Below are 72,089 nucleotides of genomic sequence, written 5' to 3'. Positions count from 1 at the left end.
GAAGGATCCGAACGATACCGACGTAACATAGATACGTGGAACACATCATGCATCTTTTTCAATTCAGGTGGTAATGCTAACCGATAAGCTACTGGTCCAACTTTTTCAATTATTTCATATGGTCCAATAAAACGCGGACTTAACTTGCCTTTCCGTCCAAATCTAAGAACTTTCTTCCATGGAGACACTTTCAAAAATACCTTATCACCAACTTGAAACTTGATTTCCCTTTGTTTCAAATCCGCATAAGATTTCATCTATCTCAAGCGACTTTCAAACAATCTCGAATCACTTTCACCTTTTCTTGGTTTCTTTTATTAGATCAACTCCATAAATCTGATTTTCCCGAGTTCACCCAATACAATGGCGCCGACATTTACGACCATACAATGCTTCATAAGGTGCCATCTTCAAACTCGTCGATAACTATTATTATAAGCAAATTCTACCAACGGTAAGTACCTTTCCCAACTACCTTGAAATTCCAATGCGCAACATCCGAGCATGTCTTCAAGAATCAATTACTCTCTCGATTGTCCATCGGTTTGTGGATGAAAGGCAAGTCTGAAATTTAACTTTGTACCTAATGCCTCTTGCAACCTTTGCCAAAACCGTAAAGTAAATCTCAGATCTCTATCCGAAATGATTGACAAAGGTATTCCATAAAGTCTAACAATCTCACTGATATACAATTCAGCCAACTTATTAAGAGAATAATCTGTACGTACCGGAATAAAATGAGCCGATTTAGTCCATCTGTCAACTATTACCCAGATGGCATTTTTCTTCCCCGGAGTTAACGGCAACCTTGATAGAAAATCCATAGTAATCCGATCCCATTTCCATTCAGGAACCATGATAGGCTGGAGTAATCCCGAAGGTACTTGGTGTTCAGCTTTCACTTGTTGACAAATTAAGCATTTTGATACAAACTCGAAAATATCTATTTTCATTCCACTCCACCAGTACATTTTCTTCAAGTCATTATACATTTTCGTACTGCCCGGGTGAACTACCAAACAACTATTATGTGCTTCATGCAAAATCTTTTGAATCAACTCATCATTTTTCGGTACACAAATCCGATTTTTAAACATCAAACAACCATCAGAACCGATTCTGAAATCTGATCCCGTATCAGCTTCACATTGTTTTCTCTTGGCTAGCAAATCTTTATCATTTTTCTGAGCTTCAGAAATCTATTGTAAAAACATCGGTCTTGATCTTATCTCTGTTAGAATCGAACCATCACCGATATCTTTAATCGAGTATTCATAGCTCTCAAAACAAATAACAACTTTCTCGCTTAAAGCATCAGAACCACATTCGCTTTTCCGGATGGTAGTCAATAATAAGCTCGTAATCTTTCAACAACTCCAACCATCTTCGTTGTCTCAAATTCAAGTCTTTTGTGACATCAAGTACTTAAGACTTTGTGGTCAGATATACCCAGCACTTTTCACCATACAAATAATGTCGCCAAATCTTCAAAGCAAACACCACCGCAACCAATTCCAAATCGTGAGTAGGATAATTCCTATCATGAGGTTTTAACGCCTCAAGCATAAGCCACCACTTTTCCTTCTTGCATGAGTACACACCCTAACCATTTAGAGAAGCATCACTATACACCACAAATTCTTTACCCGATTCGGGTTGTACTAACACCGGTGCCTCGATTAATAACTTTTCAATTCTTCAAAACTCTGTTGACATTCTTTCGTCCATTCAAATTTAACATTCTTTTGGAGTAGTCTAGTCATAGGAGCAGCAATTATAGAAAATCCATTTACAAACCGCCGATAATACCCAGCTAACCCCAAGAAACTTCTAACTTTGTTACATTTTTCGGTGGTTTCCAATCAACAATGGCTGAAATTTTACTAGGATCAACCCGTATACCATCACCTGAAACAATGTGACCCAAAAATCCAACTTCTCGAAGCCAAAATTCACTTTTACTGAACTTAGCATACAACCGCTTATCTCTCAAAGTTTGCAAAACTATCTTCAAGTGCTCAAAGATGCTCGTCTCATCTTTTGAATAAATTAAAATATCATCAATAAACACCACAACAAATTTGTCCAAGTATGGCGAAATATGCGATTCATCAAATCCATAAACACAAGCAGAGCGTTTGTCAACCCGAATGGCATAACTAAAAATTCATAATGACCGTACCTTGTTCTAAAAGCAGTTTTAGGCACATCCGACTCTTTTACTCGCAGCTGATAGTATCCAGATCTCAAGTCAACCTTTGAAAACCATGTCGCTCCTTTTAGCTGATCAAATAAATCATCAATTCTTGGCAACGGATACTTGTTCTTGATTGTCACCCTATTTAATTGCCGATAGTCAACACACAATCTCATAGAACCATCCTTCTTTTTCACAAATAACACGGGAGCACCCCAAGCTGAAAAACTTGGTCTCACAAAATCTTTATCAGTCAACTCTTGCAACTGCGACTTTAATTCTTTCAACTCTGCTGGTGCCATTCTATATGGAGCAATCGAGATCGGAGCTATTCCCGGTATCAAATCAATACCAAATTCTACTTCCCTAACTGGAGGCAAACCAGGCAATACTTCTGGAACTACATCCACAAATTCACACACAACCGGCACTGATTCAACTTTCTTTTCAACTTCTTTTGTATTAATTACATACGCCAAATAAGCTTCATAACTCTTCCTCAAATATCTCTGAGCCGACATCGAAGAAATTACACTAGATAATGCCTCTGACTTTTCTGATTCAACCCGCAGAATTTTACCACTTTCACACTTTAATTCTATAACCTTTTCTTTGCAATTTACAATAGCATCATGCAACGTCAACCAATCCATACCCAAAATAATATCAAATTCATCAAACAGCAACAACATCAAATCAGCCAGAAAGTAATGACCCCGAATCATTAAAGGGCATTTCTTGCATACTTTATCAACTATCACACATTTGCCTAGTGGATTCGACACTTTAATCATAAATTCTGTGTCCTCAACAGTTATATTCATACTAGACACCAGTTTCATGCATACATATGAATGAGTAGAACTGGGATCAATCAAAGCATTAACATTAACATCATAAAGAGAAAATATACTAGTAATCAAATCGGGTGATGAAGCATCTTCACGTGCCTTTATGGCATAAGTTCTAGCTGGAGCCCTTACTTCAGATTTAGCTGCTGAATCTCTGGCTACATTCTTGCTGCTTGCTTCATTTCCAGCTTTTCTCGAATATCTTCCTCTCGAGTCTGCACCACTAGCTTTTACACTTAGAAATTTTTCTTTCTCAACACTCTCTGGGCAGTCTCTAATAAAATGATCCGGAGAACCACACCGAAAACATTCATTTGCTCTACATGGGCCAAAATGATTTCTACCACATCACGGCACTCGTGCTTAACAAATCTCAATTCCTTACACTAGTCAGTAAGTAGTCTGAGATTTAAGACCCACATTTTGCTTCTTAAAATTTCCATATGATTGCCCGGCCCAAATCTGAGGACGAGAATACATATTTCTAGATTTCCTAGTTTGCTGTGAGAATGAACTACTCGTCGGTCTTTTCTTCCAATTTCTAGTCTCAAATTTCTATTTTTCTTCTCTTTAAGTAGTTCTTCAGCCTTGCAAGCTCGATCAACAAGTACAGCCTTGCTGTGAGAATACATACTTTGATGTCTTCATTGAGTCCGTCTTCAAATCGCCTACACATTTTAGCCTCAGAGGAATGTATTCTCTAGCATACTTACTCAACCGACGAACTCCTTTTCAGATTCAATAACCGTCATGTTCCCCGCTTTAATTCAAGAAACTCTTTACGCTTCGATCAACAAATCTTTCATCGATGTATTTCTTCCAAATTCTTCTTGAAAGAACTCCAAGTTACTTTCTCTTTCGGTACTCATCAAGTCAATGTCTTCCACCAATGATAAGTCAATTCCTCAACAATGATATAGCACATTTCAAGCATTCCTCGTGTACAAGACAATTCATCAAATACTCGAATAGAATTCTCGAGCCAAAACTCGCTTTCAAGATCATCATCAATATTTGCCTCAATTCTTCCCCTTGTTTATGGATTCTATCAACTGGAGTTCTATGAAATTTCATCGATCTACACCCCGAGGCATCGGGGTGCAAGTTGAGGAATCGGGGAGGTGGGGAGGTTGTGCATTCGGGTTCGCATTTAACGAACTCAAGATACCAAGCATTCATCATTTGGAGAAAGGCTTCCCGAGCCCATTCTCCTCCTCCTTGACCAATAGTAGGAGGTGGATTTTCAGTTGGCACTGCCCCTTCAGTCGGAGCTGGTGCATTACTCTCTACATGATCAGCCGCAGTTGGATCGGGACCATTTACTAAAAAAAAAAACATTTAAAAGGTCAGAAGTCGTCACACTATCCCAATATATATATATGGCATGTATAGCAAAACCCGTACATACAACACATTAGTCTGAGAACCGACTAAACCTACTCTGATACCACCAAATGTAACACCCCCACGCCCGAGACCGTCGCCGGAGTCGAGCACGAGGCATTACTAAACTTATTTGAGCACTTAAACAAATTCGGACAAGCTATCCAACTGCATCACAGTTACTTAAAAATTCATATCTCGAGTTCCGAAACTCGAAATCCAATTCTGTAAATTTTTACTTAAACTAGACTCATATATCTATCTACTAATTTTTTGCTAGAATTTTTGGTCAGGCCAATTAGTACAGTTTATTAGTTAACGTCTCCCCTGTTTCAGGGTTCGACTGCTCTGACCTTTGTGTATTACAGTTCATATATCTCCCTGTACAGAGTTTCAATAACTATGCCGTTTGTTTCTCCTGAAACTAGACTCAATAAGGATTCTAATAATATAAAATACACCACTTAATTATTTTGTTACAATTTATGGTGAATTTATAAAGTTAGAACAGGGGATCCAGAAATCACACTGGTCCTGTTTCACAAAAATTCAAATATCTCATAAAATATAATTCATATACCTGTTTTGTTCAATCCATATGAAAATAGACTCATTAAGATTAAATTTCATAACTTACTCATCATTTAATTCCATTTATACCATTTTAGTGATTTTTCAAATTTACATCATCGTCTTTGTCGATTCTGCTTTTATGGCGATTTCACTTTACTAAGTATTTTCATGGACTAAATAGCATTTTAAACATACATAACATCAAATATGACTTAGATTGGCCATTCCAATGGCTAATCATTTACAAACCCTTTTCTTTCCAAACCATAGCCATATCATAAGATCATTTACACAAAGTGAGTATTTTGCCATACATGCCACATTCAAAACACACAAGCCATTTTACCAATTTAGACCTTCGGATAGTGTGAACGAGTCTTCGACCTATCCCAATTCTCAAGCCGGCTTGTTAAAACTACAATGAACGAAAAGGAGGTAGTAAGCATAAATGCTTAGTAAGTTCATATGCAAATAACAAGTAACATAACCATACAATTATACCAAACAACCTTAGCATGGTATCACCAAAACATATATCACATTTTTAAACATCATTCATCATCTTACCACCTTATCATTGTTGTATCTATTTTCAACCCGAGGGTTAAGTACATACCTGTCCAAAGTGTCCATTTCACAACACTTACCAAAACGTCACTTGCATCTTAAGTATTCTTCCATTTCACTAGAAATTTTTACCCGTTGAACACATCGGAATATAATTCGGATACATGGATAATTTGCACATAAGTGCCACATTTGTAGCCAAGCTACCCTGTAACCCGCCCATAAGTGAACTCGGACTCAACTCAATGAGCTCGGGCGTTCGCATTCATAAGTGAACTCAGACTCAACTCAACGAGTTCAGATGCCTAGTTACATCTCACGCACTCGGACTCAACTCAACGAGTTCGGACATTCCACATCCATAAGTGAACTCGGACTCAACTCAACGAGTTCGGATGCTCAACCATTCTAGTAACATGTCACTTGTATCCTAATCTATTCCTAAGGTTCAAACGGGATTTTCCTCGAACACATCTCCTTGCTATCTTCCGTAATATACCGAAACCAATACTCGGTAGCACTTTATATTTAACAAATAATACACTTAATTTGCATTTTATTTGAAAATAACCACAAAGCATATATTTCATAATAAAAATCAGCATATCATATATTTAACATCAATAACTTAAAAATAACAATTATGCTACCTTATTTACACATGAACTTACCCCGGTACAAAATTTTTAACAATCGAGCCTATTCCTCGTAAACTTTGTTTTTCCCTCGATCACGACTTGAATCTCGTTTCTCTTGATCTATAATACCAAATTAATCTTATTTAATACATACATTCATTAAAACAGTCCTTATATGAACTTTGGCAAAATTACCATTTTGCCCCTAAACTTTTGCATAATTACACTTTTGCCCCTAGGCTCGTGAATTAAACTTCATCCTTTATTATTATGTTTTATGACATGCTGATCATTTTTCCCTTCTATGGCAACATCAAATTCTCACTCTAACATGTATTTATGACTACTAAATATTTTTTTACCGATTAAGCCTTTTTACTCGTTTTCACTCAAAACCGAGTAGCACAAGTTGTCTAACAAAATTTAAAACCTCATATTCTGTCATAAAACACCAAAATACACAAATTTCATCTATGGGTATTTTTCCAAATATGAACCATAGGTTGAATTATTGTTAACATAAGCTAAATCGAGCTACCGGGATTTCAAAAACATAAAAATTATTAAAAACAGGGCTTGAAATCACTTACTATGAAGTTTGAAAGTTGAAGAAACCCCAGCTATGGAGGAGAGCAAAAATCGGCAGAACAATATGGAGAAGATGATCATTTTGGGTTATTTTTCCTATTTTTATTTCATTTAATATGCAAATGACCAAAATGCCCTTACTACTAAACTTTCCAAAAATTCCTTCCATGTCCTAATTTTTTCCATGAACTTAAAATTGGTCAAATTACCATTTAAGTCCTCCTAATTAATATTTCAAAGCAATTTCATACTAAAAACTTCTAGAATGCAAGTTTTGCAACTTATTCGATTTAGTCCCTAATCTTAACTTGAGCACTTTATGCATAGAATTTCATCACGAAATTTTCACACAATCATTCAATCATATCATAAACCTCAAAATAATTTTAAAATAATTATTTTTATCTTGGATTTGTGGTCACGAAACCACTATTCCGATTACGCCTTAATTCGGGATATTACACACAAGGCTTTTTGTGTCAGAATTTCTCCAACAATATTCTTAAGGCCTACCTACTACACCCAGGGTTTGATTCACCTTAAACCAAAATTTTGCTAGAGTCCGATTTGAACCGTGACTTCTCCAACACTTCTCAAAGACACTTAACCACTAAAACAAGCCTTCATTAACGAAATTTACACACACAACAAAATATTATAAGCTGCCTTCAACCGCTCCCATGCTCAAGGCCCAAAACTTCTAGGCCCAAATTCAGGGTGTTACAACTCTACCTCCCTTAAAAAAATTTCGTCCCGAAATTTCCATCTAACAGGTAGTCATGTAACATCTACCCACTATGCTACAAGCAAGACTCGATCCTACTATCACTATCACACTTCACTCTGATCTTACTATCACTATCACACTTCAACTAGAACTTGAAACATCTCATACATATAACACTTATTCACTGAAGCAGACACATATTTATCACACATATATACAATTTCTATATCCAAACATCACATCCACATAAAATAAATACCAAATTTAAATTCAGACCAATATCTAAAGAATCCACAGTATTTCAATTTCTAAACAGACAAAAGTATTCAGAAGACTTAAGAATTCGGCGCCGGAGACTCGGTGTGCCACACTTTTTAAGAGAAATACTTCAAACAGATCACATGGTTGAAAGTAATTTTTTGAAATTCAACCTTTGAAAACCCAATCCACAACCGAGTTATTGCAACCTGGCTCCAATACCACTAAATGTAACATCCCAAACCCAGCCTGGAAGTTTGGCTCGAATCTGGCGTGTCACATTGAAGTGTTTTTCGAAAACCATGTTTCCATTAAAAACCCTTCTTAATAATTAAAAACTTATACCCTTTTTAAACCTTGTTAGAAAACCTCAGCTGAATAACATTCTTAACAACTTTGTAAAAATTTTGGCAGTTGCAGAAGCTTAATTTAAAAATAATTACGGATACGTGATGTTTTGGACAATAATAGTTGCTTTAGAAAACCGTGTTCTAATACTAGCAATTATAAGAACAATAACTAAAATTCCAAATTTGAAATCCAGAAAATTACAACGGCTTTACTACAACCCACATAAAACATTTAAAAGTAATAATCAAAACTAGAAAATAAACAGTGTGTGTGGCTTCCTCCGAGCCCCTCGCAGCTTCGATCCGTCTAAGGCTGGAAATTACCTGAAAGGTTAATAAACGGGGTGAGTTTACAAAACTCAGTGTGAAATCCCCTACTATAAAAAGGAACAATCGGTCATATAAAAGAATTAAAAGTCCGCCCTAGCCTTACTTACGAGCCAAGATCAATTGGGCCTTAGCCCACTATAACAGACAGTACCAGATGGGCTTTAACCCATTACAGAATAAGAAACATTATCAGAACTAGAATCAGAATCAGAATTAGAATCAGGTGACGTAATCGTAATCGAATCAGATCTTGTAATGTAATCAAAATCAGAATATGAATGCAATCCCAACCCAATCCAGCCGTATACACCCCCGTACCAACCCTACACTCCACGTGGGGAATAGCTCAACCCACCTAGCCCTACACTGCATAATTGCAGCATTGCTGCTTAGTTATCAGTAAGTTGAGACAAAGCCTCCAGTACGTGGGCAAGCCACTTTCAGTACTTTCTCCATCAATATAACCCATAACCCATGCAACAGATATAAATGTCATGGCATACAACATACAGAATCAGAATATCATGCCCATATTTGAATCAAACAATCACAGTCAAGTCATTCATATCGCCAACATATATTCACAATCAAATCCGTCAACCACACAGTCCAAGTCAATCATTTGCCCACAAGGGCAAAACATTCAATTAACACCCTAGGGGCAAAATGGTAATTTTACCCCACAAGGGTATTTCGGTAATTTTACCCTACAGGGATATTTTGGTAATTCTACCCTACAGGGGTATTTCGGTAATTCTACCCTACAGGGGTATTTCTGTAATTTCACAAATCAGGGGTATTTTGTTAATTTTACAAATCAGGGGCATTTTGGTAATTTTATAAACCAGGGGTATTTTGGTAATTTTATTGATCGAGGGTATTTTGGTAATTTTGTAAACCAAGGGTATTTTGGTCATTTTACAAATCGAGGATATTTGGGTAATTTTATAAATTGGGGGTACTTTGGTAATTTTACAAGTCGAGGGTATTTCAATAATTTGATAAACTAAAGTATTCTAAACAGGGATAACAATACAAATGGCCCTAAAGCCTATTCTCGGCCCAAATGGGCCCACACGCTCGTGTGGCCCTTTTAGCCCAAATCTAGCCACAGATATGAGATTCACCTAGCCTAGTTTAATATTTACTATATAGTCAAACAACTTATCCAATTGGGCCCGTAGGCCTATTAGGCCCACATGACCCCTTTCGGCCCATCGCAGCCCGAAGTAGCCATCCTACAGCGAGAGTAGCGAGAAAATACACACCTGATAGGAGACTGGAGTTAATCCACGCTCCGAGCACTCTTAGCCGACGTCCACCCCAACCGGGCACGCCATAAAGCGAAAGGGATCAGTCAAGAAAGGTACCTTTACTCTCCTCATGGTTCTCTCTATTTAAAGCCAACTTCGCATCCACTCTTATGTTAGCTTCTCGATGTAGGATCCCTCCATCATCAGAGTTTAAATTCAACACCAACTCTTGCCTCCCCCTGTTAGCAAAATAAATGCTCTTTGCTTGCCATGGGATTCGAACCCATGCCTCCCCTTAAATGCTCCACACGCTACTTGCCACTAAGCCACAAGGCTTTTTGTGTCACAATTTCTCCAACAATATTCTTAAGGCCTACCTACTACACCCAGGGTTTGATTCACCTTAAACCAAAATTTTTGCTAGAGCTCCAACACTTCTCAGCACACTTAACCACTAAAACAAGCCTTCATTAACGAAATTTACACGCACAACAAAATATAATAAGCTACCTTCAACCGCTTCCATGCTCAAGGCCCAAAACTTCTAGGCCCAAATTCAGGGTGTTACAAATATTGTTATCATATCATATCGATTCAAAGACTTTGTGTGTTGAATAATGTTATCTTATATCTTATCTTTTTCAATTTGTTCCGATAAGGCACTCTGCAACTGCATCGCCATCGTTATCTTTATCGTTCGGCTTCGCCGATGAGGCACTATGTGTCGATGGTGTGTTGGTTGGATCCGTGTATCCGCTCGAGTCCGAGTCATGTTAATAGGGTAAATAAAGGTATAAAATAACCGATTATTCTTGAATAATTGATATACGGATAATTGATATTATCGATATTAGACTATTCTTGAATAATGAATATTATCAATAATTGATCATTATGAATAATCGATCGTCATCGAATGAATGATCGCCATGAATAACTTAATAGTTATGAATATCGATTTATCAATAATTGATATTTATCGATAACCGATCAATTGATCAATCTTGAATAATGGTTATTATTGAATAATTGATTGTTACCGAATAACTAATCATTATGAATAAATAATTATTCGAGTGTTAATGAACATTACTGATTGATTAATTGCTATTGAAAAATAATAAATGATTTGAAATTTAAAGTAGACCAAAACATTGGTTGGAAAGTGAATGTTTGAATTCTCATTGAGTTTGAATAGTTCAATATATATAAATTAATATGTTTTATAATTGTTTAAGTGTTCAGATTATAGAAATACCACTGAATGTATACTCAACGTACGGTTTATTTTCGTGCACAGGTTAAGTTAAGGCTAGACCGTTGAATCAACATCCCAGGCCGATCCTGAATTCAATGAGGTAAAGTATGTTGAGTACTGGTAATGGCATGCACTTAGGATGTTTTATGAGAGTCATTTAGGTTGTAGAAGTATTGATGAAATGAGTAAATTATGGTTGGCAACGGTATATAATATGAATTTTGAAATATACTAAAAATTTGTAGTGATTCTAAATTAGTCCCGAATTGAATTTACTGTTCATATTGGACCGCGAGGGCCCACTAAAGGGACGACATCTTAAAACTAGGATAAGTATGAGGATTTATTTTAATTAATGACCAGAATTGGACTGTACTGACTGGTAATGTCTCGTAACCCTGTTCCGACGACGGTATAGGGTTAGGAGACATTACAAATAAACTACCCAACAAACTAAAAGACCCAAGGAGCTTTCCTATTCCTTGCTTAATTGGTAGTTTAGATGCTAATCATGCATTAACTGATCTAGGGGCTAGTATCAACGTTATGCCTTACAAAATGTTTAAGGAACTAGGTCTCGGGAAACCCAAATAGACTAGGATGAACATTCAATTAGCAGATAAAACTATAAGATTGCCTAGAGGTATTATTGAAGATGTGCTAGTTAAAATCGATAAATTTATATTTCCCATTGACTTTATTGTTCTAGAAATAGAAGAGGATAGCAACACTCCCTTAATTCTAGGAAGGTCCTTTTTAGCAACTGCTAAAACCATCATTGATGTTGGCATAGGTGAACTCATACTCCGGGTGGGAGACGAAACAGTCACCATTCAAGCTTGCAATTCTAGCAACACATCAAGAATTGAAAGTGATCATTTAAACCATTCTGCTAAAACTAACAATATGGTGCAACCTACTTTTTAGAAAATGAGTTCGAAGGAAGCACACGAGTCGTTCTCAAGCACCAGTAGAGGACCTGTTCATGAAAATCAAAGATTACAAATCGAGGAACTCTATCAATGACGGACGCACAAACCAAGAACACCCGCCAAACCAAAACTACGCCAAAACGAGCCCGATACCTCTCCAAATCAACTTAAGGTTGGTGATAAGGTCTTATTAGATGCCACAAATCCCCACATTGTCACTACCACACCAAATGAGGAAATCCCTCTTACGGTACTCAGTATTTTTCCATTCGGTATGGTGGAGGTGAGTCATCTCAAGTTCGATACTTTTAAGGTAAACAACACCCGATTAAAACCTTATTTTGATGAGATTGATAGCAGGAATGAGGAGTATAAACTCTTCAAACCACCATGACCATTCACTAGAAAGGTAAGTCGAGCTTAGACTATAAATAAGTACTTCTCGGGAGGCAACCTGCGCATTAACAATATTAATTTCTTTAAATTTTGGTATTTAACTCCTAACTTACTAATAGAAATCTTGAATACAGGTGTTTCCACAGAGACACAGCCAGACACACGGGCGTGCTTAAGGCCGTGTGAAAACAGGGCAAAAGATTTCCCCAACACGGGCTATGATTAAATGCCACGGTCGTGCGATATGGCCGTGGTCGAGCCTGCCAAAACAACACGGGCGTACGACATGCCTGTGTGGAAGAACCGTGGGCGAACCTATTAAAACAACAAGGGCATTCGACACGCCCGTTTGGAAGAACAGTGGTCGAACCTGTTAAATTAACACGGGCGTGGGGCTTGCACACACGGGCGTGGGAGAAGTGAACGAAGCTAGACACGACCGTGTGATACGACCGTGTGAACCCACATGCCCGAGGAACACGGGCATGTACGAAATGTAAGACGCGCCCAAATTTGAAATTCGTGAATCACAAGGGCTAAAATTGGGGAACACGGACGTGTGCCCTGGCCGTGTGACCCAAAATCTATAAATGCCCTGCACTATTCACTTTTTTCCCCATTCAAAAACCCTAACCCTAGCCGCTGCAACTCCACATGGCCTCCCTGCCATACTCGTGCGCCGTTTCCAACTTCATTTTTAACGCTTAATCCCTCTCCCTTAGCGTTTGTTTACTCATTCCACTTCTATTTTACTTATTGCTAATGCTTATTGTTAGCATAATCTTCATTGCTTTCGAACTATTTGTCATTTTGCTCATTATGTTATCATTTAGTTTGCATTATTAGGTTAGTTATTATACATTGCGTGTTAAATCAAGTTATTAGGGAAACCTCATACCCATGACTTTACCATGCTCATTCTCATGATATTTCCATGCCAATGTCTATCATTCAATTTGTATTTTTCAATTATGTTGTTAGAAAAGCCTCATTCTTTTGTCTTACACATGTCATTACTACACATATTTTCATACAATGATAAGGTCACGAAATTATTTGATTAGTTATGATTGGTTGTGGTTGAAATTCTGCTTTTTATTTGAAAATTGTATTCCTTTTACTTTAACCACTCATCAAGATGACTTGATGATTCTAAACGCAGGTACCATGTCATCTTTACGTGGTAAAAAGGCCACCATACCTGCCTCGAAGAAGAGGAAGGGAGCGTCATCTTCTGTAGGTCTAACCACGAAAATTCGTCACCCCCTCCTTCAGTTCCCCCGAGGGCCCCAAGAAGAGCTTTTCCAAATACTTCGGGCCCGATCCTTAATTGCGGGTCGCTGAATCGACTAGGCCACTATAGAACAAGTTCAAATGGCTGATGCAATTCGGGCCCTCTTAACCACCGACCCTTGGGAGCTATTCTTTGGTATTATCGAGCCAACAAACCTTTAGCTCACGATGGAACTATGCTCAACGTTCCATCTTCAGACCGTAATGACGAACTACGATGATTCAGGCACGGTTCAATTTCGCCTAGGCAGATTAATCTGCCAGCTAAGCGTCCTAGAGTTTGGTGCTGCACTAGGCTTATATACGGAGGAGTTCAAGAAGGAGAATGAACTACATGCTCTCAGCCGCCACATACATTTCTCTCCCTCAAAGTGCTGGCACACTTTGGCCCCTAGCACGGCCTCCTACAATCCTAGCCGCTCCAAGGTATCAGTTCTCCCACCATCTCTGAGGTACTTACACACTATTTTAGCTCACACGATTACAAGGAGGCAAGAGAGCACTGGCGTCGTCAACACCCACGACGTCTACTTCTTATGGTGCATATAGCAAGGGTACGTCATCAATCTTGCCTATTTTACCGCCCTTGCGATTCAGCACCAGACGGAGCGACATCGGAAGGGGATCATCTCCATCGGCCCCTACGTGACTCGACTGGCGCGACACTTCGGGCTCCTCAACACCGCGGCTCAAGAATCATCCCTCACCCTCATCTGCCAGATGTCTCCATAAGGCATCTCGAGCATGCTTAGCATGAGGATGATCGAGAGGCGCCGAGGAACCTTCCCTCCCCAGTATCGTCTCGCCCAATCTACCTAGGAAGAGGCCTACGAGGACATTCCTGATGATGTCTCCCCACAGAATGAGGACCCACCGACTCAGCCACCACCACCCTCTGGTCCAGTTCATGCGGCGGCTTCATACGCTGACATCTTTAAGCGCCTCACTCAATTCGAGCAACAGTGTTTTTAATGATTTGACAACATTGATGCTACTCTACAGCAATTTGTCAGCACCTCCACATCTCATCGCCAGCCCCACCTCGCGAACCATCCAGCTATGAAGATGTTTAAACACATTTATTTATAATTCTATGTTTTTATGTTAATTTTTATTAAAACTACTTTTTATTTTTTTAGCATTTTATTTTTAATTATTAATTTCAGTTATTTTTTATGAGTAATTATTCTTCCTAATATCCCCTACATAGTTCCTGATTTTATCACAGCTATATCGAGCTCTTAAGCTCATTAGCATATAGGAACTAAAACTCCATCGGAAAAGGTTCTCCATGACTGTCATGTCCTGCTCGACCATGACCATAGCTACCACTAGATATAATATTCTTGTGGCGCAGGACTTATGGCCTAACGAACCTCTACAACCGCCGGAGTATCCTACTCCACTCTCGAACCGATTACTCTCCAAAACTCCAGTTCGAGGAATTCATCATACAAGAAGTTTCACTTCTCTCCCTATCTTATTTTTATACTCTAATATCTATCTTCGTATATTGAGGGCAATGTACATATTAAATGTGGGGGGTATTTATTTCATTATCAGAAAAATCCCTGAATGATTGCCTTGTTCTCTTGAAAAACTTTCATATCATATTTGGGATAAATTTTAATTGATTTATGATTTTGATTGATATATCTTGAATTAAAACATAGGCATTTATGCATTGATTGTTTAAACTTTAAGACATTAGAGAATCAAGCATGATGAGTTGATCTTTAAGAATTTAAAATTATAGGTTGTTTCCCCAAGTCTAGGTATTACTTTGAATTGGAATTCACGAGTCTAAACATCGAAAAACCATAATTTTTGTGAGATTTTTGAGCCTTTTGAGCATCTATTAATCCTTTCATGCTCACTTTTATTATTGCTTTGAGTGCGTCAGTATTAAACTGTTATTCTAGAACTTGCTTGATTATGCTTGTCGAGACCACACCATTTGATTTGACATGTCAAAATGATTAAGGCACTTAGGATTAACCCACTCATGCCATGAAAAGCCTACCTCCACGATTAACCCCTAGTAAACCCCCTTGAGCCTAACAAGCCATTCATTGTACTAACCTCAACATTAACCTTTAACCCATTATTGTTGAAATCCCCTAAATTAATTTGATTCCTATTTTTGCCGAGATTTGAGTTGAAGAAATTTCTTAGCTATGTCTTGTTTGTAATAAGTTAGTCTATGATTATTTTAAAAAAAAACTATGTATACATATCTGTAATTTCATATTCTGAGAAGAAGCTTTGTTGTACACAAGTGAAGATTAACTCTTTTTCCAGTTAGGCAATTTTTCAATTCAATCTCGATTTTAACCCTTTCTTTCAGCTTGTGACCACACCCCTTTAACCAAGCCTCACTACAACCCGCTAAAGACCTTTTGATTGATGTATCATCTTAAATCATAGTGGTAAAGATTTGATTTTCATACAAGCCTATGGTAATAACTTTTCATTATTGACTATTGAGTGCTTCATTTATTGTCCTTAAACACCTCGAGTGATTTGAGTGAATCTTTAGTGAGGGTGTGAAACTCTGTGATATTCTGAATCAAAGGTAATTACTTAGATGCGGAGAGACACCTATGTTTGCATGATTAAATACTCCACTTGGAATGTTTGAAAATTTTATGTTCTTTTTGTTGAATTCTCAATGTATGATTACCTATGGATTATTCTGAGATATTATCGATAGAAATTATAAGTTGAGAAGAATTTATTTTGATTATGAGTTGAGAATTTTGCTTGAGGACAAACAAATGCTTAAGTGTGCGGGTATTTGATAAACCGTAAATTATACATATTTTAATGCTTAAGTGTGGGGGTATTTGATAAACCATAAATTATACATATTTTTACCCCATGTTTAATGCATTTTATAGATGATTTCTCATTAGAATTGGTGAATTCGATGCTTCTAATGCTTTAAATTCATGTTTTATACTTAGGAGAGCATGGGAGAGTGAAAGGAACGAGAAACAAGCCAAAAACGGAGAAAATGGGCCAAAGTGTGAAATCAACACGGCCTGGACCTCCTTACACGGGTAGACACACGGCCGTGTCAATTTGGCAGGCTCGAGCACGGCCTGAAGTAATCAAACACGGGCGTGTGCCACGGGCGTGTCCCTACCGAGCCCAAGTTGAGTCCAATTCGGAAAAGGCCAATTTTGAGGGCTTCTAAGCATTCCAAAGCCTATAAATACACCCTAGAGGAGGAAGAAAAGAGAAACGGAGAATAGGGAGTAAGAAATTACTCCGAGGAAGCCAATTGATCCATCTTAGAAGTCGGATTCATCATCAAGACTAAAGATCTCTCCTCAATTTCCCTTCAGGAGTTTTGGGTTTTTTTTATGTTTTGTATTCTTTATTCTTCTGAGATGTTTTCTTATTTAGTTATGAACTAAAACCCCTAAATACCTAAGGAGAATGAAACCTAAGACGAATCTTGTTATTATTTTCTGAATCGTATGATAAATATTTAACTTGTTCTTAATTGTATTCTTAATTCTTGTTTTGATATCCCAGGATACTGATTCAAGATAAGCTCTTACTCAGAAGAGGAATAGACCCTGTTTAAGACTACATTTGTCATAATTAAGCGGAGTTGATTGCGCGCCTAGATATAGGGTGGCAAGATTTTGCCGGATTAGGGTGAAACCTAATAGGAGGATCCATAGATCGAGTTAGTGCAACCCTAGAGTGTTAATTAGAGAAAAGTCTCGGTTATTCAATCTAGGGATTAGACATTATTAGTCTTGAATAGGGATAATAACATAACTTAGGGATCTCTACGGAACAAGTTGAATGAATAAATCGTCCGATTCGGAGCCAGATTAATAAGTATAGTCTAGGTGGATTTTTCCTTAGGTATTGTCTTAAGTCAATTGATTTTCCTCGAAAGCAATTCCCCAATTCTTTTCTTTGTGAGTTATTAGTTTAGATAATTAGTTAATTAAAACAAAACCTCTTTATTATTAGGCTAGATAATAAAAAGACAGTCATTACTAGTACTTTTAGTTCTTTTGGGTTTGACAATCCGGTCTTGCTAAAACTATACTACTGTTCGATAGGTTCACTTGCCTACATCGCGATAATAGTTAGTTCAAGAACGATTAATCATAAATATTTAAAACCTATCACGAAATCACGCGATCAGGTACCATGTCATCTTCACGTGGTAAAAAGGCTGCTGTCCTTATTTCCAAGAAATGGAAGGGAGCGTCATCTTCTGCGGGTCCAACTGCGAAAATTCGTCACCCCCTCCTACAGTTTCCCCGTGGGCCCAAGGAAGAACTTGTCCAGATACTTCGGGCCCAACCTTTAATTGCAGGCCACTGCAGCGACTAGGCTACTGTAGAACAAGTTCAAATAGCTGATGCAATTCGGGCCCTCCTAACCACCGACCCTTGGGAGCTATTCTTTGGGATCATCGAGCCAACATACCTCTAACTCACGATGGCACTATGCTCAACGTTCCATCTTCAGACCGTAATGACGAACTACGATGATCCTGGCACAGTACAATTTCGCCTAGGCGGATTAGTCTGCTAGCTCAGCGTCTCAGAATTCGGTACGGTATTTGGTTTATATATGGAGGAGTTCAAGGAAGAGAATGACTTAGATGCTCTCAGTCGCCACATACATTTCCCTCCCTCAAAGTACAGGCACACTCTGGCCCCTGGCGCAGCTTCCTACAATCCTAGCCGCTCCAAGGCATCAGTTCTCCCACCATCCCTGAGGAACCTACACACCATTTTGGCTCACACGATTACAAGGAGGCGAGAGAGCACTAGCGTCGTCAACACTCACGATGCCTACTTTTTATGGTATATGTCACACGGATATGTCATCGACCTTGCCTATTTCATCGCTCTTGCGATTCAGCACCAGACGGAGCGGCGTCGGAAGGGGGTCATCTCTATTGGCCCCTATGTAACTCGACTGACACGACACTTCATGCTCCTCAACACCGTGGCCCAAGAATCATACTTCACCCTCATCGGCCAGATATCTCCACAAGGCATCTCGAGCATGCTTAGCATGAGGATGATTGAGAGGCGCTGTGGAACCTACCCTCCCCAGTATCATCTCGTCCAATCTACCGAGGAGGAGGCCTACGAGGACATTCCTGATAATGTCCCCCCACAACACGAGGACCCACCGACTCAGCCACCACCACCCTCTCGTCCAGTTCATGCGACGGCTTCATATGCTGACATCTCTGAGTGCCTCATTCGATTCAAGCAGCAGTGTTTTCAATGATTTGACAACATTGATGGTACTCTACAGCAGATTTGTCAGCACCTCCACATCTTATCGCCAGTCCCACTTTGCGAACCATCCAGCGATGAAGATGTTTAAAAAAATATATTTATTATTTTATGTTTTTAATTTTTATTAGAACTACTTTTTATTTTTTATTAGATTTTAGAAATTTTATTTTTAATTATTAATTTCTGTTATTTCTTTTTAAGTAATTATTCTCCCTAATATCCCCTAAAAAGTTCTAGATTTTATCACAGTTATATAGAGCTCTTAAGCTCATCATCACATAGGAGCTAAAAATCCACCGGGAAAAGTTCTCCACAACTGCCATGTCCTGCTCGCCCACGACCATAGCTACCACTAGAGATAATATCCTTTTGGCGCAGGACTTATGGCTTAATGAACCTCTACGACCGCTGGAGTATCCTCCTCTACTCTCGAACCGATTACTCTCCAAAACTCCAGTTCGAGGAATTCATCATACAGGAAGTTTCACTTCTCTCCCTATCTTATTTTTATACTCTAATATCTATCTTTGTACATTGACGGCAATGTATTTTAAGTGTGGGGGGATATTTATTTCATTATCAGAAAAATCCCTCAATAACTGTCTTGTTCTCTTGAAAAGCTCTCATATCATATTTAGGATAAAGTTTGATTGATTTATGATTTTGATTGATATATCTTAAATTAAGACATAGGCATTTATGCATTGATTGTTTAAACCTAAAGACATTAGAGAATCAGGCATGATAAGTTGATTTTTAAGAATTTAAATCTTAGGTTGTTTCCCCAAAGTTTAGGTATTACTTTGAGTTGGATTCACAAGTTTTAAACATCAAAAAGCCATAATTTTTGTGAGATTTTTGAGCCTTTTGAGCATCTATTAATTCTTTCATGCTCACTTTTATTATTGCTTTGAGTGCGCCAGTATTGAACTGTTATTCTAAAACTTGCTTGGTTATGCATGTCGAGACCACACCATTTGATTTGATTTGTCAAAATGATTAAGGCACTTAGCATTAACCCACTCATACCATGAAAAGTCTACCTCCACAATTAACCCCTAGTGAACCCCTTTGAGCCTAACAAGCCATTTCTTGTATTACCCTTAATATTAACCTTCAACCCATTATTGTTGAAATCCCCTAAATTAATTTAAGCCTCATTTTTGTCGAGATTTGAATTGAAATAGTTGCTTAGCTATGTTTTATTCTACTTTGTAATTTAACTTGTTCTTAAAAAAAAAAACATGTATACATATTAGTAGTGATCTTCTGTTTGTAAGCTTCAAAAGTAAAATTCCATAGTCTGAGAAGAAGCTCTGTTGTATGCAAGTGATGATTAAGTCTTTTTATAGTTAGGTAATTCTCCAATTCAATCTCGATTCTAACCCTTTCTTTCAGCTTGTGACCACACCCCCTAACTAAGCCTCATTACAACCCTCTAAAAACCTTTTGATTGATGTATCATCTTAAATTTAGTGGTGGAGATTTGATTTTCATGCAAGCCTATGGTAATGAATTTTCATTATTGGCTATTAAGTGCTTCATTTATTGTCCTTAAACACTTCGAGTGATTTGAGTGAATCTTTAGTGAGGGTGTGAAACTCTGTGATATTCTGAATTAAGGTAATTACTTAAACGAGGGGAGGCATCTATGTTTACATGACTAAATATTCAACCTGGAATGTTTGAAACTTTTATGTGCTTTTAGTTGAATTCTCAATGTATGATTATCTATGGATTATTCTGAGATATTATCGATAGAAATTATAAGTTGAGAAGAATTTATTTTGATTATGAGTTGAGAATTTTGCTTGAGGACAAGAAAATGCTTAAGTATGGGGGTATTTGATAAACCGTAATTTATACATATTTTTACCCTACGTTTAACGCATGTTATGGATGATTTTCCATTAGAATTAGTGAATTCGATCCTCCTAATGCTTTAATTTCATGTTTTACACTTAGGAGAGCGAAAGAAACGAGAAACGGGCCAAAAACGGAGAAAATGGGCCAAAGTACGAAATCAACATGGCCTGGACCTCCTCACACGGGCAGACCACACGGTCGTGTCAATTCGGCAGGCTCGAGCACGGCCTGAATCATCGAACATGGGCGTGTCCCTACCGAGCCCAAGTTGAGTCCAATTCGAAAAAGGCTAATTTTGAGGGCTTTTAGGCATTCCAAAGCCTATAAATACACCCTAGAGGAGGAAGAAAAACACACACGGAGTAGGGGTAAGGAATTACTCCAAGAAAGCTGATTGATTCATCTCAGAAGCTGGATTCATCATCAAGACTTAAGATCTCTCCTCAATTCCCCTTCAGGAGTTTTGGGTTTTCTTTATGTTTTGTATTCTTTATTATTCTGAGATGTTTTATTATTTAGTTATGAACTAAATCCCCTAAATACCTAAGGGGAATGAAAACTAAGACGAATCTTGTTATTATTTTCTGAATCGTATGATAAATATTTAACTTGTTCTTAATTATGTGTTCTTAAATCTTGTTTTGATATCCCAGGATACTGATTCAAGATAAGCTCTTATTCAGAGGAGGAATAGAGCTTGTCTAAGAGTACATTTGTCATAATTAAGCGGAGTTGATTGCGCACCTAGACATAGGGTGACAAGATTTTTCCGGATTAGGGTGAAATCTAATAAGGGGATCCATAGATCGAGTTAATGCAACCCTAGAGTGTTAATTAGAGAAAATTCTCAGTTATTCAATCTAGGGATTAGACGTTATTAGTCTTGAATAGGGATAATAACATAACTTAGGGATCTCTATGGAACAAGTTAAATGAATAAATTGTCCGATTCGGAGCCAGAATAACAAGTACAGTCTAGGTGGATTTTTCCTTAAGTGTTGTCTTCATTCAATCAATTTTCCCAAAAGTAATTCCCCAATTCTATTCTTTGTACGTTCTTAGTTTAGATAATTAGTTAATTAAAACAAAACCTCTTTATTATTAGGCTAGATAATAAAAAGACAGTCATTACTAGTATTTTTAGTTCCTTTGGGTTCGACAATCCATACTTGCTAAAACTATTCTACTATTCGATAGGTACACTTTCCTACATCGTGATAATAGTTAGTTCAAGAATGAATAATTATAAATATTTAAAACCTATCACGAAATCACACGATCAATAACCCCAAGTATTAAGAATGGATCATCCTTATGGCATTTTGCATTAATGCAAATATCATTCATATGCATCTAATTAGGAGCATTTGATTTATTCTGATCATATCATCCTAATCATTTGGCATAAGCATAAGCCCATAAAATCGATTCTACAAGTCCTGTTCCCTAGAGAGCGGCGTAACAGACCAGTGAAATCACAAATCCTATACCTTTGAAGTTGCAATAAAGTAGATCACAACAAACCTTATATCCCTGAAGTAGCAGTGGAGCAGGTTGAAGTTAAAGTCTTATCTCCCTGAAGTTGCAGTGGAGCATACTAAATATAGTAGATCTTATCTCCCTGAAGTTGCAATGGAGCAGATCAAAGTCATTATCCTTATCTCTCTGAAGTTGCAGAAGAGCAAGATAAAAATATACAAGTCTTATCTCCTTGAAGTTGCAATAGAGCAGACTGAAGATAGCAGATCTTATCTCCTTAAAGTTACAGTGGAACAGATCGAAACTATAAATAAACAGATCTTATCTCCCTGAAGTTACAGTGGAATAGATCGAAGCTATGTTTAAATAGATCTTATCTTCCTGAAGTTGCAGTGAAGCAGATTGAAGCCACCAGTCTTATCTCCTTGAAATTACAGTGGAGCAGACTGAAGATAGCGAGTCTTATTTCCCTGAAGTTACAGTGGAACAGATCGAAACAATAAATAAATAAATCTTATCTTTCTGATGTTGCAGTAAAGCAAATCATAGCAAACCTTATCTCCCTAAAGTTACAGTGGAGCAGACTGAAGATAGCATATCTTATCTCCTTGAAGTTGCAGTGGAGCAAATCAAAGCCACCATCCTTATCTCACTGAAGTTGCAGTAGAGCAGGATAAAAATACACAAACCTTATCTCCCTGAAGTTGGAGTGAAGTAGGTTGAAATTACCAATTCTTACCTCCTTGAAGTTCCAGCGGAGTAGATCGAAACTACTAATTTTTTCTCCCTAAAATTACATTGGAGTAAAGTGAAGCTACAAGTCTAGTCCCTTTGAAGTTACAGTGGAGTAGATTGAAGCGACAATTCCTATACCCCTGAAGTTGCAAAGGATTAGAACAAGGCTACTTGGAAAAGAGGAGCACCAAAGAAGTCGAGATTCAGAGACCAGGCAAAATTGGCCCTTTCTGGAGTCTTTGCTCTATTCTCGTTACATGATAATGAGCAAAGAGGGGCAGCTGTAAGGACCAATTTTGACCCGGGGCCCAACAACTAAAAATAAAGCAAAATAAAACCAAAAAAAAAGTTCTACAGTCCAAATTACAGCCCAAATCACTTGGCCCAATTTTACAAATGACCCAACAATAGAAATAGGCCCAAAGGGCCCAAAACTGAAAAATTCTCAGCCGATGGGTGAAAACCCTAGCTGCTAGGCGCCGTAACCCCTTGTCCTCACCTCTAACGCAGCACCGTACAACCACCAAGCTCCGTACCTTCGTACATGTACACAGATGCAAAAAGGACAACACGGCAAAGAGAAAAACAACAGCAAATACATAGAAAAATAGGAAAAATTATATTCTTATTTTAGATTTTTCTATTCGGCTATAAAGCTGTGAATGATGTATTAATTTTTTTTACACGATTATTGAATACGCGCACACATAGCAATCAAAAAACAGAAAAGAAATTGAAAGAGGTGAATTTCGTTTCATATTTGGCTATTGCTTTTACTTTCAAGTTTTCATATTTCCCTACTATACGAAAAAGAGAAAAGTTTACCTAAATAAGCCCGTTGGTTTCATCGTCAGAGGCTCTCTCTTTGGCACGAAAATCGGATAAAAAAAGGGTCTTGGGCCACGGCGAAGACGGAGGCGCATCTAGTGCCAATAAAACTCATGAGCCGGCCAAAGAAGGAAGGGGAGTTGAGAGCTTTTGAAGGTTTTTTTTTTAAGTGAGAGTAACAAAATGAATTTTTTTTAAAAAATTTCGTTTTTATAGGATGGTTATACGACGTCGTTTAGGGCTGATTGTAATAGTTCCAAAACGGCGTCGTTTTGATCTGGGTCGAGTTGACCCGATTTGGACCCTCAGGATCTGCGTGTTTCTGCGGTGAAGGGCATATTTACGCAAAAGGTCCCTCTGCTTTGGCAGTGTATTGCAATGTGGCTTCTTTTCCCTTTTAATTTGGCCTCGTATTATTCCCACTGTTCTAATTTAGTCCTTAAAAGCTTAAGCAGATCCATATTCGGACGACGCCGTTTTGCAGTCCTGGGATAATTTCCCGATGGGTTCCTATTAATCTGCGCGATTTTTTTGGACCCCGATTCATTTTATTCTTATAGTTTCGCACCTTTAATTTTATCTCGACTCTAATTTGGTCCTGATTATTTTTAACTTCAAACATTTTCTTAAAAAAAAAAACTATTTTGTTAGCATTTATATTTACTAACTTAGTTTTTAAGGAAAAATCAAATGTTTTATTTGCTTATTTTATTTATTTGATATTTCCTCTACTCTGTTTTTGCATTTTATTTATTATTTTATTCTTTAATTATTTTTATTATGCCGCTCTTTATTTATTCACTATTTTTAATATACTTCAAAATTTAGATTTTATTATTATTATTATTGTTGTTGTTGTTGTTGTTGTGAGTGTTTTATTTTTTTCTATTTTTATATGTTTCATTTCCTTTTTTATTTTTTATTTTTTATTTTATATTTAAACTATTATTAGTTTTTTTATTACTAATTTACTGTTGTATTGATAAGTAGCTCGTCTTTTGTTTATTCATCATATTGTTGGTTGTTGTTCGTGTTGTTATTCCTTATATCATCATTTGCATTGTTAGGCTCAATGTTGTTTATGCATGTTAATTATGATTCGTTAGTATTAAATATGAACAACTATTTTACATTTTAAATGATTTCTTTTAAGTCCAATCAATTATCTTTTAATTAAATTATTAATTTTTTATTCCAAACTTGTAATAAAAGCAAACTTTCAAAAAATAATGTGATATTTCGCGTTTTGAGAACTCGAGAAATTGTATCCTAACTTAAGAGGTCTCGATTTTCTCATTAAACTTAAAATAGCTAAATAACCCTCCAAACATTTTAAACGCATGAATTTTAAACAAAAATTGAGGCAATATTCGCTATTTAGAAACTCGAGAAAGTCATGCCCTAACTTACGGGGTTTTGGTTTTCTTCTTGGGTCTAAATAATCGAATATCCTCTTGGAAACCCAAATACATTTTTTAAAATAAAACGTCTAAAGGCAAGCTTACTTTCGGGGGGGTTTAAATGTCGTGTCCTAACTTATGGGATGTGACATTTTGGTACCTCGAGACGAGAAGGCTTTCAATACTCGTTTTAATTCGCTCAAGTTTTTTAATTGACATTAATAAAAAGGAGAGGATCGTAGTTTAAATTTTTTCGGGTTTTCAACTTTCGACGTTAAGACATTAATTAATCAATTAGGTACCAATTTTGGGCATTACGAGGGTGTTAATCCTTTCTCGTACGTAACTAACTCCCGAACCCGTTTTCTTGAATTTCGTAGACCAAAATTATTGTTTTAATAAACCATGATATTTTATTAGAACGATTAATCATAAGGTGACCTGATCACACATTATAAAAAAGGATTGGTGGCGACTCCCATTTTTTCGTTTCCGTTTTTAAAATAAAATGTCACCCATTTTCAAAATGAAAAAATGGTTTTGACACCTATAACCAAGTTCGAGCATTGTTTAGACTTGGTTGATGTTCATTGTTGAATAATACCCTTAAGAGGTTTTGTGGAAGAGGTGAAGAACTTGTAACATCCCAAAAGTCTTAAATTTTGATTCCTTATTTTTCTTCATGATAAGGAGCTTGTTTATGTGGTTTAGTATGTTGATGGGGGGGGTTGGAGGTCATGTGTTTGAGTCTTGGTTGGAGCAGTTTGGGTTATTTTATTTTATTTTTTTAATAGCCTTGTGAACTGTGTTGTAGTGGAAGTTGGGTTTGAATTAAACTCTAGTGTCACGGGGCTAGAACTTTCGTCTCGCAATCCGTGCGGCCTTAGGCGATTCGCTCGTCCAAACTCGCCCAAGTCAGCCTTTGCTCGAATGAGGATTCCTTAAGAACTCCTCCAAGGCACCGACTCGTACAGCGGAAGACTTACTTACGCCAAAAGAAGCTTATAAGAACAACAGAAAGGGACGCACACAAAGTGTTTGAGTAAATGCTCTCTATTCTCTTATTCACAAAGAATAATGAAACAATGAATGGAGTGTGTACAAATGAGGGGAAGGCTCTCTATTTATACTTGAGCTCCCCCAAAACCGACGGTCAAGATACAATTACATCGACGGACGAGATTAAAGGTTACCTACTACCAAATATAATATCATATCTTCTAAGATTACATATCTTAGATAAGATATGTAATCTTATAAAATAATATCTTATAAGATTCCATATCATATCTAAGATCTCTAAGATTATAATATCATATCATGTTTCCATATTTGTAGATGGACCTTCAATCTCTTCAAGCAACGGGCCAGTCCGATCGGGCCAACCAGACTTTGATCCGACAAGCTTCTCCAACAGTTCCTTGAATCGGGCCAGCTCACGTGGGCCAAATGATCCCCATCTAAGTAATAAACCTCCATCGGATGCATTTGGTTCGATGGTCACGGGCTCTAAACTCTGGCCCGTGACATTCTCCCCCACCCATTCTCGCAACGTCCTCGTTGCGACTCTTGAATGGCACTGACTTGATTCGCCTTGGATCCCACTTGTTGTCTTAGCTCTATCCTTTCTTTGGGACTTTTGCCTCGGCTTCCGTCGCTTCTTAACTTGAGCCGTCCTACTCGTTGGTACATCTCGACGACAAGGAGTTATGTCACTCCCTTGTCCACATTCTAACTTCCCTCGAACAGAATCCTCATGATTCACGACACTTGGGTTCGCTTTGCCCACAGTCTCTCGGCCTCCTTGCTCAAGAACTTCGAAAGGGCCCTTACGTTCTCGCCAAGTACACAAGTTAGAATGCAAAACACTATCAGAGTGTTTCGAATGTACCTTTGCATTTACTCGGGTCAACTGTCCCACATGCATCACTTCTTTTTCCTTGAAGTCCGATGCACTACCCACCTCTCCCATAGGTGGAAGCCTTGTCGATGACTCGGCCAACTCCGACGCTTCACTCGATTCGAGCCTCATTGCTCCTAGCTTCACTGTTTTCATCGCAACTTCTTCCTCTAAGTTCGATGACAAACTCACCTCTCCCTTGGGTGGAAGCCCCTCCGACGACTCTCTATGCTCGGACGTTGCCTTTCCTTTGACTACGGCTTGCTTTGGACAGTTCCGCAACTCATGCGGACCACGGCACAAGAAGCACTTTACTCGCTTCTTTTTGCTCCTCTTAGCCCTCTTGGCTTCGGCTTTACCCTTGCTCGAACCAAGCTTCTTGGGCTCCTTGTCTGCTCCATCGTTCTCTTCGATGACAGACTTCCTCGGACACTTCCGCAACCTATGCGGACCATGACATAAGAAGCACTCGACTGGCTTCTTCTCGCTTTCGGTCTTCAACACCCCTTGCGCTCGAACCAAGTCCCAAGGCCTTACCCACCGGCTTCTTCTTAAGCGCGGATTTAATCGGGCATTTCTTTAGTATGTGTGGACCGTCGCAGAGAAAGCATTTCAGCTTGTCCCTTCTCTTCTTAGGTTTCTTCTTCCCAACTCGTGGTTTCCCATTACCACAATTGTCACCGTTGCCATTGCCATACTCATCCGTATCTTCCTTGTGATTCTCTTCACATACGCCCCTTTCCTCGGACTTGGAAGATCCAAGCTTGTCTTTCTCTAGACCAAGCTTAACCACGGATACCACTACCTTCATGGCTTCCAAGCGACTTTTGGACACCTCTTTGTTCCACCTCCTGTCTGACCCACGGCTTCAATCCCTCTTGAAAAGCAGGCATTGCTTCTCTCTCGGTCATATCCGAACTTTGGAGAATGAGTTCCTTGAACTCACAAACATACTCCCCCACTGTGCCCCGTTGCGTTATTCCTTGCAACTTTGCCCGAGCTTCTTCCTCGGCAAACTCTGGGTAAAACTGTCTCTTCAACTCGCATTGGAACTTCTCCCATGTTCCAATCTCACATTGCCTTTCATCTGTGGTCTTACCTCGCCACCATAAAAGCACAATATCAATAAGAAATAATGAAGCAGTTTGTACCTTATCCGCATCATCCACGATGCCTTTGGCACGGAAGTAGTTTTCCATCCTCCACAAGAAATTGTCCACATCACATGCAGACCTTGTCCCCGCAAACTCTTTCGGTTCCGGGACACACTCGCTACTGAGTGCTGCACTTGACACTCCTTCTTCCACCGCTGCTCGACACAAGGCCAGCTCTCCCTCGAGCTCCTCTATTCTTGTGCTTAAAGTCGTGTCATGCCATTGTTTCCTCCTTCAAAGCCTTCACCATGGCTTCGAGAGCATTGTTCTTCTCTGTCAGCTTCTTCCTTTGGGAATCTAGCAACTCTTGCACGTTATCCCTTTAGGAAGTTAGACACGTGGTCACAAATTCTCTGAGCTGATCCTTCATGTCTTCAATGCTTTCCCCACGAGCATTGTCAGACTCTTTAACGGCTTCCATAGACTCCTCAAGTTTACCCACGCACCTCTCTCATCGCCGACAAGATCTCCCTCAAAGACTTTCTCGCCCGTATTTGTTCGAACTCTTCTTCGACATCCCAAAAGGTGCCTTCGAACCAACAGCTCGAATACTTCTTGGTTCGAACTCTAGCTCTGATACCACTTGTCACGGGGCTAGAACTTTCGTCTCGCAATCCGTGCGGCCTTAGGCGATTCGCTCGTCCAAACTCGCCCAAGTCAGCCTTTGCTCGAATGAGGATTCCTTAAGAACTCCTCCAAGGCACCGACTCGTACAGCGGAAGACTTACTTACGCCAAAAGAAGCTTATAAGAACAATAGAAAGGGACGCACACAAAGTGTTTGAGTAAATGCTCTCTATTCTCTTATTCACAAAGAATAATGAAACAATGAATGGAGTGTGTACAAATGAGGGGAGGCTCTCTATTTATACTTGAGCTCCCCAAAACCGAGCGGTCAAGATACAATTACATCGACGGACGAGATTAAAGGTTACCTACTACCAAATATAATATCATATCTTCTAAGATTACATATCTTAGATAAGATATGTAATCTTATAAAATAATATCTTATAAGATTCCATATCATATCTAAGATCTCTAAGATTATAATATCATATCATGTTTCCATATTTGTAGATGGACCTTTAATCTCTTCAAGCAACGGGCCAGTCCGATCGGGCCAACCAGACTTTGATCCGACAAGCTTCTCCAACAGTTCCTTGAATCGGGCCAGCTCACGTGGGCCAAATGATCCCCATCTAAGTAATAGACCTCCATCGGATGCATTTGGTTCGATGGTCACGGGCTCTAAACTCTGGCCCGTGACACTAGAAGGTGGTTGGATAAAGAACGGAGATATTTGGTTAGGATTAGATTTTTATTTTTATTTTTATTTTGTTATTTCTTTTATTTGAAAAAAAAAAGATGATATACCCAAAAATCCCTCATCTTTCCTCAAGTTTTCTTTTTGTTTCCCCATAATAATATTTTCCTTTTTCTTTTCTTTACGTGAGTTATTGAAAAGAAGGTAACAAACTGTTCCTTTTTTTTTTATTTCTTGGTTTTTAGTGTCTTACTTTCATTGTTCTTGCTATTTCAATTCGGTAAAGGTGGTCAATTGTATAGTTTGCAACTTGATTGGTGTAAGTTTCATCTCTTTCTCCTGTGTTATGGAATTTTCTTTTTTGGTTTTTGATTATGTTGAGGTGTGGTGGGTAATTAACTTGTATAGATGTTAACCAATTGATTGGTTTTAAGTGAAGTTTACGAAACAAACAATCTACCGGTGAATTAGAAGTTGTATGGGTGTTGTTTACATTCAAAGGTAAGTGTTTCATATCATTTTGGGGTTGTTAATGGTTGAGTAGAGTTTCGGTTAGTGTTGCTCTAATGAATTTTTTGTTTGGGTTGATAAATTTTGGTTAATAACCTATATGAATTGTCAATCTAGGTACCAGAATACTCAATTGTTGATCCTACATCAGATTTTGCCCAGGTGTGTAACGAGAAACTTAAAAAATAGCGAACGACGAAAGCCAAAATTAGGGTCTATCGACACTACACGGCCGTGTGCCAGGCCATGTGCGATACACGACGGTGTGACAGGCTGTGTGCGACACACGACTGTGATAGGCCATGTGTGACACACGACCATGTGATAGGCTGTGTGTGAAGCCGTGTGTGACACACTGTCTAGGCCATTTTAGGCTGTGTGGGCCACACGGGCGTGTGGGCTCAAAATTCAAAAATTTTCCCTATGGTCGTACATGTCGTCTCAATCGACTGTAAGACTTCTATGGGGTCGATATGTGATTATATATGCTATAGACCATGAAATCTGTTAATCTATTAGTATAAACTTGACATAATTACGTATATAATATGTATGATCTGTTATATATAAAGCATGTCTATGTCTATTAAACGAGCACGTATGAGATGTAAGTTCTGGTATCTGTTAACTCTGTTTGTACCTGATATGGGGTGGGACATAAATTATGTGGAGGAAGTGTTTTGTGTGATGCGATATCTCGCCATTATACTGGCAACACCGCTGCGATTATTCTGAAAAGTGTCGTAAGGACACTAAGTAGTGTGTAGGGCTAGGTGGGTGTTTTATACCCCCACATGGTGTGTTGGGATGGTCGGAGCTGGTGTGTAAAGGATGGGGGTAGGATTATATATGTCTGCATTTGTACTACTTTGACATGATTCTGATTTTGTATAAGATGTATGTCTGTATCTATTCTGTCATGTGATTAAATCTGAAACTCTATTTCCTTACAGGTTACACACTGAGTTATAAAAACTCACTCTCTATTTGTCTGATAATTTCAATTAACCCTCAAACTTAGGCGGGTCAGTGCGACGGGAGCTTGGTTGTGTTAATTCCACCTTAAACTTAATTTTACTTAAATTAAACTTATTTAAAAACTTTTGTTTGAGAGTTTTGAAAATTTTGGACTCTCTGGACATTTGGGGTTATTTTTTTATTTGGGCTTTATTTTGGGTTTTGGCATCACATTCGATAAAACGATTTTTTGAAAAACAGCTATGTTTCTAGGATCAATTGTTTTTAAGAAAACAAACTCGGTTTTCCAAAATATAATGTCTTAAGAACTTCCGCTGCAAATTATTCGATTTATTTAGAAAATGTAAACAATTAATAGTTTTAACTATTAAGTATGACAAAGCATTTTCAAATAAAATTGGCTTTTAAATAGCAAAGGTTCACAACGTTTTTCAAAAAGAAAAAGTCAAATTTATAACTATTTTACGTAACATTTCCAGATTCGGTCATAACGTCTAGGCTGGGTTTGGGGTGTTACAAAACTTGTTCGTTGAGAGTTCGTGGTGAAGAACTTGTTTGTTAAGAAATCGTGTCAATGTGGAGATTGTTAGAGTTTTATGACCCAAATTCTAAGAGATTGCTTGCAAGTCAAGTTAAACAAAATATATTTTCTTTCTAGAAGATTTAGCTTTTATTAGTATAATATATTTGACATTGATTAGAATTAGGTTTTTTGAACTTATAAATAGATGTAGTCAAAACTCCTCTTGTATCATTCGAATTCGACAATATTAGTAAATTTTTTTCTCCTCTGCCCATAGTTTTTTCCCAAAAGAGTCTCCACGTAAAATCTGTGTGTTCTATTTTTCTTTCTTTTTCTTTGCAATCTTTCTACATTATCATTATCGACTTTCAGCTTTTAACACGAATATTTCTATTAATATATTATCCCACATTGCATTGACCTTTTCACCACTAACTTCAACTATCGACTTACTTTTCATCTATTATATAAGTATATATAATCACATATAGAAAATTGGAAATTAGTATTAAAAAAAATTCTTAAAATCTAAATAATTTATCTTTAAATGTAGTTTGTATATATAAATCATCCCCTACATACTACAATATTATTTACGTCTGTTCATGAATTTCACAAAATATTAAAAAAAATATTTTACAAGTTAAACATTATGTATATGGACATATTCGTTTCAACCAGTGAAGCAAACAAGCAAATTATAAAACTTCGTTTTAGCCCATTTTTAGATGGAGACCAAAGCCATTTACCTCTCACCGAAAAAGTAGAAAAGGAAATAAAAATGCATATCTTGAAGGAACAAAGATCAAAATATGTATCTTTGAAGAAGAATGGCAAGTCTCATTGCTACTTCACAAATCAAATTCTATTCAAAGAAAATGAAAGAAGGGAAAGTAGGAACTGCTGCAAAAGTTGAAAGAACCAGAGAAAAGGTGATTTTGGTTGGTGTGTAGTAATAATATCTTACCGTTTGTGTGTTTTAATAAGGGTGAAAAGGTAATTCAACATTCAAAAGTATTTTTGGTTATAGAAAAGCTAAAAATTTCTACTTCTACATTTGGCAAAAAAAAAAGTGAGTCTGAAAAGCCCAAATTCTCTCAAAAAGTATCTTGTTTAACAATATTTTTATCTCAAAAGTGTTTGTTGTCTCCAAAATACTTTTTAAACACAATGTTAAACTAACACTTAAGCTTTAATAAATTTAAAGATAGTAGTTTAAAGTAATTACTCAAATGTTTTTTACTTGAATTATTTATCTATAAAAGTGTTTCTTAATATCTCATTAGTCTTTTAAAAATTAAATATAAGTAAATAATCATTTTAATAGTTAGTTAAATTATTTATATTATTAAATTCACATCACATAATTCACTATAATGCAATTGAACAAATTTGTATGTCAATTGATAAACTAGTTTAATTTTTTTATTTTAGGGTTTATGTAACATTTAATACTTGAGTTTGGTTTTAATGTTAAATTTGACATTTAAAGTTTTTTTTTGTCCCAATTTGAAACTAAAGTTTGGCTCTAATATTCAATTTGATACCCAAACCAAATGGCGTCATGTGGTTCAATGAATATTCGACCCTTGTGCTTTAGTAAAAAAGCATACATACATAATTGGAAAAAAATAAAATCTTAGAACCAAATTAAATATTAGCCAAACTCATGTGCATAATCAAGACAAAATAAAAACTAAGTATCAATTTGGAAAAATTCATGTACCAAATTAAACATTGAAACCAAAATCAAATATCAATTAAGACAAAAAATTTAAACACTAAATCAAACATTAAGAAACAACTTAAATACCAAATAAAATATTAACCTTTTATTTCAATAAAAGGGGACAAAAAGTGGGGTAGGGTGACGAAGAGTAGGTAGCGGTCAAGCCTTTACATTTTATCGTCATTTGATAAAATAGAGTGGGCCAACTTTGAATTCAATTATTATTGAAGTTATATTTTAGAATTTAAAATTCAATATTTAATTCAGATTTAGCTGTTCTTTTGACGTTTTTCAATAAGAAAACCATATATTTTAAAAGAGAATTATATAATGTGCATATTTAATTGGTTATCAATTTTAAAATTATTATTTAAATATCATCTCGGTGGAAATATAATTAAGCTTAAATTATAAAAGAGATCAAGAATAATTATGATTGTAAAAAAAATGAAAGCATTGATTTATCCTAAAAAATTATGTATATTATATTATGATTAAGTAGTTCCTTTTAGATAAAAGAAAACCTCATCATAATCATATAATTAAAAAAACTACCTATTATCAAGGAAAAAATATTTATGCATTTGTGAAATAAAAATAAAATTATTATTTGATGAAGTGAGTTGCTTAACTACATGTAAAATAAAAATATTTATTTACTTTCTTTATGAAATGAATATATATCATTTGATTTTGATCTTATACTATTTGTTGTTGAATTTGTGTCCATTATAAAATCTGGCTTATTCAAGTACTTGAATACTTGTAATTTTTTGTTAATAATAATAAGAAAGACGTATTATATATATTATATATGGATTTGAAATTATATATATGGATAGTAATAGAAATGGTATAAAATGTACTAGGTTGAATTCTTTACTGCCTGTGGTGTTACGTCCAGATCTATTATAAGTCAAACCAAAAGTGATGAATATTGCCGTTTTTGTTGACGATTATTTTAAATGTTAAAAATGGGGAGTAGAATGTTTTGGACGCAACATAATTGTTTATACTGCATATTCTATAAGATATATTATTTTATAATAATGAAAGCATCCAAAGAAGGACAACGCCATTGTTGAATTTTCAAAACATTGATACACTCCCTAAAGTTTATATAAAGACCAGAAGAACAACCAAGTAGAGCCACAGCAGCGTCCCAAGCATTGCAATCAAAAGAGAAAGCGAAGAGGCGAGGGTCTATTTTCTTCACAACTATAATGAGTTCCGAGTCTTCAATGATCAAGAGGTAACTAAATTCTACGATTCCACAAATTCATATTTTTAGATATTTCAATTCCGGGTTAATTTTGGATTATGTCAATGATTTAACTTTTAAATTTTTGGGTTATTTCGGGTTTGTTGATACAATCCTCACATGTTTAAATCATATCAGGTTAATTATTCATACCATTTTAATTTTGAGTCTTTTCATGTTTGAATAATTTTCATTCAGGGTAATTTTTGTTCTAGATGTTGTTGACATTTTATGAGCAAATTTGATTTGGTCAGAGTTATTCAAAAAAAACTTTTAGGTTTGGGTCAAAATTTTGACGGATTTAATTGAATTCAATAGAAAACATTAAAATCAATATTGTATGAACTTTATGTGATGGTCTGATAGTTAAGAGTGTCCACCGCCCCAAGTGTAGCTTGAGTTCAAGTCATGCTAATCATTGTTCGAACTTTGTCTTATTATTATAATTCACCCGAAAAAAAAAAACAATAGTGTATTTTTATCAAGATAAAATAAAATAAAAACCCTGATATGTAAGTCCTATTATAGAGAGTGGATTAAATTAATCCAAATATATTAAATGAATCAAATTAGCCTCTTTATTATAAAAAGAATTAAATAATAACACATGGATTAAGTTGATTTATTTAATAATAGAAGTACTAATTTGATATGTTCGTTTAATAAGGTAACTTACAAGTACTTTCACCTATAGAGTAGAATCTAAACCTTGTTTCTGCTTTATTTGATACAGGCTAGATGGTAAGGTGGCACTGATAACTGGTGGTGCCAGTGGCCTAGGAGAGTGTTCAGCTAGGCTATTTGTTAAACAAGGAGCCAAGGTTCTCATTGCTGATATTCAAGACGAATTGGGCCACTCCCTTTGCCAAGAGCTTGGAACTGAAAACATCAGCTATGTCCACTGTGATGTAACATGTGAATCCGATGTCGAAAATGCTGTAAACTTAGCGGTATCCAAGTATGGAAAACTCGATATCATGTTCAACAATGCAGGCCTCATTGGTGACGGTGAAGTCAGAGTGACAGACGCCAGCACTGACAACTTCAAGAGAGTGTTCGATATCAATGTCTTGGGTGGTTTCTTGGGAGCCAAGTATGCAGCCAAGGTCATGGTTCCGGCCAAGAAAGGTTGCATTCTCTTCTCATCGAGTATTTCTTCAAAAATCAGCATCGGTCTGCCCCATGCATACAAGGCATCGAAGCATGGCGTCGTAGGGTTGACGAAGAGCTTGGCCGTGGAGTTAGGTGAGCATGGAATTAGAGTTAATTGCATTTCACCTCACGCAATTGTGACCCCATTGTTCCAAACAACATTGGGGCTGTTCGATAAGAAGAAGGGAGAGGAGATGATTGCGACTTCAGCAGTGTTGAAAGGCAACGTTTTGGAGCCTGAAGATTTTGCACATGCAGCGCTGTTTTTGGCAAGCGATGAGGCTAAATTTATCAGTGGTGTCAACTTGCCAGTCGATGGAGGGTATAGTCTCAGCAACCAGTCATGGAAGATGGGATTCGCAGCACTTTTTGGGTAAACCAACAAGTCCTCTGCTTTACTCCTTGGACAAAATTTCCTTGAATAAGGAAATAGAAGTTACCCAAAACTACACTACTTGTAATAAGATTGTATTGTCGATCAGTCTCATTTAATGCTTTTGATGTGTACTTTCTTTACCAGTACCACTTATATCGTTTTGAAAGATTAAACGATGTCAATTTCATTCCAAAACAGAGAAATTGTTTTAAAAGAGGAAGTGACTAATGTCTTAAACAAATTGGACATAAGCAATAATTAAGCAATCATACCATAGTTGGAAATAATCTGTGGAGGAAAAGAAGGCATGTGCTAATGTGGTTTTTCAAACTCTAGTAGCCTTAAACAAAATCATATGAATTACTTCATCTTCGTCCATCTTTATAACACTCGTGAAGAATTTATAAATATATATATATTTTACTAAAATTATTTAAGAATAAAAGCAAATAAAAAACACGTTTTCATACGAATCACTAAAAGCTATTTAGGTCAACAAATCAAATAACCTCAAATTATATTGGCCCAAATTTCAATAAAATACAATTATATAGGCTCAAAAAATCAATTTTCCTTTTAATTTCAATTACATTAGAAATCCTTATGAGTGTAAAACCCTAAATTTAAAATAAAAATATGTATTTAAAAAATAATATATAATAAATAAAGAAACTTATAATTTATACACAACCGATAGAGGTAATAAAGTGTGCATAATAAAATTAAAAATGTATCAAAATATTAAAACTAAGATTTAGTTGGGTGGTAAATTAAAATTTTTACTAATGCAATTGACATGGGTCTCATGATATGCATATTTTTATTGGTTTTTTTTAAAGTGAAAAGACTAAAATATCATCAAATAATATTACTTATTTTAATTACAAAAGAGCATTCCCATAATTTCCTAACCGAGTTAGATCTAGTTGAGGGTGATACCAACTCAATCAGGGTTTTATTACTAGTATAGATATATATCTGATGGATGTAAGAAAGTGTAACAACCTTTTTTTAGTAGTATTGGAAATGACGGTTTCGAATCCCATTTCTTATGTTCGAGTCTATAAATATTATTATTTAATACTTATGAGGTTAGTATAAAGTTAATTAAAATTTGGTCCTTTAATTTTGTCAAATGGATAGTTAATTAATGTACAAGGACTAAATTATAAAAATTATAAAAATTTATCACTATAGATTTTAATTATCCAAAAGACTAATTAAGCAATTGGACCACTATTATATGACCAAACGGTGGTGTATTTTAAGTGTAACCCACTAGGAAACATTAGTTATGTTTAAGGTTAATTAATTAAGTTAATTTTAATTAATTAATAAGCTAATCAAACTATATAAGACAAAGTTAAAAGAAAAAAATAAAACATTTTAGTTCATCTTCTCCCTCACCAAGCAAAGAAAAGAAAAAGTTAGGGTTTTAAGCTTCCAAACTTTAGGCCCTTGATAAGTATGTTCAATTAAGTCATTTTCTTGTAATTTTTATGTTTTTGAGGTCGTGAAAGCTTGATTTTGCTAGCCCATATACCAATTTGTAAAAATTTTAAAATTTCTAAAAATTTTAAAATTTCTAAAAATTTTAAAATTTCTAAAAGTTTCCATTGATGAATGCTTGAAGAAATTTCGACTAAATTGTTAGGTTTTAAGCTTAGGAGTGAAAAAGGACTAGTTTGTAATGTTTAATTATTAGTTTTTGAACATAGGGACTAATGTGTATAAATTTCAAAATTGGTGTAAAATTTTTATAATTATGGACAATAGAGAGTCTTAAATGGATGTAATTGAGATCAATTTCAAAATCAAAGCTCAAATTTGAAAGATATTGTAATTTATATTTTAAAGACTAAATTAAATAAAATGCAAAACTTTAGGGGACTCAAATAATGAAATTGAACTGGTACATGCATATAATAGGATGATATAAGATGTTTGGAATTGATAAATTGAATTGAATTATTGTATAGATTGAGAATTGAACCAAACCAAATGAAATCGGGAAAAAGGCAAAATTGTTGAATAGTTCTTAAAGATTCCATTATTTGTTATTTTGTCAGGTAAGTTTGGTATGATTGTATTTAAATTATTATGTATTTAAATTAAGAAGATATGTTTGTTTGGCTGAAATTTGGATTATTTGTGATTTGGTATAAAAGTTGAGAATTGGACTAATAGTAAATATATATATTTGTATATATATGTTGAAAATACTCGAATGAACTTAGTAAAGGTCTTGTGCACACTGATACAAATTGATTATTGATGATTATCGAGATTTAGCATTTGTTGTGGACTCGAAGATACATGTGACATAGGTTTAATTTGGACTGGTACCCTGATGTCGTTTTAAAAGTTTAGCCCGAAAGGGTAACCTGACATGCATATTTTGAACTTGGCCAAGAAAAATGTCTCTACGGAGACTACTTTTAATGTGTGTGTAATGACCAATTTTGGCCCGGGCCAGTGCAAACACAAAACCAAAAAAAATATTATAATAAAAATATTATAACAGTCTATTAAATGTACTTTTACAGGCTTTAACCCAATTACATGACCCGATATCCATTACAAGCCCAAACTAATATTAAAACCCAAATCAAAGCAAACCCAATAGGCCCATCTCCCCAACAGTTTCAGAAACCCTAGCTCACCCTCTTTCCTTTTGCGCCCCAATAGCAGCCTTCATGCACCTTCAGCCCCGTACGACCGCCATGCACGCCTCCGTACGCCTCATGCCAAGCGCCAACACGACCCCCGTACACACGCCATGCACCCGTACCTGCAAAAAAAAAAACAAACGAGCAACAGCAGCATATATCCAATACGAAAGCAAAGAAAGAATTTGGTATTTTTATTTATTTTTCTATTATTTTCAGCTATAAAGTAAAAGGATTCGTTCATTGTAATTTCTTAGGAATATAGACACTATTCGTATATTGAATACAAAGAAAAAGCAGCCAATATTCAAAGTTGATACACATTTTCGACTCATTTTCTTATTTCCTCCAATTTTCCCTCATTTATATTCAAAAAAAGAGAAAAGAAAAAAGGATAATACCTTGCATTCTGCCATCGCTCCCCTTTCACTTCGCTAAAATCGAAGTTCGAATGGGATCTCCAAGCTAAAAGCCACCATTTTAGAATCCGAAAGCGTTGGTCGCCATTCGTGGTGGTGCATCGGTGCCTAGGGAAGCCTTTGGAGTTTGGCTGAGCAATAAGAGGGGCTAGGGTTACATTGAGGTCAGTTGAGGAAAAGGAAGCTAGGGTATTGCTGTTAAGTGGCCTAATTTTAGCCCTTTTATAGGACCAAAATACGGTGTCGTTTTGAGCCCGTATCAATGGCATTGAGACGATGTCGTACAACAACCATCCGACCCGACCCGATTCTCTACCCTAGGATCCGCGCATTTGTTGTGGGGAGGGAATATTTGCGCGATGCATCCTTCTCTTTTACATGGGCATTTAATCGCATACTATTTATTTTACTTCATTTTTGAATTTTGCCCCTGTAATTTGAGTATGTTTGCATTCTAGTTTGTGCTTAAGTGTGACGTTTTGAGATTAGGGGTATTTCCCCATTTGGTCCCTACGAATTTGCGTGTCTGACGCGCTAGCCCCTTTATTTTTATGCCCTACTTTCTTTGTAAATTATCCTTTTATTTTAATGTGATTTCAATTAGGCCCTTTTCTTTATGTGATTTCAATTAGGTTTTTAGATTCACTTCATGTTTTATTTTATTTTATTTGTGTTTATTTAGTTGTATTTATCGTCTTATTTGTATCATTTACTTATTGTAATTTGGGTAATCTGTACTTTCACATTTTGTATACTACTTCATGTAAATGTTTTTTACACTATTATACATATATATTTATACTTTATATTAAAGTTAATTTTATTTCATATATATTGTTAACCTTTTATTATTTTATACATATGTTTTCTTTTAAATTTATTATTGTGTTTTATTATATAGTCCTACATAATATATCTTTTAAATTATTATTATATATATATTTTATTGACACCTATGTTTGATCTAGATATATATATATATATATTATTAAATTTATGTATTTTATACACATAGTTTTCTTTATATGTATATATATATATAAGCACGTTCTTAAAACTATTATATAATTTATTATAAAATTAACTTAATGTCGTATGTATTTCTATATTTTTACAAATGATTATTTTCAAAGTTATCTATGTACATATATTTTTAAATCTATTTTGTGTATTATATCTCATCATGTATTTTATTATACTTTCATATTATATATTATTTAAGTTATCTTGTACTTTATCAATTTTCAAATGAATTTGTTTTTAAAAATATCTTACATGTAGCTTGATTCAAATTTTTATTCTATAATATATGTTTCAAAATTATATATCCCAAGTTTCGATACAAATTTGTCAACCTATATATTATAGGTCCATTTATTCGTTATTATTTTAAAATCGTTATGGCACATTAGCTTCTAATTGCTATGTTCTTCTTTTTTACGTCTTGCATTGACCATTTTATATCATGCTATGTATTATGTGTATTGTTTTGGTTGTATTGGATTGTTATATTGTCATTTTCGTCATTGTATTATTATATCAATTATTTCCTATGCATGATCGTAGTCGGGTTATGTTTTTTTGTTAGTTATACTTAATTTTTAGTTCATTAATTGATTGTATCTCATGTGCATATAATCCCATATCGTAGTTTTCCACTTGGTTTACGAAATGTGGTTTTATGAGGTCCAAATCTTCAAAATTAGTTTTGTTTTATCTCAAGTAAAATTAACACGTTTTAAGCTAATTTTATACCTATTCATTTAAAAATTCTTTAAAACAAAGGCGATATTCGATGTTTGGCAATTCGAGAATCGTGCCCTATCGTGATAGGTTGCAATTTCTCGTTTGTTCAAAACAATCGAATATTCCTTTAGAATTTCGCTCATGTCTTTAAAAATTCTTTAAAACGAAGGCGATACCCGATGTTTGACAATTTGAGAATCGTGCCCTATCGTGTTGGGTTGTGATTTCTCGTTTGTTCAAAACAATCGAATATTCCTTTAGAATTTCACTCATGTCTTTAAAATTTCTTTAAAACGAAGGCAATACCCGATGTTTGTCAATTCGGGAATCGTGCCCTATCGTGCTGGGTTGCGATTTCCCGTTTGTTCAAAACAATCGAAGATTCCTTTAGAATTTCACTCATATCTTTAAAAATTCTTTGAAACGAAGGTAATACTCGATGTTTGGCAATTCGGGGAATCGTGCCCTATCGTGTTGGGTTGTGATTTTCTGTTTGTTCAAAATAATCGAATATTCCTTTAGAATTTCACTCATGATTCTCTAAATTCAAAAATAAGGCACTGTCCAATATCTGGAAATTCGAGGAGTCATGCCCTACTGTGCTGGGTTTCGATTTTCTCGTTGGACTAAATATTTGGACATCCTTTTGCGGTTTTCAACTTATAAACTTTTGGAAGTCAGAATTTATCGTGTTTTCGAGAGTATAAAGGATCGTGTCCTATCGTGCTGGATGTGATGCTATATTCCTTTGAAACAAGAAGATTTTAACGACCAACTCGGGTTATTCAAATGTTATTAAAAGGAACCACATTTCAAAGACATTTTTAAATTTTAGACATAAGGACAGTATCTAATTGATTTGGTACCAATTTTGGGCGTAATGAGGGTGCTAATCCTTCCTCATACGTAACTCACTCCCGAACCCGTTTTCTCATATTTTCGTAAGACCAAAATCGTTGTTTTAGTAAAAAGAAATATTTTATTAAAATAACCAAATTTCTAGGTGATCCGATCACACCTAAACAAAAAGGATTGGTGGTGACTCCACGTTTTATTTTTAAAAAAAAGTCGATTCCCCGTTTTTTTTAAATCTAAAATTTTTGAAACAAATGGTTTCGACAGCTTGGCGACTCCACTGGGGATGAAATCAAGAGAGTCTAGCCATGAAATTGATTTTTTATTGTCCTTTTGTTGAAAACCGAAAATTTGTTTTGAAAATCATAATTGCATTGGTCTGTGTGGTTGTTATGGTTCGAGCTTTTAGAATAATACTACATTTCATTGCATGACTTCTGTTGTCACACCTTCTAAGTGGGAGTAAGAAACTATGCTTTCGTGAGGTTTTCACCTTCGCATGGGCAAATGGATTGCTTCCGGGGTACATCTGTACCTATGATTTCATAAGATTTTCATCTCCGCATGGTCATAGGGAGATGTATCCCCCCGAACCGAACTCAATCTATATAAACCTATAATGGGTGAGGATTGAGGAATCTGCTGGTTTGGGTACCTTATCTCTAGAATCGAACCACATATAGTGAACCTTAGGAGCTATCATTGGGTGGAGCCGCGTCAATCCTTGGGTGAGGATTGAGGAATCTGCGAGATTTGGTTTTAACGCATCCAGATAAAAGAAAGAGGGTTGATATCTTCACCTTAAGTATCTACGGCTTGGTAATTTTTCCTAAGGCTTTGAGGCACGTGGACGAGGCAGTCATTGACTTATTCGATCGTCTTGAGAAGGGAATCACACATGTACTGACAATATTGGCTGAGACGTTCAGATCCCTGAGCACGTGACAGAAGACGGGTGAGGGGCAGTTTATTGGATATGCAAAATTATTGATGGCATGGTTTCATGGGCACTTTTGGAAGGTGGACAAGGTTTCTTATCGGGTCTTTTCTGAAGGTTATTCCCCGTTAAAAAAGGAGGCAGCCATACAAAGGAGAGAGGATGTCTCAGAGGAGAAGTGGATGGAAATTCTTCAAAACCTCAAGGAGGGGGATATAAAGTGGAGAGTTTATTGGATGGTTCATGGTGAGATCATGTATCGATGTGGTAACTTTGATTGGGTGCCATTGTTAGGAATTTGGGGAGCTACCGGGTATACTCCATTGCTTGCGTTGAGGCAATATAAATCGAGGCAGTTTGTACTCATGACCTACGAACTTGCTCAGTGTAAATTCTCCTTTAAAGGCACCCACTATAAGAAGAAAGTTCGGGAGCTATCGGATGCTTGGAAGCAAACTCGTTGGATGAAGAGGTTGGCCGTCGGCTCCATGGTGACGCCTGAGTATGATGTATGGTTTAGGAATAGGGTTAATGATAATGTTCCTAGGCCAAGCTTGGAAGATACCCGACCTATGGCAGAACAATTACAAGTCGCCTAGTCAGAGCTGGAAATTATAAAGCAAGATTTTGAGAAGAAGAGTTCAGAGCTTGGAAAAAGATCGAAATTGGAGGAAGAAAAGATGCACCTGAGATTAGACACTGATGTCCAGAGGTCAGAGGCTGAGAAGTAGAGAAAAGGGAAAACTAAAGCAGCAGAAGATCTAGATAGCTTGAAGACTGATTATAAAAAGCTACGCCTGTCTATGAGGACTGCGGGGTTAGGTAAGACTTTCGAACAATGACGCCACGAAATTTGAGAAGAAAAGACCAAAGCCGACCGATGGGAAAGGACATTCCAAGAAGCTTAGGCACGAAATGAAGATTTAAAGAAGAGTCTGTCAGAAAGCAGAAATGAGCGAGGTGAATTAAAGGCTAGAGTGGCAGAACTCGAGAAGTCTCTTCATCAGTACCGAAATCGCAACACCGCAATGGAATTGAGGGCAAGCTTGAGCAAGATAGAGGAAATAAAAGGAAAAATAAAAGAATTAGAAGCGTCACTGCAAAACTGTGAGATACGGATTAGTTTTTCGAGGCAAATGAGGACCCTTGGAAAGAGCAACTTCACCATGCGCAAGACCAAGTCAGAAACAGAGATTACCTTATGGGGGAAGCCATAACCCAGATTCGGGAGGTAGCTGACTACTTGCAAGCTTTAGCGGTACAGGCAGACACACTAAGCGTAAAGTACGAGTTGGAGTCAGATCACGGGCAGGAGCTGGCCTCGTTGCTTAGGAAAATTAAGATTTTGAGCATTAGAGCGAAATTTTATCTGTAACTCAACTTTATGTAAAAGAATTTTATTTTCTAGTGAATTTTTCTAAAGGGAATTGAATCAAAATTGATGCCTCCTTTGCATTCATGCATTTGCACTGCATTACATCATTATGCATTAAAGGCCATAAAAAGTTTCTAATTAATTAAAAATTATTTTAGTAACCTGGAAACCAACGAAAACCTACCAACTACGCACCCCTACGGTATAAGAAAAAAGTCAATAGATAAAAGACTTGAGAAATTGGAGCAAATGCAAAAGGACATGCAGTAACAAATGCAGTCTCAGATGCAATAGCAGCTAGCCAATATTCAGCGAGAGATAAAGGAGCAAATGATGGAATCCCAAAGAGAGATGATAAGTCAGTTATCCCAATTGCTGATGAGAAGAACTGATAAAGGAAAAGGCCCCATGGACAAGGTTGAGGAAACTAATGAAGATCTTCAGTACCCCCCGGCTTCACTCTGACACATGCACCGATGAAGTCTGAGATTAATCTACAAAGACCATCTGCTACGATCATGCCTCAGCAGATTCAGGCTGGAGCTTCAATACCAATGAATTTCCAAGCCGGCTTAGGCTCTAACCTTGTTAATAACCAGAATTATCTGCCTGTCCCCGATTTAAATGAAGTGGCAAAAGAAGAAAAGTCGAGAATGGAATCACAGAAGCAATTAGAGGAACGTTGTAAATGGCTAAAGGAAAAATTCAGAGCTATGGAAAGTGTAGATAATCATCAAGGGATTGATGCTAAGGACCTGAGTTTGGTCCCAGATTTGGTCTTCCCCCCCCCCAAATTCAAAATGCCTGAATTCAAGAAATACAATGGAACGAGCTGCCCTGAAGCTCACATCACTATGTTTTGTAGGCGAATGATGGGATACGTTAACAATGACCAGCTATTAATTCACTGTTTTCAAGATAGTCTGGTTGGGGCGGCATCTAAGTGGTATAACCAATTGACCTGGCTCAGGCCTTTATGAAACAATATAATCATGTGACGGACATGACTCCTGATAGGATCACTCTCCAGAATATGGAAAAGAAATCAAATGAAAGTTTCAGGCAGTATGCGCAAAGATGGAGAGAAGTTGCAATACAAGTTCAGCCGTCGCTTCTAGAAAAGTAAACCACGATGCACTTTATCAACACCTTGAAGGCCCCTTTTATCACTCATATGTTGGGAAGCGCTACCAAAAGCTTCTTAGACATAGTGATGACGGGGGAAATGATTGAAAATGCTGTGAGGAGTGGTAAAATAGAAGCAAAAGAAAGTACAAGAAAGTCGACCCCGAGGAAAAGAGATAATGAAGTGAACAACACGAGCACATTCAGTAAGGGTCAGTCCAAGTCACTCACCATAAATCAACCAAAGACGGTGACCACTAATCAATATAGCACTGTGAGACAAGAATCCAACGCGAGGGAGAACACAGAAAGGCCATTGTTCACCCTTATACCCATGACGTATAGGGAGCTGTACCAGAACCTATTCAATGCTCATGTAGTGTCCCCTTTTTACCTGAAGCCACTGCAGCCTTCGTATTCCAAATGGTATGACACAAACACCCAATGTGAATACCACGCGGGAATCACCGGGCACTCGATTGAAAACTGCACTGCATTCAAGAAAGTAGTCAAAAGACTCATTAAAATGGGGATTATGAGGTTTGACGACCTAGCCGTACCCAATGTAGCAGGAAACTCGCTCCCCAAACATACCGACCAAGGAGTGAACAGGATAAGTGAAGGCAGGAACAAGAAGATCAAATGTGAGGTTGCAGAAGTCAGGACCCCATTGAGACGAGTGTGGAAGGAGATAGTTAAGAGAGGGTTGATCGTGTTAGATTCAAGAGAAGAATCTGAAGAAGGGAGGAACTATTACGAGTTTTACAATGAGGTGGGGCATGAAATCCAAGAGTGTGTGGAGTTCAGGGCCCTAGGACAAAACATGATAAATAATAAAGAAATGGAGTTTTATGAAAAAACCAAAAACCCTGGAGATGGAGATATATGTGCATCGGAGGGAGAATCGATGGCACAGAACCAAACAGTTAACTATCCTGTGGTCATCATATCGAGACCCAAAAATAATAAAGCTGGAGTGCAAATGCCACCGAGGGTCATATTCCAGGGACCTGCAGTCTTCCCCTACATAAACAGCAAAAGGGTCCCATGGAATTATAATTGTAACGTGACGATTCTAGGAAAGGAAAACCTGGTTGACGCTTCAAAAGAGGACCAAGATAGGGGCTCCTATACACGTAGCGGGAGACGTTACGATACAGCAAGCGAAAAGGCACAACCCGCAAAAGGAAAAGCCCCAATGGTCGAAGAGATGAAGGAAAAAGCAACCAAATCTGAACTTTCTGTTAATGAGCCAGTTAACGAGGTGGAGGCTAAAGAGTTTTTAAAATTCCTAAAGCACAGCGAATACAGTGTGGTGGAACAGCTACGTAAACAACCAGCTTGTATCTCGGTGCTGGTCTTACTCTTGAGTTTGGAGGTCCACCGCAGCACGCTGATGAAGGTCCTGAATGAAACATATGTTGCCAATGATATCTCCGTCAACAAGCTGGACCGCTTGGTTAGCAACATAAATGCCGACAACTATATCTTCTTCAATGACGACGAGATACCACCTAGTGGCATGGGGTCGACTAAAGCTTTGCACATTACCATGCGCTGTAAGGGGTATACGGTGCCAGACGTACTGATTGACAATGGGTTAGCCTTGAACATCCTGCCATTGACTATGTTAAACAGATTACCTATAGACAGCTCTCACATGAAGGAGTGCCAGAACATAGTGAAAGCATTCGATGGCACAGAAAGAAGGGTGATGGACAGAATCGAGGTATCTCTTCAGATCGGGCCAAACACATATGAGGTGGATTTCCTAGTGATGGATATGAAGCCCTCATACAATTGCTTATTAGGGAGGCCCTGGATACATTCAGCTGGGGCAGTGCCTTCATCATTGCAGCAAAAGTTGAAGCTGGTATCAAAGGGGCGGTTGATAACGATTAATGCTGAAGAGGATATCATTGCAACTGTAAGCAGTAATGCGCCCTATTTGAAGACAGATGACGAAGCAATCGAATGCTCATTTCGGTCTTTGGAATTTGTTAATGTGACATTCATCGCCGATGGAAGTAAGATTATGATGCCAAAATTGTCCAAAACTACGAGGATGAGTCTACAGTTTATGGTTGGAAAAGGGGCCCTACCCGGAAGAGGACTTAGAAGACATCTCCAAGGAAGGATTGAAACGTCAGTATTGAAGGACAAGAGAGATCGCTTCGGTTTAAGATTTAAGCCAGATGCAAGACAAAGGAGAAAGGAGCTTGAAAAGAAGCAAGAAAGAAGAAGAGCACGGTTGAAGGGGGAGGAAATCAAATGGGAGCCAATAATATTCCCCCACATATCAAAAACTTTCGTGTCCGGAGGGATCATTCATTTCGAGAGAGGCACGCCAAAAAAAGAAGTCACAAAAGAAAGGTTGGAAAGCTTGGACATCAACGCCACATACGAAGAAGAGACTGGAGGGGAAAATTTTTCGAGCATTTGCCCCTACATACCTGAAAGTGTTCTGGATAACTAGACTGTGGAAGAGATTCCTGTAGTTTTTAGAACTGACTCAGAGTAATGTCCAAAACACACTTATTGCTCTAGGCCTAGGAGTAATAAGAATCTTTTGTGAAATAGGCTTATGTTTAAAAACGTTACTTCAATAAAATGCACAGTTATTATCATTTTGAACAGATGTTCTTTCATTCTTTCAATTTCATTCATAATCATATTATACAAATGATTACTTAGGATTCTTTTGTTCTTCGAACATTCTTCTAAATATTCTTTCATTCTTCATTCATAATCATACCATACAGATAAGTGTTCTTGAATTCTTTTCATTCTTTGTATCTTCCTCCATCCTCATAACAGGTCTCCAGATATCAATGATATGAGTGACACTACTAGTGGCTCAGAGTCTCCTTTTGAGCGAGATATATGTATGGAGGATTCTCAAGATTTTGAAGATGACCAAGGCTATAACCTATCTCCTGATTTGTTGAGGATGGTAGAACAGGACAAGAAACAAATCCTACCTCACAAAGAATCAGTAGAAATTGTGAGCTTAGGAGAGGTACAAGAGGTGAAGATCGGAACTTGTATCACCATGGAGATGAAGCGAGACCTTTTTGAATTACTTCAAGAATTTAAAGATGTCTTCGCATGGTCATACCAAGATATGCCTGGGTTGGACACTAATATCGTGGTGCACCAACTCCCCATAAAGGAAGAATGTAGGCCAGTTCAGGAAGAATGAGGTCCGACGTCTTGCTAAAAATAAAAGAAGAGGTTCAAAAGTAGTTTGACGCTGGATTTCTAAAGGTGGTAAAATACTCAGAATAGGTAGCTAACATCATCTCCGTCCCTAAGAAAGATGGAAAGGTACGAATGTGTGTGGACTATAGAGATTTGAACAAAGCCAGCCCGAAAGATAATTTCCCACTGCCTCATATTGACACCCTAGTGGACAACACGGTAGGACATTCACTGTTTTCATTCATGGACAGTTTCTCCAAATATAACTAGATCAAGATGCATCCTGAAGACATGAAGAAGACCACATTTGTGCACGTTCTGCTACAAGGTGATGCCGTTTGGACTGAAGAATGCGGGGGCAACATATCAAAGGGTCATAAAAACCTTTTTTCACGACATGATGCATAAAGAAATCGATGTTTATGTTGATGATATGATCACAAAGTCCCGAACAGAGAAGGAGCACATACAAGTCCTGAGAAAGTTGTTCTTAAGGTTGAAGAAGTTTTATCTAAAACTCAATCCAGCCAAATATACCTTCGGAGCCAAGTCTAGAAAGCTTCTCGGATTCGTGGTCAGTGAGAAAGGGATTTAGATCGATCCAGACAAAGTCAAAGCCAAACAAGAGCTATCTCCGCCGTGTACCCAGAAAGAGGTTCGAGGCTTTCTAGGAAGATTAAATTATATCGCTCGATTCATTTTACAACTAACTGAGAAATGTGACCCTGTCTTTCACCTTCTCAAGAAACACAACCCAGGTGTATGGAATGAAGAATGCCAAAAGGCTTTCGACAAGGTCAAACAATACTTATCCAACGCTCCGGTGCTGATGCCACTTAACCTCGATAGGCCATTGATACTGTATTTGGCAGTATTTGAGAATTTCATGGGATTTGTACTGGGTCAGCATGATGAGTCAGGAAGGAAAGAAAAAGTCATTTACTACCTTAGTAAAAAGTTCACTGAATGTGAGACAAGATATCCACCGATAGAAAAGTTATGTTGTGCCCTGGTTTAGACAACCCGAAGGTTAAGACAATATATGTTGTATCACACTACTTGGCTCATCTCAAAACTGGACCTTTTGAAGTACATGATGAAGTCAACAGCTTTGAATGGAAAGATGGTCCGATGGCAAATTCTGCTCTCTGAATTAGTCTATGTGAACCAGAAAACAGTAAAAGGGAGTGCAATAGCTGATTTTCTAGCCAGTAGAGCTTTGGAAGACTACGAGCCTTTAAACTTCGATTTCTCGAATGAAGACCTAATGTCTGTTGCAACCACTGAAGAAGGTGCTTCAGAAGAACTTCCCTGGAAACTAAACTTTGATGGGGCATCAAATGCCGTGGGTAATAGAATCGAGGCAATTTTGGTATCCCCAAACGGAGATCATTATCCATTCACTAGTAAATTGGATTTTGATTATACGAATAACATGGCAGAATACGAAACGTGCATCATGGGAATCCATGTAGCCATAGAACACAAGATTAAAGTGCTAGAGGTGTATGAAGATTCTGCGCTAGTGATTTATCAACTCAAGAGAGAATGAGAGACCAGAGATCCCAAGTTGGTCGGTTATCGAAAATTGGTCCTTGAATTGGTTACAGAGTTCGATGACATTACCTTCTGCTACCTTCTATCGGATGAAAATCAGATGGCCGATGCTTTGGCCACCTTAGCCTCTATGATCAAGGTGAACACACAAGAAGATGTAAAACCCATCCGGATGAGCATTTATGAAACTCCGGCCCACTGTTATAATATCGAAGAAAAAGAAGAAAAAGATGATCACCCTTTGTATCACAATATATTACAATACGTGAAGAATCGTGAGTACCCAGACCAGGCAAACGAGAATGACAAAAGGACGCTAAGAAGATTGGCCATCGACTACGTCTTAGATGGGGAGATCCTATACAAAAGAAGAAAGGATCAAGTGCTATTAAGATGTGTAGACGCTGTAGAGGCTAAGAAAATCTTGGAAGAAGTCCATGAAGGCGTCTGTGGGACACACGCTAATGGCTTTATAATGGCCAGGCAAATTATGAGCTTTGGGTGTTATTGGTCCACTATGGAAGGAGATTGTGTCAATTACGCCAAGAGATGTCACAAATGCCAAATCTATGGAGACTAAATTCATGTGCCTCCTTTGCCGCTGTATGTCATGACTTCTCCGTTGCCTTTTTCTATGTGGGGTATGGATGTGATTGGACCAATATCGCCGAAAGCTTCTAATGGGCATCGGTTTATTTTTGTGGTTATCGACTATTTCACCAAATGGGTAGAAGCTGCTTCATATGCCAATGTTACAAAGTCAGTAGTGAGCAAATTCCTGAAAAAAGAAATCATATGTCGATATGGAATGCCGAAGAGGATCATATCTGACAATGTATTAAACTTGAACAATAGTACGATAGCGGAAGTCTGCAGCCAATTCAAGATCAGACACCACAACTCGTCACCATACACCCGAAAATGAATGGGGCAGTGGAAGCAGCCAATAAAAACATTAAGAAGATTGTGGGGAAGATGACTGAGACCTACAAAGATTGGCATGAGAAATTACCATTTGCCCTCTTTGCTTATCGAACATCAGTCAGAACCTCAACTGGGGCAACGCCTTTCTCTTTGGTCTACAGAATGGAAGCAGTTTTGCCAATCGAAGTCAAGATCCCGTCCCTTCGAGTATTGTTGGAACTAAAGTTGGATGAAGCAGAGTGGATCCAGTCTTGATATGATCAATTGAACTTGATTGAGGAAAAGAGGCTAAGAGCTATCCGTCATGGTCAGATGTACCAAAAACGAATGATGCGGGCTTATGACAAAAAAGTTCGCCCTAGGGAATTCCATGAGGGAGACTTGGTTTTGAAAAAGATTCTTCCCATACAGAAGGATTTTAGAGGAAAATGGATGCCTAATTGGGAGGGGCCCTACGTGGTGAAGAAAGCTTTCTCCGGAGGAGTATTGATTCTAGCCGAGATGGATGGTAAAAACTTGCCCAATCCTGTAAATTTAGGTTCCGTCAAGAAGTATTTTACCTAAAGAGGGAGAGGCCAAGGTGAAAACCCGCAAAGGGCACCTTGAGACCCCCCCAAAAAAAAGGAGAGGCCAAGGCGAAAACCCGCAAAGGGCGCTTTGAGACCAAAGTGGTTTTTGAGTTGAAAACTCGAAAACGGGCAACTCAAATTTTGAACATGGGGCATGTGGTAGTCTTGTCCTCCCAAAATTAACAAGAGGGAAGAACCGTACACCTTGAAGCATCAACAAAATACGCAGGATCTCTTGAACACACATTTAGTTCAAATGAGCCTTTGAGAAATTGGAATAGTGAAGCTCGTGCTGCGATATCTGGGGCACCTTTTTTTTCCTCATTTTATTTTGTGCCTTAGCAGACTTGCTATCCTGTTTAATGTATTCACTTCGAGTTTTACTCAATAAAATTCCATCTTGTCCATTATGATAATCTTTTTCGAGCATTTTTGTTGAAATCACGATTTTTGGACTTATAATATTCATACAAAAGAAGTTATGCATATTACTCTAGAAGGTTTCTAAATAGTACAAGGACCTGAAACAGGGCCACTAGTCAGAACTAACCAGGCTCAAAAGTGGGAAACATTGAAAAAATAGTCCAAATTGTGACTATTTCTTCAAATTTTCTATCAAATATAATGGCTAAGCAGGAAGATGCGATAGCACATCAATGATAGAACTATGAACAATGATACCTTAAGCGTTTAAAAAGGAATTACTCTCATGACATTTCTACATTCATGATCATTCATTTAGTTAGAAGCACTTGATTCATTTCGATCGTAGCATTTTAATTATTTGACATAAGCACCACATTTAGTTAGAAGCACTTGATTCATTTCGATCATAGCATTCTAATTATTTGACATAAGCATCACATCTACTTAGGAACAGTTGATTCATTTCAATCATAGCATCCTAATTATTTGACATACGCATAGGCCTATGAAACCAATTCTACAGATCTTGTCTCCCTGAAGTTGCAGCGGAGCAGATTGAAGATAGCGAATCTAGTCTTCCTGAAGCTGCAGTGAAGTAGATTTAAGCCACAATCCTAGCTCCCTAAAGTTGTAGTGGAGTAGGCTGAAGATTGTAGATCTTGTTTCCCTGAAGTTGCAATGGAGCAGATCGAAGACGGTGAATCTTGTCTTCCTGAAGTTGCAGTGAAGCAGATTTAAGCCACCATCCTATCTCCCTAAAGTTGTAATGGAGTAGGCTGAAGATTGTAGATCTTGTTCCCCTGAACCTGTAGTGGAGTAGATCAAAAACGGTGAATCTTTTATTCTTGAAGTTGCAGTGAAGCAGATTTAAGCCACCATCCTATCTCTCTAAAGTTGTAGTAGAGTAGGCTAAAAAATTGCGGATCTCGTCTCCAATAGAGCAGATCAAAGTCACAATCCTTAACTCTCTGAAGCTGCAGTAGAGCAGGATGAAAATACACGAACCATACCTCTCTGATGTTGCGGTGGAGCACATTGAAGATACTTGAAGGAAAGAAGCACCAAGAAGAGCCGAAACTCAGCCAGCCCAGACAAAATTGGCCTTTTTATAGTCTTTACTCTATTCTCATTACACAACAATGAGCAAAGAGGGGCAGCTGTAATGACCAATTTTGGCCCGGGCCCGTGCAAACACAAAACCAAAAAAATTATTATAATAAAAATATTATAACAGTCCATTAAATGTACTTTTACAGGCTTTGACCCAATTACATGACCCGATATCCATTACAAGCCCAAACTAATATTAAAACCTAAATCAGAATAAACCCAATAGGCCCATCTCCCCAACAGTTTCAGAAACCCTAGCTCACCCCCTTCCTTTTGCGCCGCAACAGCAGCCTCCATGCGCCTTCAGCCCCGTACGACCGCCACGTATGCCTCCGTACGCCTCACGCCAAGCGCCAGCACCACCCCCGTACACGCGCCATGCACTCGTACCTGTAAAAAAAAACAAACGAGCAACAGTATCATATATCCAATACTAAAGAAAAGAAAGAATTTGGTATTTTTATTTATTTTTCTATCATTTTCAGTTATAAAGCAAAAGGATTTGTTCATTGTAATTGTTTAGGCAATACAAACACTATTCGCATATTGAATACAAAGAAAAAACAACCAATATTCAAAGGTGATCCCCGTTTCTGACTCATTTTCTTATTTCCTCCAATTTTCCCTCATTTATATTCAAAAAAAGAAAATAAAAAAGGATAATGCCTTGCGTTTGGCCATCGTTCCCCTTTCACTTCGCTGAAATCGAAGTTCGAATAGGATCTCTAGGCTAAAAGCCACCCTTTTAGAATCCGAAAGTGCTGGTCGCCGTTCGTGGTGGCGCATCGGTGCCTAGGGAAGCCTTTGGGGTTTGGCTGAGCAATAAGAGGGGCTAGGGTTACATTGAAGTCGGCTGAGGAAAAGGAAGCTAGGGTATTGCTGTTAAGTGGCCTGATTTTAGCCCTTTTATAGGACCAAAATACGGTACCGTTCTGAGCCCGTATCAATGGCACCGAAATGGTGTCGTACAGAAACCATCCGACTCGACCCGATTCTCTACCCTAGGATGTTGTGGGGAGGGAATATTTGCGCGATGCGTCCTTCTCTTTTACATGGGCATTTAATCTCATACTATTTATTTTACTTCATTTTTGAATTTTGGCCCTGTAATTTGAGTATGTTTGCATTCTAGTTTGTGCTTAAGTGTGACGTTTTGAGATTAGGGGTATTTCCCCATTTGGTCCCTACGAATTTGCGTGTATGACGCGCTAGCCCCTTTATTTTTATGCCCTACTTTCTTTGTAAATTATCCTTTTTATTTTAATGTGATTTCAATTAGGCCCTTTTCTTTATGTGATTTCAATTAGGTTTTTTAGATTCACTTCATGTTTTATTTTATTTTATTTGTGTTTATTTAGTTGTATTTATCGTCTTATTTGTATCATTTACTTATTGTAATTTGGGTAATCGTACTTTCACATTTTGTATACTACTTCATGTAAATGTTTTTTACACTATTATACATATATATTTATACTTTATATTAAAGTTAATTTTATTTCATATATATTGTTAACCTTATATTATTTTATACATATGTTTTCTTTTAAATTTATTATTGTGTTTTATTATATAGTCCTACATAATATATCTTTTAAATTATTATTATATATATATTTTATTGACACCTATGTTTGATCTAGATATATATATATTATTAAATTTATGTATTTTATACACATAGTTTTCTTTATATGTATATATATATATATATATATATAAGCACGTTCTTAAAACTATTATATAATTTATTATAAAATTAACTTAATGTCGTATGTATTTCTATATTTTTTACAAATGATTATTTTCAAAGTTATCTATGTACATATATTTTTAAATCTATTTTGTGTATTATATCTCATCATGTATTTTATTATACTTTCATATTATATATTATTTAAGTTATCTTGTACTTTATCAATTTTCAAATGAATTTGTTTTTAAAAATATCTTACATGTAGCTTGATTCAATTTTTATTCTATAATATATGTTTCAAAATTATATATCCCAAGTTTGATACAAATTTTCAACCTATATATTATGGGTCCATTTATTCGTTATTATTTTAAAATCGTTATGGCACATTAGCTTCTAATTGCTATGTTCTTCTTTTTTACGTCTTGCATTGACCATTTTATATCATGCTATGTATTATGTGTATTGTTTTGGTTCATGCTATGTATTATGTGTATTGTGTTGGCTGTATTGAATTGTTATATTGCCATTTTCGTCATTGCATTATTATATCAATTATTTCCTATGCATGATCGTAGTCGGGTTATGTTTTTTTGTTAGTTATACTTAATTTTTAGTTCGTTAATTGATTGTATCTCATGTGCATATAATCCCATATTGTAGTTTTCCACTTGGTTTACGAAATGTGGTTTTATGAGGTCCCAATCTTTAAAATTAGTTTCGTTTTATCTCAAGTAAAATTGACACGTTTTAAGCTAATTTTATACCTATTCATTTAAAAATTCTTTAAAACAAAGGCGATATTCGATGTTTGGCAATTCGGGAATCGTGCCTTATCGTGCTGGGTTGCGATTTCTCGTTTGTTCAAAACAATCGAATATTCCTTTGGAATTTCGCTCATGTCTTTAAAAATTCTTTAAAACGAAGGCGATATCCGATGTTTGGCAATTCGGGAATCGTGCCCTATCGTGCTGGGTTGCGATTTCTCGTTTGTTCAAAACAATCGAATATTCCTTTAGAATTTTGCTCATGTCTTTAAAAATTCTTTAAAATGAAGGCGATATCCGATGTTTGGCAATTCGGGAATCGTGCCCTATTGTGCTGGGTTGCGATTTCTCGTTTGTTCAAAGCAATCGAATATTCCTTTAGAATTTCGCTCATGTCTTTAAAAATTCTTTAAAACGAAGGCAATACCCGATGTTTGTCAATTCGGGAATTGTGCCCTATCGTGCTGGGTTACGATTTCCCGTTTGTTCAAAACAATCGAATATTGCTTTGGAATTTCACTCATATCTTTAAAAACTCTTCGAAACGAAGGTAATACTCGATATTTGGCAATTCGGGGAATCGTGCCTTATCGTGCTGGGTTGCGATTTTCTGTTTGTTCAAAATAATCAAATATTCCTTTAGAATTTCACTCATGATTCTCTAAATTCAAAAATAAGGCAATGTCCGATATCTGGAAATTCGAGGAGTCATGCCCTACTGTGCTGGGTTTCGATTTTCTCGTTGGACTAAATATTTGGACATCCTTTTGCGGTTTCCAACTTATAACCTTTTGGAAGTCAGAATTTATCGTGTTTTCGAGGGTATAAAGGACCGTGTCCTATCGTGCTAGATGTGATGCTATATTCCTTTGAAACAAAAAGATTTTGACGACCAACTCGGGTTATTTAAATGTTATTAAAAGGAACCACATTTCAAAGACATTTTTAAATTTTAGACATAAGGATAGTATCTAATCGATTTGGTACCAATTTTGGGCGTAATGAGGGTGCTAATCCTTCCTCATACATAACTGACTCCCGAACCCATTTTCTCATATTTTCATAAAACCAAAATCGTTGTCTTAGTAAAAAGAAATATTTTATTAAAATAACCAAATTTCTAGGTGATCCGATACACCTAAACAAAAAAGGATTGGTGGCAACTCCACGTTTTATTTTCAAAAAAAAAAAGTCGATCCCCCGTTTTTTTTAAATCTAAAATTTTTGAAAAAATGGTTTCGACAGTGTGTCTCACACATTCGTGTGTTATTTACATTTTAGGTGCATGTGTAACACCCTAAACCCGGTCTAGACGTCCAAACCAAGTTCGGAGAGTTATATCACCAATACTAAAGTTACTATTATCATAACGCAGTCGAAACGAACCATTCATCACATAATATCCTTCACAACAATTAATTAAACACATAATCTTCACAAATACCATAACATCATAGAATACCGAAATCCCAAATAGTAATGCTTAAGAGAAAAATAAAAGCTTGACCGAGCTCTCGCGGCACCGACCCAATCAAGACTGGGAACTATAACGGCCTAATTTTCAGTGGTGTCGGAAATGGTGATTTGAGATCACTAAATCTGACAAGTAAGATTTAACAAAATATTAATTAAATATTTATGAGTCAAGTAAGAATTTAGAAGAATTTGTGAATTGGTGAATTTGGTGAATTAAAAGAATTTATTAGGTCAAACGGGTCAAAAACGAGGTATCGAGACCTCAAATTTGAAAATTGAGCTATAGATATTTTTATAAATATTTATGAAGTGTCATTTAGCTGTATTAAAGTTTGGTTGAGAAATTTTTACGTTTGGGTAGTCAATTAAATAAAAAGGACTAAATTGTAACAAATGTAAAATTTGCTAGAAGGATTAAATAGCTCAAGTGTTAAAATAAAGAGGATTTAAAGGAAATTAAGCCTAAAAGTGAATAGTCTGGACAGAAAGGGCAAGAAAATCAGCAGAAAAATAAGGGAAATAAGGGCAAAATTGGAAATTTCACAATTTTAACATATAAAATAAGGACAAAATTGAAAAATCTAGAGATCTCTTCATATTTTCTCAGCCAAAACGCCATAGAAGGTCTGGAGGAAGCTGTGTTTTCATATTTTTACATAATTTGAGTTTAATTCATGCTTTTTCTTGATATTTTTATGTTTTTATGACTTTTACAATTAGGTCAACTTATAGAATTCATTAGTTTTTGATTTTACGGGTGAAATTGGAAGTTACCTGGATGGGTAAGGGAATTTTATGATGAATTATTGTGAAATTTAAGTTCTAATTTCATATTAAGGTGGTTTTATTAAGTGATTTTGATAGAAAATTGTATTTAGGACCTAATTGTGAAAGAGTTGTGAATTGAAGGTTAGTGTTGAAATTCAGAATGTAAAAGGTTTTGAAATAGTTTATAATGATAAAATAAAGTGTTAATTGAGAAAAATTGGTTCAATTGATGGGTGAATTGAGTAGGGACTAAATTGTAAAAACTAAAAATTTTGGGGTAAAAGTGAAATTTCCAAAGTTTAAGAGCATAAATTGTGAAGAGAAATAGAAATCAAATAAATGCTAATGATTGGAAATATTTTATATTATAGATCAAGAATCCAAAGGAGAACGAGGAAAAGAAAAAGTTGCGGAATAGTCCCTAAATTTCAATATCTCCTACAAATTAGCCGGGTAAGTTCATATGGTTGAATTTAGATGTTTATTTGTGAATGATTGACTGATATAATGTGCTATTATATATGAATTTGTTGTGGGATTGTGAAAATTTTGTTAATGAAAGAATAAATATGGAAAATGCAAATTAGGAAAAACGGAGGAATTGAGTACGTTCGTAACGTGACATGTGATGAATTGATGGATAAGACTATGATTGTTCCATGGCAAAGTGTGAAATGTACATATGGTATCATCCATACTGAGTTGTGAAATGTAGGTATGGTATTATCAAATCCATACTGAGTTAAGAAATGTAGGTATGGCATTTCCCATACCGAGTTGTAAAATGTAGGCATGGTATTTCAATGAGGAAAACCATACTGAGTTTATGAATCGTGACACTGAACAACGACATACTCAATTTCATAAGCCGTTTCCTAATTTGATAATAAGAAATACAAAAGAAGTGAACCAAATGAAAGAGATTGAGTAGTTGTTAATGTTGAGCTCAACTATGTGAAGTATTATAACAGTGGTTGTGAACGGTAGGAAACTTTAGTAAATGTTTTGGTATTGTTTGGAAATATTATGTTTGATAAACATTACTTTTAAACCTATGAACTTACTAAGCTTCAATAAGCTTACTTGTGTGTGTTTGATATTTTTATGTAGATTGAATTGAAGAGAAGTTGGTAGATCGGATCAACACAACAAAGCACACTATCCAGATCAATTCCGGTAGTTTTTGTTTTATGTTTAAAGATTTATATGGCATGTATAGAGTTTAAATGAATTGAAGTAAAGATGTTATAAACTAGTTAACAATATTTTGTACTAAAATAATTTTTGGTTAGTAGCAGTAGTTTGACTTTGAAAATTCACCATAAATTATGAAAATCTAATTAGAGGTTGAATAAAATATGAAATTAAATCTTATTGAATCTAGTTTCACATAGAAGAAACGGTGTAAGCAAAAGACTTTCATATCAGGAGATATTTGAATTTTTGAGAGATAAGGTCAGAGTGATTTTGAGCTATAATTAAAAATCTTAAAAAAATAATTATGAGTCATAATATATATGTATGGATTCCTTATTGAGTCTATTTTTAAGAGAAACAAACGGCATGATTATTTGAATTCTGTACAGGGAGAAATTTGATTTGTATTGCACAGGGGTCAGAGTAGCCGAACCCTGAAGTAGGGGAGACTTTAACTAATAAACTGTACTAATTGGCCCAACCAAAAATTCTAGAAAAAAATTAGTAAGTAGATATATGAGTATAGATTTGGGGAAAATTTACGTATTTGGATTTCGAGTTTTGTAACTCAAGATATGATTTTTTTAGCGACCGTGATGCAGTTGGACAGCTTGTCTAGAAAGTATGATATAAATTGTCTGAATTTGTTTTAAGTGCTCAAATAAGTTTAGTAATGCCTCGTGCTCGACTCCGGTGACGGTCTCGGTAAGGGGGCGTTACAGGAACCACCTGAAATTCAATCAATAATAAAATGAGTTGTGAACTCAGTTGCGACGATTAGACATCATCTTTAGCTACATTTTATAATTCAATAATAAGAACAATATCGGATTACATCCAAAACACATTAAAATACATAGCTAACATATTTTTCATTTTACTCAATTTAATCTCTATATTCGAGCTACTCATATTTTTCAATATCTAACATTGAATGAAAATCCAATTTCACATTCTTTCATTAGGGACCTTATACTTTTCATCTATATCATAATTTCATGACAATTTTCAATTTATTAAATTTAGTTCCTAATGTTACAAAGTTATCTAACAAGTTTAATTTAGTTTCTAATTTAGTTCTTATCAAAACTAAGCTTATTAACCATCAATTTCTTCAAATTAAGCTCAAAACCATCAATTTCACTATAATGGTAACTTGCTAAATATCAATTAATTGAATAAATTGATACATGGACTAGCTAATTGAAGCTCTCATGATCAAGAATCTATAAAAATTTCAAGAAAATAGTTTTGTTACCTTTCAAAATTAATAGCTCAACGTATGTGAAAGTTTGAAGCTTTCTTTCTTTCAATGGTAGACGGTGGAGGAAGATGATGCTTTCATTTTTTATTCCACTTAGTTTAATATATATAGTATAATTAGTAGCTTAATTAGTTTAATTAAGTATGACTAATTAATTACTAAGACATATTTATATTTAATTTAATTATAATTCATTCTAAGCAGAAATCATCTTCATATTCCACTATCAATATGAAAAACAATGGTATAATAATCATTTCTATCTTTGGATAATTGCTATCTAGGTCCTCAAGCATTTTATAAATTAAACCTCAATAGTGATTGGTACTTTACAATTTAGTCCTTAAGCTTTAATTAACTATTTTCTCGGTTAAATTACTTAACTGTTCTTTAATATATTTTTATACTAACTTTGTAATTGTTCCTATTTTACCTTTATAGACTTGATTTACAGAAATGAGGTCCCGAAATAGCATTTTTTGACATTGCATAAAATCAGGTCGTTACAATTCCAGGATGTGATATTTTTATTGGTTTTTTTTTAAATGAAAAAAACTAAAATACCTTCAAATAATATTACTTATTTTAATTATAGAAGGGCAGTCTCATAATTTCTTAATTGAGTTAGTGACCTGGTTGAGGGTGACACCGACTCAATCATGGTTTTATTAATAGCATAGATATATAACTGATGGAGGTAATAAAACATGCATAATAAAATTAAAATGTATAAAAATATTAAAATAAAACTTTAGTTGAATGATAAATTAAATATTTTATTAATGCAATTTACATGAGTTCAAATTCCACTATATGCATAGTTTTATTAATTTTTAAATGAAAAGACTAAAATATTCTCAAATAATATTACTTATTTTAATTACGAAAGGACATTCTTATAGTTTCGAACCGAGTTGGTGGGTTGTATTAATAGTTAGATACCTTTTACATATCTAATTTTTAAGCCCGATACAACATGTCTTAAGCCCAAAGCTTAAGCCTTGCATGATGGTCCATTGGCAACATACTAGTAGATTTCTCCATGGGTCGAGTAGTCTACTCGATTTGAAATCAATTTAGATAATAAAAATATTTAAAAATTTAAATTTAATTATAAAAATATAGAATAGTAATATAAAAATATTTTTATATTTTATTAAATTTTAAATAGTGAAATGAGTTTTTAGACAAGTTAAGTTGGCTAAAAATGAGTCTAGGCTTGAATTTTTTTTTTGGAACAGGACCGTGTCCCAGCTCAACCCATGGACAAGTCTACATACAAGCAATGAGTAATCATCATTTTAACAATAATACCCTTCATCAAATGGCATGAAAATACAATCCTTCTCAAATAAGAAGTTAAAAAGGTATACAATAAAGTGTACAAATAAAACTATTATTTTCATCAAACTCTTTAGACATCAAATCTTTTTACCTTAATTTTTATTAAAGTTGCGAGTAGCATTAATAGTTGTAGCTCGCACTAATATGATTTTTAAATTTATATCCATAATATATTTAGAAAAATAGGATGTCAAAGTTCAGCTTAAAAAATCAAGACGTAACAACTTGTATGGAGAAAAAAAATTCTGTGCCATTCTCCTTAGTATTTTTTTAAAAAAAATACCTAACAGGGAAGATAGGAATTTAAACATTAATATCTACATGAAAAAGAAGAAATAAAGGGTATAAAATCTAAGCATTAAGGGAATTCATCCTTTTATATAGAGGGAATTGATGGAATATAAATATTGGGTTCCAAATATTTAACTATCAGCATAACATTATTTATTGATTTTATTCATATGACCCACTAATTTATAATTTCAAACTACACTTCAGAGAAATAAAAGAGAGTTGGTGACCTTACCATAATGTGCAAATCCATTTGTTACACCTTTATATTTAATCTCTACCACTTTCAGCAATGGCTTGAAAGCTCTAATATTTAAATTTTGAAAAAATAATAATAATCTTTACGAATTAAATGGATCTTTGCCAAAAGAAAGAAAAATCGTAAAACATTATGATTTTTAAATGATGATACTAAAATTATATGGTTTAGATTTATAAAAATTTCTCCACAAAATATCAGTATATTTATATTGCCATAATATAATTATATTATAGTTTGGGTTTTTATCCTCTTTACAAATTTATAATCGACAAAATAAAAGAACATATATAATTATTCATAGTCTTACTCCAACCCTTAAATAGGAGGATAATGCACTTCAATATACCCGAACTAATATTCTATGGTATTGACAACAATATTAATATTAATCGAATTAAAATTCAATCGGTTAATAATGAGTTCGACAAACTTATTGTTACAATCTTTAATAAATAATTTTATTAAGATTGTACTTTTAGATGGTTGAATTTATAGTTTCAGCGTGATTTTCTTCAAATCCATTAATGCCTGAGTGTTTATTTTTATTTTACCCAAAATTAAATGCGTGATGAATACCAACACCTTATCCAATATTTAGAATATCATACAACTAACAATTCTGTTGATTTTAACCTTAAATTTACCTCAAAAAGCTTTTGAAGTTGTAAGGAATAAATATCCAACAAATCTTTGTATAGGTGAATTAATTCAGTTATTCTGGATTGGTAAGGAAAGTTAATAAATTATTGAAGTTTTTAAAATACCAGAGAATAATAAATTCACAGACAAAATCATTAAAACCGTCGAGATAAAAAAATAAATTTACCGTTGATTGAAGATCCCTTAAAAGAAATTATTTTAATGTTTAACATTTGAGTTGTATTTACTTTTTCACCAAAAAATAATTAATATTAATATTAACTGAATAATTATTGTTAATAATTTCCATTGTTTCAAATTAAATAAGATGATTTAATTTTATAATATTCAAAAGTGAGTAAATAAAATAATTGAAAACACCATTACTATTTATAAAAGTTGATGTAATGAGAAAAAGTAAATAAATGTAATTGTGAAAACATCTATACACGTGCCATTCTCGATTGGGTGAATTTTAAAATTCAAAAAAAACAAATTATACAATGTTCTAAAAATTATAAAACTTCGAGTATGTGTTTTAAAGTTCATTAGTATTTCCAGATTTTTTAAAAATTTAAAATGTTTAAAAATTCTCTAAAGAAAGCTTTTTGAAATATTTTAATATTTTTAATATTTTTAAAAGAATGTTTTAGATTTATTTTCGAAATTTTGGTAATAATTATATTTTATATTTTATATTTTTTCATTTTATAATATTTAATAATTTTATTAATAATATATGATTTTTTTACAATTTTTAATTTTTGAGGTTTTTAGAAAAATCCAATCAATTGTGCACTTACTCGTGGCTATGTTTTTCACCAGCTACATTTATCCTTTCTTGCCATATTATCGTTTATTAACAAAAAGACAACGTTGCTTTAGTTTTCCTCATTTGCTGAATGTTATATGGAATAAATAAACATGGATTGAATTGTTTCTCACTCTATAGTTTATTAACGAAAATAATTATTTTTTGTCATCAATTATGTTTATTTACTCACTTTTTCTACAAAACAAGTATTATTCTCTGTACAGGCCAATTTTGGGCCAAACCCAATTACCCAAGCCCCTTAACCAATACAAAACAGCCCAATATCTAACCCAAACCCGAATGGCCCACTACAACCCATTCCAACCTAATACCCACCCTATTTCATCAGCCCAACATCATCAAACAGCCCACCTAAACCAAGCCCACTAAGCCTAACCCATTAGCTAACCCTAGCCCCCACTTGCGTCTGACCAGCACCGAACCCCACCAACACGCCCCACCTTGGCCACCACGCCCCATACCGTCTGACACTCCCACCACCAACACCGGCCACCACCCCCTGCAATCAGACAAGCACACGCAAATAATAAATTAATATTTGTGGAAGGGTTATAAAAACCAAGAAAAGAATGTAAAGGCCCTTTTTGGCGGTTCAAAAATCGAAAAATAAAGAAAGCATTCGAAAAATCTTGATAAAAAACCAAACTTTAGCATTCAAATACAGAAGGATACCCCTGAGGTATAAAGAGCAGAAGAGTAAATCGCAAATCGGAGAGTCAGACACCAAATAAAACCTAAACTGAAGGCCCAAGGTGATTTACACTATTTCATTCTCATTTTGAACCTATTCTCTTAAATCTATCAACACATCTAATAAAATATATATATATAAAAGAAGAAATAAAAAAAAAGGGAAATTTTACCTCTTTTGAATCCGACCACTGCACGGTGGCGTGCCTTGCCAAGCCGACGGGTTCGGTGACCGTCCCATGACCGCCGATGACCGCCCGTGACCGAGCCTTCTCTTCTCCCCTCTCCTTTCTCCCTCTCCCTTTCTCCTTTTTTTTCTCTTCTCCTCCCAAATGATTTTTTTGTCAAATTAGGGCCTTATATAGCCCATCAAAACTACGTCGTTTTGGGTCGCATTAGCCCCAAAACGACGTCGTTTTGAACTGACCAACCGTCGACCCACCCGCTAGAGGATCCGCGTGTTTTCGTTTGAATGGTATATTTGCATTAGATCCTTCCGCATTTTCAATGTTTTAAATCAGTTTATTTTTGTTTATAATCGGCCCTAAAATTTAATCGACTTGCAATATACTCCCGATTGATGCGTTGCGCTTTGATAGAACGGAATATTCTTGATTCGATCCCCCATGTTTCGCGTGTTGCAATACGGCCCCGTGGCTTATTTTTATTTTAGATTTGGCCCCAAAACTTGATTTTAATCCAATTTTGGTCCTTTTTTCGTTTGTCTTTAATTCTTATTTAAATTTTCTTGTATTTTCATATTATTATTATTATTATTATTATTATTATTATTATTATTATTATTATATATTTTATTATATGCATATACATATATGTATTTAGGTTTAGTATTTTAGCTACTTTGTTTTAATATTTAAATGTTATGCTTGCTTTTATATATTTTAATAATATATTATTATTATCTTTATTACAATAGAGTATATTTTTATTTATGTGTATAGATTTATATATATAGCCTTTTGTGTCACATTGTTGTTCTTCGTATTTTAATGCCATTATTATTATGGTTGTTAATGTAATGAATGTGTTGTTGTATGTATACATCTTTATATCGTCATCGTTATTATCATCAACCGTAGTAAATGTTTTGTTATATACGTGTATATGTTATATATTATGTATATTATCACTTTTATTATACATATTACGTACATATTAGATATCGTATTATTCATGTATTATATCATATATGCACATATCTTTAATATATATATATATATATATATATATATATATATAAGTATATATTTATGTAATACTAGTATTATTACTAATATTAATATGTCTTTTATACATACCGCAATTATATGTATATATATTATGAACACATATTAATATTATTATGTAAGTCTTTTTCATCCCTATTTTTATGTAGATATTGAAATGTCACCTTCACATATGTATATTCAATGTTTTTTCATTATTATTGTCATATTTAATCTCGCATGCACGGTTATTGTTTTAATATTTTTGTTATGTTTGTCATTTGCTTTATATGTATACCTAGTCCTTTCATTTGTTTATTTATTTCGTATTCACTTTGTCTTACACGCTCTAAAAAAAAAAAAATCACGTTCTTGTTTCTAAATTAATTTCTATAATCAAGGGCAACATATCGGTTTAATACCAAGTCGACGGTCCCTTTGCTATGTTGAGTGGAATTTGTCGGTTCGTGTTTAATCGGTATACCCTTCTAAAAAAAAACGAGAGAAATCAAAAATTGAAAGTTTTCATCTTTTGAAGCGGATCACGGTTGAATACGACTTTGAACTCATATTTTTGAAAATCAAGACAACACTTGTTTAGGAGATACCAATTTTTGGGCGTCGCGAGGTGCTAATACCTTCCTCGTAGCGTAAATGACTCCCGAACCTTAATTTTTTCTCTGGATTTTAACGTGGACTTAAACTCATTTCTTTCCGTTCCAAAAATAATTTTATAAGGTGTCCGATCACACCTATAAAAAGATCGGTGGCGACTCCCGGTTTAATCTAAAATCAAATTTCAAATTCCAAGTTTTTAATCGCCACAATTAGCGACCCGAAACCAAAATTTTTACGTCGCTACAGCTGGCGACTCCACTGGGGACATAGCCTTGCGAGTCGAGTCGAATCAAACACGTTTTGTCAAAATTTTCAAATTTCTTTGTTCAAAGTAAATATTTGGTCGTGATCCGAAAATCTCGTTTTCAAAATTCATGCATTTGTATCATGTCGTAAATGTTTCTTCTAACTTGCTTATTTGGTTGTTTTTTAGTTTTCGATTTTTATGGTTTTAATTTTGGTTTGGTTTAAGTAAAACGTAAAGGTTCATGAGTTTTCTCCACACACCATGCACTTGCATTTTCGCATAACATGAGCTCTTTACCCGGCCCCGTCCGTTTAAGTGAAAGTAAACGCCACGCCTCGTGAGTTAACTCGTCCCCTCCTCACAAAGCTAGTGAATACTTTGGGTTACATATGACTTATGCTTTCGTGAGTTAACTTGTCCCTCCGCATAGGCATAAGTAAATGTAATCCTCGAATTGAACTCGTGAGCCCTGTGATGGGTTATGACCGAGGCTTCGTGCTAATCTTAGCAGATGATAGTACGAGCAATTCGAGTACTGTCTAGAACCGAGGCGCATATAATGAACCATACGAGCTATCCAATTAGAGCCATGCCGAACCTCCGTCCGCTTATAGTCACCAAAATAAGTACACGGGAAAATGCCTTTTACATCATTTACCTTTGCTTATGCAAAATAATTGGATTGGGTAGTTTAGTTTGTTTTTAAATTATATTTGTTGTGTTTACTAACCAAGTTTGTTTGTTTTTATTTTCATCATGCATCATAGGCATCATATTAGGAATGTGTTGATTAAAGGTTGGTTGCCAAAAAAACGGGTTTCTGATGGAGGAGTCAATTACACAAATAACCGAGAAGAATGCCGTGGTTCGGGACTGGTCTCTAAAAACTCAGAGAGAAAAGGGGGATAGTCTAGTGAAAGGGTGTGTCGCCAATTTGCCCGAACAAATAACTGCGAATGTTCGCCAAAATAACCTCGAAGATTTGGTTCAAATTTGGAATCAGTGGGGTTCAGACACTAGAGACATTTTCACTGAGAGGTATGGAGATATAGCTCACCTGATCACCATCCGTAGAGCGAGCAGTTGATTCAAGCCATGGCTCGGTTTCGGGACCCGACTTATCGGTGTTTCACCTTCAATCAAGAAGATATGACTCAACCATAGAAGAGTATCTTGCTTTACTCGCATCGACAATGTACAATTCGCAAAATATATGTGAAGGAGCCTAAGCCGATGACCTTCAAGAAAAAGTTAGTGAGACCGATGACATGACCGATGCATGGGCTGAAAAAGCAGATGAAGAAGAAGAACGAAACCATTTGCATTCCATGGTCCTCCCTACGAGATTTGACTCGAACCATCCCGACATCTTTGAAAAGGGTAAATCTATTCGCTTTGGCCATTTATGGTGCGGTTATTTTCCCAAAGGTTCTCGGACATCTCGAAGTGGCGATAGTTGATTTCTTGAAAGGTTAAAATAAGGAATCAACCTGTCCCAACCATCCTAGCAGAGACCTTCAAGTCCCCGAGTAGTTGTCGAAGAAAGGGAGGGACGATTTATCGGATCTGTAGATTGCTCAATGTTTGGATTTTGAGTCACTTACGGAAGGTAGGCGCACTCCATTCCATATGTTTTCTAAAACATTCTCCCGCTAGAAGCTTACCTCAAGAAAGAATGGTAGAAAGAAGTCACCGAGCAACATTGGGTATCGGTCTTTCGAATCTTCACGAGGATATAACATGGAGAGCACCACGGATCCGTCCTTGATCTTGCTATACAAATGTGGAAGCCAAGATTGGGTACCTTTACTTGGGTTATGGGGAGGAGTCGGATATGCTCGCTATTGGTCCAAAGGCAATTTTCTTGGCAATTCCTCCCCACAACCGGAGGATTAGCACGATTCGAGTTCGCTTTCACGGGTGAAGGATATATGAAGAGAGTCCGAGACACCGCAAAGTCTTGGAAGGAAATTCATTTCATGGAATTAGCCTTGTATGCGATACCCTTACCCAAGATTACGACGCATGGAGGAAGCAGCGGGTAAATAGTCGACAAATCTCGTCAACAAACCACCCCATCCGAATCCTTTCTCGAAGGAAACGCCGTCGAGCTAGAAATGGCAAGACAAGAATTGACGAGAAAAGGCCAAGATGTCTCGAGACCTTAGTGCCCTTCAAGAAGAAAACTATCAATCGAAGATTGAAATTCAAGGTTGAAAGATCCGAAGCGAAAAGGTACAAAGAGAAGCCGAGATTGTGAGAAACGACTTAAGGGACCTTCATTTGGAAAATAAGAAATTAAGAAACACTATAAAGAATAGCGGGTTGGGCAAGTCGACAATGAGAATGGAAGGAAGAAATTAGCAATATCAAGGGAGGAATGGAGTTTTGGAAGGAAAAGCAAAGAAAGAGGAGAAAAAGGTGCTTGTGCTGTGATAGAGTTAAGAAGGAAGAACGCCGAGTATGAAATAGCGATGTAGAATTGGCGAATAGTCGGTCTCGAACATCAAGAATTAAAAAGGAAAACACGAGATCTAGAAAATATCTTGCAATCTCATCAACAACAATTAGATAACCTTGAAGGCTCTAGGAGAAAAGAGTGAGCAATACGATAGGGACATTCACGCGTATGAAGGAACTCTCAAAGAAAAGGAAATGCAACTCGCTTCTTGATCAATGAAATTGCATAAGCGGCTATGCAAGTTGTTCAATTATCGATGAAGCCAAGTTCTCGATTACCAATTCCTCCGAGCCAAAGATCGAACATATCGAGTTTTAGAGCAAGTAAAGAAACAAGGCAATGTGGCTAGGAAATTTGTGTAACCATTGAAAAATGGAAACTTTGTGTAATAGGCTATGTTGATCAATGAAATGCCTAAATATGGGGCTACCTTGAAATTAACACCAATTTTTTGCATTCCTTGCATAATTAACATGTTAACATTTTGACATTCGTACATTCATTCATGCATTCATCCATACATTGCATATCCCATACTTGGTCACTGAAGACAAAATATATAATTCGCAGTTGTAATACCACAAGACTGGAACCACGTCATCAATATAAAACGCAGCGACAAGCTAGAGTGATGGAAGTGAATTCAATGAGAGAATTGAAAGGATGGAAAGGACTCAAAAGAATTACAAGAGCAAGCGGCCAAATCACAACAAGAGACGAGAGACCTAATGATGAGATCTCGAGAGGAATCACTCGAGCAAAGAGATCAAATGGCCAAAATGATGGAGATGATGTCACTCTAGTTAAAGGAAAGGACCCATGCGAGCCACGACATTGAAGAATCTCGATCAAGAATTCACCACGATCGGGATCCACTCTATCCCCGTGATTCACTCCACCATTCGCATATACAACACAAAGAGGGTGCACTCAAGGGAACCCAACGGCTTGGAACATCGACCCATGCCACCGCTCCACCCACTAATTTGGGGCAAGGAATATTCGCGTCAAGCCGGGGATAGTCCTGCGATCCACTAGTTCCGGACACTGGATGACCCAAAGAGAGGTAGCCAAGTTGAAATCGGATAACCATGACGCAAAATATAGGAGTCTAGAGGAAAGACTCAAAGCGATAGAAGGCACTGAAGTCTTCTCCGCACTAGGTGCCAAAGAACTCAGTCTGGTACCCGATCTGATTTTGCCCCAAAAGTTTAAAGTACCTGATTTTGAGAAGTATGATGGGACAAGATGTCCAAAGGCGCATTTGGTCATGTTTTGTCGAAAAATGACTGGTTATGTGAGCGAGGATAAACTACTCATACATTGCTTCCAAGATAGTCTAACAGGTCGACTCTCCGTTGGTACAATCAACTTAGTAGAGAAAAGATTCGATCTGGAAAGACTTGGCGTCGACATTTTGCGATCGATACAAGCATGTATCGGAGATGGTGCGAACCGTATGACCTTGCAAATGATGGAAAAGAAACCCGAGAATCCTTTAGACAATATGCAAAGATGGAGAGATATCTCGCCCAAGTGGAGCCTCCATCGACTAAGACCGAGATATGATCCTTTTCATCAATACTCTGAAAGCACCATTCTATGACAAGTTGGTGGGAAGTGCTACGAAGGATTTTTGGATATCGTAATATCTGGTGAACTCATAGAGAATGCCGTCAAGAGCGGCAGAATGGAAGGATCAGAAGGCTCAAGAAAAGCAGCACCCGTAAGGAAGAAAGAGCCAGAAGCCCACATGGTGGAAACTGGGAGTCATTACGTCCCCAATTTGTATTCTAACCAACCCCGACCTCGAAATTATCCACCCCCGAATTTTCATTACCCTCCTCAAACACCTTACTACCAAGCATCACATCCGTCCTACCTCAGATACGCCTGAATAACCAAAGGCCCGTCACCGCATTTCCACAAAACACTCTGCCCACTCAAAGCTAACCCGAGAAATGAACCAAGACCAACAAGGCCTAATCACGAGAGACAAAGAATTCACCCTTATTCCTGTATCATATGGGGAGGCTGCACCCAAAACTTCGGAGAAACAATTGATATCTCCCCATTACATGGCCCCCTTAAACCTCCATACCCAAAATGGTACGATCCAAATGCTAGTTGCGCATACCATGCGGGAACCAGGGCATCTCTCGAGAATTGTCTTGCTTTCAAAAGAAGAGTTCAAGGGCTCATCGATGCGGGCATTTTGCGATTCGATGGTACTAGCGAAGAAGACCGGAATCCATTCCCAAACCACACCGAAGGGAATGTGAGCTGAGAGGAGAGGAGGATAAACAACAAAATAGAAGATGGGTTTCAAGTACGAACACCTCTGCAGAGAATCAGGAGATACTAAGTGAGAAAGGGTTGCTCTGTCGTTTTAACGGAGTATCTAAAGGAGAAGATGCAAAAGGTCACAGTTTTTGCAAGCTCCATGGTATTGGGGAGCATAACATTCAGTCCTGTAAGGAATTCAGAAGTTTACTGCAAAGTATGATGGACAATAAGGAGATTGGGATTTTTTGTAAAGCCAAAGAGGACGACAGTGGAGAAATATGTGCCTCGACAATCAATCATCGGGTTTCCCATATAGCGCCGACCAATCAGTTAATAATCTATTATGACGCGAAGAAGGAACCGTGAAACCAAAATGATAATTGAAGTACCATCTCCTTTCCCTATAAGGACAATAAAACGAAGAGTGGAAGTACGATGTCAACATCGTTACACTGAAGGTGAAAAGCTTGAAGCCTGGCGAAGACATTGGGGAAGTAGGTCATTTTACCCATGATGGGCGGTGTTATTCTAAAGAAGTTGAACCGATAAAGAAAAGTAGCGACTTGAAATAAAAAGGAAAAGCGTTGATGCACGAAGTTGAGGTCGAGCAAGAAATTCCACCGTGCAAGAAACTAAAAAGCTCGTGAATGAGGAAGAAGCTCAAGAATTCTTGAAATTTATTAAGCCATGTGAGTATAGTGTGGTGGAACAATTGAGCAAGCAGCAAAGACGAATCTCGTTCTATCTCTCTTGTTAAATTGAGCCACATCGAATGCTTTATTGAAGGTGTTAAATCAAGCTTATGTGGCCAACAACATATCTGTCGAAAAGCTTGATAGATGGGTAAACAATCTGAATGCGGACAACTTCATCTCTTTTAGTGATGATGAGATACCGCCAAATGGTAGAGGCTCGGTGAAAGCACTGCATATCACGACTCGCTGCAAGGGCTACATAATACCGAACGTACTCATCGATAATGGGTCAGCATTAAACGTCATGCTATTGGCCACGCTTTCCAGAATACCGATGGATTTGTCCTACTCAAGGCCCTGTCATTCCATGGT

General features: G+C 36.3%; 2 protein-coding genes across 2 annotated transcripts; both read left to right on the top strand.

The window, feature by feature from the left end:
- Positions 1-34,301: 34,301 nt before the first annotated feature.
- LOC108461817 (short chain aldehyde dehydrogenase 1-like) lies at positions 34,302-36,256 on the top strand. Its single transcript, XM_017761762.2, has 2 exons — positions 34,302-34,505; positions 35,248-36,256. The coding sequence occupies exons 1-2, from the start codon at positions 34,477-34,479 to the stop codon at positions 36,041-36,043; spliced, it is 825 nt and encodes a 274-aa protein (XP_017617251.1). The 5' UTR covers positions 34,302-34,476; the 3' UTR covers positions 36,044-36,256.
- Positions 36,257-45,256: 9,000 nt separating this feature from the next.
- Positions 45,257-47,644, top strand: LOC108462765 (uncharacterized). Its single transcript, XM_017762673.1, has one exon. It carries the CDS (start codon positions 45,257-45,259, stop codon positions 47,642-47,644), a length of 2,388 nt encoding a protein of 795 aa, XP_017618162.1.
- The last annotated feature ends 24,445 nt before the right edge of the window (positions 47,645-72,089 follow it).

This window comes from Gossypium arboreum, chromosome 2 (assembly GCF_025698485.1).
Source record: "Gossypium arboreum isolate Shixiya-1 chromosome 2, ASM2569848v2, whole genome shotgun sequence".
Lineage (NCBI taxonomy): Eukaryota > Viridiplantae > Streptophyta > Magnoliopsida > Malvales > Malvaceae > Gossypium > Gossypium arboreum.
This window is presented reverse-complemented; position numbering and strand designations above follow the sequence as displayed.

Coding starts and splice junctions, on each gene's coding strand:
- LOC108461817 (XM_017761762.2), top strand. CDS start 34,477: ATGAGTTCCGAGTCTTCAATGATCAAGAG. Junction 34,506..35,247: donor GAGTCTTCAATGATCAAGAG/GTAACTAAATTC, acceptor TATTTGATACAG/GCTAGATGGTAAGGTGGCAC.
- LOC108462765 (XM_017762673.1), top strand. CDS start 45,257: ATGACGGGGGAAATGATTGAAAATGCTGTGAGGAGTGGTAAAATAGAA.